General features: G+C 40.9%; 1 protein-coding gene across 1 annotated transcript; it reads right to left on the reverse strand.

The window, feature by feature from the left end:
• Positions 1 to 25,664: 25,664 nt before the first annotated feature.
• LOC139372340 (probable serine/threonine-protein kinase clkA) lies at positions 25,665 to 49,483 on the reverse strand. Its single transcript, XM_071112059.1, has 5 exons — positions 49,446 to 49,483; positions 31,812 to 32,023; positions 26,817 to 27,176; positions 26,049 to 26,220; positions 25,665 to 25,926 (listed from the first exon to the last, which is right to left on the reverse strand). The coding sequence occupies exons 1-5, from the start codon at positions 49,481 to 49,483 to the stop codon at positions 25,665 to 25,667; spliced, it is 1,044 nt and encodes a 347-aa protein (XP_070968160.1).
• Positions 49,484 to 72,089: the final 22,606 nt, after the last annotated feature.

A 72,089-nucleotide genomic window follows, 5' to 3' on the forward strand; every position in this document is an offset into this window, starting at 1 on the left:
GTACGTTAGATCCTCTTTTAGATAAATAGCTATCAAGGTCACTTCAACACTCAAATGCTAGTGTCTGTCTAAATACATTGATGACAAACCTTAACATTGTCGATATTTGGAGACTGACGCACCAAACAGATAGGGATTATTCTTTATTTTTGTCAGTTCATAAATCATATTCCAGAGTTAACATTTTTTTGTTGGACTCCAAACTAATTTCAGCAGCTGCGTCGGGTACCTATCACCCTACTCTAATTATGGACCACTCTCCTGTCCATGGTGCTGAAACTCGACAATATGCTAAAGGTCGGCGACCGTGGCCCTTAGACACATACTTGTTGAAAGATGAGACTCTTTGTCAGTATTTGAAGGAGCAGATTGCCTTTTTCCTTTGAGCTAACGACACGGGGGATGTTGACGACTCCACCCTTTGGGAATCTCTAAAGGCTGTGATTAGAGGTTACATGATTTCTTATACATCAGAGAGGAAGAAACGTGCCAATACTAGGATGAGAGAAATAAAAAAAAGTTAGGGGATTATAAGAACGTTTTTCAGAAGAATTCCTCGAATGCAGTCCTTGAGAAGATCAAAGTTGAAATATGAATGGGCTCTTTACTTGCTAGAACGCAACAAAGTTGTTTTGAACTGGGTGACAAACCACATAAATTATTAGCAAGACAGCTCAGTCATGTACAGGCATCTAGAACTTTAGACAAAATAAAAGACACGAAGGGTAAAATAGTAACAGATCCGCAGAATATTAACCGCAGAATATTAATAAATGCTTTGCGTAGTTTTACTCAGAGCTATATCAATCAAAATGTGATGCTACTGATCCACAAACTATGGAACACTTTCTCACTGAATGTGAACTTCCTAAACTAGACAGGGGGGCAGCTGCTGCACTCGATGCTGGGATAACTTTAGAGGAAATTAACACAGCGATAACACAATTTCCAAACAGCAAGGCCCCTGGGCCCGATGGATATGTAATAGAATTCTATAAGAAGTACTGCGCCAGTCTAGCTCCACTTATGTTGCGAATGTTTAAACATTCCAAAGACAATGTCAAACTCCCACAAACTCTGTATGAGGCTACAATAGCACTGATTTTGAAAAAAAGATAGAGATTCCATGGAGATGTCATCTTATCACCACACTCTTTTGGAGAGATTGGAAACCCAAATTGGTCTACACGGACAAATTCTGGCCCGGTTTAGATCTTATCTGTCAGAAAGATATCAGTTTGTCTCTAGGGATGGTTTGTCCTCAAATCAACTGTAAATTTCGGTGTTCCTCAAGGCTCTGTTTTAGGACCACTATTGTTTTCACTATATATTTTACGTCTTGGTGATGTCATTCGGAAACATAATGTTAACCTGGAAGCCTGTGTTTCAGACATAAGGAAGTGGATGGCGGCGAATGTTCTACTTTTAAACTCGGACAAAACAGAAATGAAATGAAATGCTTGTTCTAGGTCCCAAGAAACAAAGAGGGCCAAAAAAGCGAATTGATGCCGATATCACGGACTGTGGATATGCAATTTCTGCAATCTACCCCATTTAGAACAGTGATGGACAAGTTCACAAGCCTTGGCATTGTAATGACAAGAGAACTTGATCAGCTATTGAAAGCGAATTGGGACATGCAAATTGATCAGCTTAAATAAAATATAGATTTTTGGAAAACTCTGCCTATCTCCTTGGTTGGTCGTATAAACGTTATTAAAAGGGTTGTCCTACCCAGGTTTCTTTACCTCTTCCAATGTCTACCCAATTTCATACCACAAAGCTATTTTAAGAAACTGGATTCAATAGTAATTCCATTTTTATGGGATAACAAGGCAGCCAGAATTTCAAGGAAGCATTTATGCAAGTACAAGATAGAGGGGGGGCTATGGCCTTCCTCACTTTAAACTGTATTATTGGGCTGTTAATCTGAACATTGTGTCTTTCTGTTGCAAAAGTTTACCTGGGATGCGACACAATGATGGCTTTTGATTGAGCAGGCCTCCTGTCAACGTTCCTCACTCCCTGCACTTGTTAATAGTCCAGTATATGTGAAAAAAGCCACCTATGACTCTAAACCACTCATTTGTCATACTCTTAGGATCTAGAAACATATCTAGAAGCAATTGTTGTTGTCGTAAGAGCTGCAGTTGTAGTTGTCATAGTAGATGCTGCATTTGTAGCAGTATTAGGACCTACAGTTGTTGTAGTAAGAGATTCATTGATTGTCGTAGCAGCTGTTGTTGTGCTGGTTGTAGGAGCTACAGTTATTGTATTAAGAGCTGTAGTTGTTGTTGTAGGTACGGTAGATGTAGTGGTCGTAGGCACAACAGTTGACGTAGGAGCTACAGTTGTTATAGTAGGAGCTGCAGTTGCGGTTGTCATAGGAGCTGCAGTTGTAGTTGTCGTAGTACCTACAGTTGTTATAGTAAGAGCTGTAGTGGTTGATGTAGGTGCTGCTGTTGTGGTTGTAGTAGGAGCTATAGTTGTGGTTGTAGCTTTAGCCAAAATTGCGGTTATCGTAGGAGCTACATTTGTAGTTGTCGTAGTAGGTGCTACAGTCATGGTTGTTGTAGTAGTAGCTATATTTGTTGTCGTATGAGCTACAGTTACAGGTTTAGGATCTAAAGTTGTTGTAGGAGGAACTGCAGTTGGGATTGTCATAGAAGCTGAAATTGTTGTCAAAGGAGTTACAGTTGTAGGTGCTGCAGTTGTCATTGTAGTAGTAGGTGCTGCGGTGGTTGTTGAAGTAGGTGCTGCAGTTGTAGTTGTCGTAGTATCTACAGTTGTTGTCATAGGAGCTACAGTTGTTGTCGTAGGTGCTACAGTTGTAGTTGTTGTAGAGGCTTCAGTTGTAGTTTTCGTAGCAGGTGTGGCAGTTGTGGTTGTCGTGGGATTTTCACTTGTAGATGTCGTTGTAGTGGTCGTAGGAGCTGCAGTGGTTGAAGTAGGTGCTGCAGTTGTAGTGGTCGTAGGAGCTACAGTTGTTGTCGTAGGTGCTTCTGTTTTCGTGGTCGTAGGATTTAAAGTTGTTGTAAAAGGAGCTGCAGTTGTGGTTGCCTTGGAAGCTGAAGATGCAGTTGTTGTAGCAGGTGATTCAGTTGAAGAAGTTGTAGGAGCTACAGTTGTCATTGTAGCAGTAAGAGCTACAGTTGTTGTTGTAGGTGCTACAGTTGTCATTGTAGTAGTAGGTGTTGTGGTTGTCATAGGAGCTTCAATTGTAGTTGTCGTAGTAGCTGTTGTTGTAGTGGACTTTGTAGCTTCAGTTGTTATTGTAGTAGTAGGTGCTGCAGGTGTGGTTGGCGTTGGAGTTTCAATTGTAGTTGTCTTAGTAGGTGCTGCTGTTTTAGTGGTCGTAGGTTCTTCAGTTGTTGTTCTCGTAGCAGGTGCTGCAGGTGTGGTTGTCATTGGAGTTTCAATTGTAGTTTCGTGAGCAACAGTTGTTAAAAGAGCTGCAGTTGTCGTAGGACCTGTAGTTATCGTTGTCGGTCCTGAAGATGTGCAGTTGTACTGGTCTTAGTTAGTGCTGCAGTTGTAGTTGTTTTAAGAGCTACAGTTGTCATTGTACCTGTAGGTTATTCTGCTGTAGTGCTCTTAGAAGCTTCAGTTATAGTTGTCGTAGCAGATGCTGCAGTTGTGGTTGTCATAGGAGTTTCACTTGCAGTTTTGGTAGTAGGCGCTTCAGTCGTAGTGGTCGAAGGAGATACAGTTGTTGTAGGACCTGCAGTTGTCATTGTAGGACCTGCAGTTGTCATTGTAGGTCCTGCAGTTGTAGTTTTCGTAGTAGGTACTACATTCATAGTGGTCATTGGAGCTACCGTTGTTGTAGTAGGATCTGCAGTAGAAGGTGCTGTTGTAGTTGTCATAAGACCTATAGTTGTTGTAGTTGTAGCTACAGTTGTCGTAGGAGCTTCAGTTGTGGTCGATGTAGTAGGAGCTGCAGATGTGTCAACTGCAGTTGTGGTCAGAACTCCAAGGATAATCCACCATAAAAACACTGGTTTATTAGATGAATGGTTCATTTGTTTATTGTGCACAATAACATTATTTCCAAGATTACCCTTCATCAACATGGTGCAGTTTTTTTACATCTTGATTATATACAATAAACAATTATAATTTATAGCTACATAAATTAAATACTGAAATGATTCCCTTGATTGATAATAATATTACCTATAATACCTTATTGAGATTACCACACCTGAGTTGCATTTTTTATTTACAGTAGTGTGGTAATATAATTAAACTAATAGATGTTACAGCAGTGTGATAATGACATTTTTTTCAATGGTTCATTAGAGATAGCGCATCATTGAAAGTGAAAAAAGGCTATTGCAAAGCTCTTATTATTATTAAATATGTCATTTAAGTATAACTCTGACTGGTGTGTAGTTTGTAACTCTCCTCATTTGGTAAAGTAGAAAAATGCCACGACACATGTTAAGCAAATGTATGCACTTGAACTCATTTTGTTGTGCCAGAGGTGTGAATAACTATGCATGCAAGACATCTAATTGAATAAAGGTTTTCATGGGTGTGAATAATTTCACAATAGCCACTATAACTGCTGTGAACATGGATTTATTCACCGTAGTGAAATTACAGAGTAAAATCCAGTTGTATTGCATTTTTTGCATGAGAAATCAGCCTATTACTGCATCACGTCAATCATGTTACTTCATAAAAGAGGAAAAGTCATTTCAAATTTTCAAATGGTCTGCCAGCGCCCAGCAATTAATTCTGAATTCTATACATATTCTGTGAAAGTAATTGGTGTAGTTCATCAAAGTGGATGTTTCAAATATAAAATATAATACATAAAATAATATATTAGAGTTGCAATTTTGCAAGAGAAATCAGCATTTTACTGATTTCTCTTGAAAGTAATATTGGCTATCAAAAGTTTACCAATCCAATTTCTATATTCCTCAAAAGATATGAATAAATAAGAAACCCGCACACTGCTCTTGCTAATATCACTGCTCTGTATTAAGCTTTACATATCGGCCTCAAGGCCTTGATCAGAGCTTTTTAATTTACACCCTTATGTAGACATTGCTCCACCCACATCCGTTCAATGCATTGAATGGGATTGGAGTTTAAGGAAAACAAGCATGTTAGCATAACAACAGGCATTTCATAAGTATTCTTATAATTCTCATAAAGTGTGTACATAAAATGTATTAAACAAGACTGTGAAATCACAATGAGGACATCGACCTATCAAGGACGTTTTCATAAATCTTTGGGTACTGAACAACAAAAACCGTCAGAGTGATCTGAAGTGGCGGCATTAACTCATGTTCACATTTACATAACATGCATGGGCATTTCATATCTGGAGGGTGAAAATCCCAAAACATTCTCTTTTGCTCAGAGTATTATTTATATCAACTCCCTGGTCTGATATCTTGACTTTCTCTATGCCTCAAAATTTCAAGGTAGAAATGTCATGTTTTTGATCATTAAAATGTATAATTCCTGTTGTTTCTCCTGATTGAACTTTTATGTTCACTAATTCTCTGTTTGAGAATGTTGTAAAATCTCTATTTAATCAATGATGAATTCAGGTTGTAACACAACAAAATGTGAAATAAGTCAAGAGGTATGAATGAATACCTTCTGAAGGCCCTGTAAATCATGTAACTGTTACTTAAAAAAAGAGGAAGTAATTTAAAGTTTTCAAATGGTCTGCCAGCATCTCACTCTGAATCCTATCCATATTCTGTGACAGAATAGTAGGTGTAGTTCATCAAAAGTGTAATGGTGTTCACATATAACACATACATATTAACCATAATCTTCAAAGTTTCAATGTTTTTGCTTTACATTATCAATTTGGGATTTTTATCCTTTCTTATAAGACCATTTTACCTTGATATATTTGTATGTATTTCTATGTTTTGTACTGTGTGCAATTTATTTTTAAAAAATGTTATCAAACCTTTCCATGTTTATATTCCATTATACAGTAAAGGTTATTACTTACTTACAGCAAACACTTCTATTTCTGTAATTTCTCCAAATATTAATTGAGGAATGTCTTGTTTGTCTTTAACCAATCACAATATCTAGCTTATATCTACTCTAAAATCTCATTATCTTTCTAGTTCTGTTAACCATTTCAAGCTTTTTTTTAAATTTATTTTTAATTTCACCTTTATTTAACCAAGTAGGCCGATTAAGAACAAGTTCTCATTTACAACTGCGACCTGGTCAAGATAAAGCAAAGCAGTGCGACAAAAACAACAGAGTTACACACGGGACAAACAAACTTACAATCAATAACACAACACAAACAACACAATCAATAACACAACAGAAATTTACAATCAGTAATAGAAAAATCTATGTACAGTGTGTGCAAATGTAGTAAGATTAGGTAGGTAAGGCAATAAATGGGCCATAGAGGCGAAATAACTACAATGTAGCATTAACACTGGAGTGATAGAGGTGCAGATGATGATGTGCAAGTAGAGATAATGGGTGCAAAATAGCAACAAAAAAATCAACAACAAAATATATATATATATAAATAACAATATGGGGTTGAGGTAGCTTACAATTGTTGATACAGTAGGCATACTGTCATGAAAATGTATTTCTAGTTTCTATTACTATAGGGCTGGTTTGATGCCACAAATTGTCTGTCTTTCAGGTGACGTAATATTTTGGGAGGCACCAAAGATAATAAGATAAAGGTGACGAAAAAGGGAGGGACAGAGGAATACATGTCAGAGTTACTTAGCTTAAAAAATATATATCCTCAGGTACTGACGTGGTATGGAAAACTGGTTAGGTGTTCTGACAAAAAATGTGGGATGGACAAAAAATAATTGAAAGAAAGGGAGGGGTAAAGAATCTGTTTGAGAGTATAATAACAGTTATGTACTGACCTTGTTGTATTGTAAACTGTTTAGGTGACAAATACAATTAGCCAGAAATGTGCTTCATTGTACTTAATTGACTTAACTTTGGAGCCATTCATTTATTTTAGTCAATGGCCTAATGTAAGCAGTCATCCTTTTTCTATTTAACAGTCCTACACACACACACATGTGCTACTTCCCATATCTTTTTACACAACATTTATTTTAAAGGTAGATTCAGTTTATACATCTCTAACAAAAGTGATTGTTGTAATCAACTGGTAACTATGATTGAGGGTCACAATGACCCCACATGGTGAGCCCAACAAGGAGGAAATTATCTTGGATTTCTGATTTCTAGTTTTATGTGGAGTTGGACTTCATTAATTGTATTAATAAAAATAATATATTTGAATGGCACTTTTTCCAGATGTTCAAAGAGCGGCAAGGCAGTCTAAGGCACTAGGTCTCAGTGCTAGAGATGTCACTACAGACACCCTGGCTCGAATCCAGGCTGTATCACAACCGGACGTATTTGGGAGTTCCATGGGAAGGCGTACAATTGTCCCAGCGTCGTCCGGGTTTGGCCGGTGTAGGCCGACGTTGTAAAGAAGAATTTGTTCTTAACTGACATGCCTAGTTAAATAAAGGTACAAAAATATATATATATATATATACATTCATAACTATTATAACACATTTCGTCAGCATCATTTATGAGTTATTTGTTAAATATAAGTCTCCTCGAAAAGCTCTTTGTATATCAGTACAAATAACATTTGTATTTCTTCTGTCACAGTACCCAACCCTCTGACATACGATTCACACAACAGTCTGGGAGCACCAGCTAAGTCTCAGAGCAGTACCCAGGTAGCAGTTTAGGGGTTATGTGACTTGCTCAAGACCACAAGGGCAGAAGGGTTGGAACCAGACCTGGCTGTAAATAATATATTTCAAATACTCTAACGCACTGTGGTCAGTGATTGAGCTTGACCGGCACAATGGAAATATTGTAGTAGTCCCATAAGAGCAAACCCCATCTTTCTGGCACTCACTCCAGACAGGCTCAATACTATTTGAACCCAGGTCAGAGCAATTGATGGCATTGTAACGTGTTGAGTAACTTTGCCTGATACCTGAAGACATGTATTAGATCAAATCAATCACATTTCATTTATAAAACCCTTTTTACATCAGTGATGGTCAGGAATAGCTTTACTAAACCCCATCGAGCCAGAAGATTATGCCTTGGCTTTAACTCAGCAAAGACTAATACAGCCTTGTGGTGCACAGGACTAACCCAGTCAGTGACACCAGCAACAATACTGATTTAAAATAATTTAACTTAATAATTACTTAATGGAATTAAAAAATAACTAATGAAGGTTCCTTGTGAATGATGTTAAAATATGAAGGTTGTTATGCATGATAGTTTAAACATTCACAAAGTGTTACACAAACTATTTATTTACGCAATTTGGGCGAGGAGCTTCATTCTAACCAGCAGCATGTGGGTATCACTTGTGAACATGTACATTCCTGGGTGTGATGCCTGACTCAACATGTCTAATTGTTACTGTCTCAAGCCTTCTTGAATAATAAGGACTGACTGCCACGAATGTATGCATGTGCTTTTCAGTTATACCTGCTAGGTGTAAACACATCACAGGTTTTAGAGAGTATGTTTATCGTCAAAGGTGTGATTTTCTTTTTTAGGGTGTGACTAGCTTTAAGACTCATTTTCCACCAGCCTATTCACGGAGACAGTGCTGTGAGTGCAGCTCAGCAATGTGAAAAGCCCTTTATCGGTTTTACAGATTTGGAGTCAGAATCATATACAAATATATGATATATACAGGATATACAAGATGTTTCCTTAAACTTAACCAGTCAGGTGCATACATAACCTTTATTTATACTATTCAACTAACAAAATTGGCCTGATGCATTCCTTTACACCTCTGTGAAGTGGATTATTTTCATATAACTCCAACCTGTTAATACAATGGCTACTTGCTATAGTAAACTAAACTAACACATGAACTGGTATAAATGTATTCAGTTTAGAGAAAACGTATTGTCATCTTGCAGAGGGCAAAATCCCCAGTCAGAGCGTGTTGGCAAGTTGCTTCGTGGTTCAGTCTTTAGATCAGTGATTTACATTGACCCAATCGTAACAACTTATATTTATCAGATGTGAATTGTACAACTTACTCTTACACTTGACCCTATTTGGATGTTTGAACTGTGATTCTGATGATTTATTGTTGTCTTAGGTGTTGCTGCCCACCAATAACTACACTGTTCTGTGACTAGCCACACCCTAAGAAATCATGGTTGATTAAACATTGGTCTGGTTTGTCATTAGATGACATATCATAAGATGGCATGTTTTTTAGGAGTTGTATCACTCTCTGACGTCTCCCTGACGTCTCGTATGACGTTTAAGGTGTTTGAGTTTCTTAAATTCTCTAGCGGACATTCTAGGCAGTCAGCATGTCAATTGCAAGCTTCCTCAAAGCTTGAGACATCTGTGTCATTGTGTTGTGTGACAGAACTTGTAACGGGTTTCGTCTTCATACGAAGGAGAGTCGGACCAAAATGCAGCGTGTGGTTTACGATCCATGTTTATTAATAATACGAAACACGAATCTCCAATACAATACTACAAAACACAACGTAACGAAACCCTAACAGCCTATCTGGTGAAAAACACATAGACAGGAACAATCACCCACAAACACACAGTGAAACCCAGGCTACCTAAATATGGTTCCCAATCAGAGACAATGACGAACACCTGCCTCTGACTGAGAACCATATCAGGCTGAACATAGAAATAGACAAACAAGACATGAAACATAGAATACCCACTCAGATCACACCCTGACCAATCAAAACATAGAAAATACAAAGTAAACTATGGTCAGGGCGTGACAGAACTGCACATTTTGGAGTGGCTTTTTACTGTCCACAGCACAAGGTGAAACTGTTTAATGAGTATGCTGTTTAATCAGCTTCTTGATATGCCACACCTGTTAGGTGGATGGATTATTTTGGCAAAGGAGAAATGATCAATAACAGGGATGTAAACAAATCTGTGCACAAAATTTGAGAGAAATAAGCTTTTTGTGCTTGTGGAACATTTCTGGGATCTTTTATTTTAACTCATGAAACATGGGACCAACACTTTACATGTTGTGTTTATATTTTTGTTCACTGTTAGGTCTATCAACTAGGCTAGATAACTAACAAAAACACTGGCTAACGTTTTCTACTTAGCTAGCTAACACTTGGATAGGTGGCTGGAAAATGCCAGCTAGATGGGTAACTTCCTATGCTAAATTGTCCAGCAGAATTAAATTTATCGCCCCAAAAACTCAACAACAACAAAAAATTGCATGGAAAGGGTACTCATGGCTTGATGTTTTTGTCTCGTCTACAACGCTTTTTTTTTCTTTTGCGGAAATCTGTCATGTCTAGATTTTTCAAATTGACCTTGTTGACCCTGTTCTTTTACAAACATTCGAGGTCATTGTTATTTTAAAAGTGTGACACAGATTGGGAGACATTAAACGTTTATTACTTGACATGCCTGGAATAAATAAATAATTGCACCAATGCATCACATCCAAAAGTGAGAATGCTATTCAACATTGCAAGGTTACATGATGGAATAAGAGTTTGTCTTATGACCATTTTAAAGTGCATTGTTAAACCATTATTCAACCAAGCTTGCAATTTGGCAAGCACATGTGTCACTTTTTTATTGATGATCAAAGCAATTGACCCATTGTCAAATCCCCCATTAAATTATTTAACAATTGAAACTTTTTTGATATGAGCCGTTTGTGAACCCATTTTTTCCATTGAACTCATAACCTTCCCTTTATAGGCTCTTTGCAGAACATTACCTCCGTATTTAGTAAACAGTACCCACTATACCCGTCGTTCAGTGCGTGAAAATGGCTGAGATTTTCTCTCTTACATTTTGGATGCTTAGCAGGACAGGAAAATATTAAATTCAATATTCAATATTCAATATCCAATTCACACACTTATCAAGAGAACATCCCTGGTCATCCCTACTGCCTTCGACCTGGCGGACTAACTAAACACAAATGTTTTGCTTGTAAATTATGTCTGAGTGTTGGAGTATACCATTGGCTATTCAAAATATTTTATATTTGTTATTTTTACTGTCTAGTTTTCTTAATATAAGGAATTTGAAATTATTCATACGTTTACTTTTGATACTTAAGTATATTTAAAACCAAATACTTTCAGACTTTTACTCAAGTATTTTACTGGGTGACTTTACCCTTTTACTTTACCCTTTTACAGTAATTTTCTATTAAGGTATCTTTACGTTTACTCAAGTATGACAATTGGCTTCTTTTTCCACCAATGACTATTGGGACACTATAATTACAAGTATGTACCCCTCAAGATAAACTTCATTATAACTAGCTACATCCTGTGTAACGACTAGTAATCATGTTATACTTATGCGAATGTGTTTATTCTCCCACCTGGATCACACTTCCAGAAGCTTCAAAATTAGGGACAGGTTGCCAGGATAGGTAATGTACTAGAATTCTTACTAGCTAAATCCTGTGTAGTACATTCTACTTAGGCAAACATTACATGTGCTTTAAAATAGTGTCTTATTCCTCATCTGGGATGACACTCATATACATTTTTTTCCCATAAACTCAACCAAGTTAACCCAGATGGTACGCTTTATTTTGGAGGAAAGTGCTAGCAACAACGTTGACTGGAGATAGATTTTGAACAGTTCACATTCATGGTTAAGTAATCAGAGCCTACTCTGCATAGGCTATAATCTCTCAGACAACCAATGAATCCACAAGATATCCAAACCTTTGTCACAGTTGTTAATGAATCGAATGCAGCTGGGAAAAAGCAAAACACTAAGTTGGTGAATTTAGTGGAACACTGCCCATTTGTAATAAGCATGGTAACAAGCATTCGTTGTTACACTTCTGTAATTACAGACCGCAATTACTACCAGGTACACGCTGTTATTACATTGTAACAATGAGTCGCTACAACGCTTGTTAGTGTAATTACACATGTAGATACACTGTAATAAGGACCCCTTAAAAGGAAGTGTTACTGTGAATTTGCCTCAATACTTTTGGTCCCTTAAAATGGGGGACTATGTACAAAAAGGTCTGTAATTTTGTAAAAGGTTCACCCGAAATGGATGAAAATACCCTCAAATTCTAGCTGACACTTTAACCTCAGTCATTCTATCATTTCAAATCCAAGGTGCTGGAGTAGAGAGATAAAACAACAAGACATTTGTCACTGTCCCAATACTTTTCAAACTCACCAGATCCTGATTAGTTGGCGCCCTCTTGCTGTAGAGACAAAATATGGCTACAATGATGAAATATTCTGTTTTGTCAGACTGATGGAGGCAGTCTTTGTACATTCACCATTTCTTCACATAAACCTTTCAGGAGACTGAGTTAATGTGGCACTTGTTCAGTCTTAAATGTACAACTGGTGTTAAATTAAGATATTATACTGAATTAAATCAACCAGACTCAGAGGTAAACTTCAACATGTCTTTACTCCATCACTGTCTGTAATCCCTTCACATTCATTTACTGACGTGGTGACGTCCTATCTCAGTACGTCACATCAATACACGACATCCCCCCCTTTACTTGGATATGAACTTCAATGTCAACCTGACATACACAACAGCACTTATTCTTTATCTGTATAGCAATCTTTATGTTTCCAATAAACAACTGAAATCTGTTCAATGTCTTATTATTCTGTTCTCATAATGGACTTTCCTTTTTTTTCCACAAAACATTCTGCACCTTTTTTTCCACAACATAACTCACATTCAGTCTTCCCATTTGTCCTTTTCTATTTTTCAGTTTATACTGGTTTTCTTTACCCCTTTCCCTACAGGATAATGATTTAATGACAAAGTCTGTTAACTTCTGTGGCAGTTTAATTTGTGGTCTTTTTGGTGATCCCTCACAGATGGTCTCTTGTTTGGATTCTATGTACTGTCTCAGATTAGGACTCTGTTGCACAATCTCTTTCAGCCATGTGTTGTCCTTTCATTGTGGATCCGGCTCCTCAATTATATACCGCTTCACAATTGTTGTATTCCTTGAATACCTGGCTCCAGTTGGTGATTAAACAACCACATTGTTTCCCTCTTTATTGATCACAGTGTGTGGTATCTTGTTGAAAATGTTTGTGAACATGATCTCCGATAATTCATTCCTCTACTGTGGGGATTGGTTACCTGCCAAGTATGACTGCTGTGTTCGCTTGTCTCATGTCTCGACGGCTTTGGAACTACCACTACTAGATTCACCCATGGTGTAGCGCCCATCACTCTCTCTATTAAGTCCATGTTTTGTAGTTCCTCTATCTATTTCTCCACAGCTTCTCTCAGGTGGAATGGTACACGCCTAAGGGCCTGTGCTACTGGTGTCACGTTTTTATCAACATGTAGGTTGATCTGTTTTGTGTTTAGCTTACCCACCCCATAAAATAGAAATACCTCAGGTTGTTTGATCTGAGTTTTTACATCTGTCACTGCTGTCATGTCAACACCAACTTTTAGCACACCCAATTTAATGGCATTCTCTTTACCTAGGTACGGTACTCTGCGTCCACATATCACAGTGAACTCAGCCTGTGTGCTGCACTTGCCTATCTTTTTTTGGCATGTGAAAACCCCTTTTACTGGTAATGGCTCGCTTGATGAGTATGCATGTAGCTTTTTATAAGTCAGTGATGAACGGAACATTATTTTCTTGGCTTTCAGCATTTCCCATGTGATCTCATCTACCATATTACTCATCGCCCCAGAGTCAATTAACATGAATAAACTGACCCCTCCCACTGAGAACGTGGTCCTGTCTGAGTTCCAGTTTTTATTTACCACAAATGCATAGTCTCTGTTTTGTTCCTCTGAATTAACATAAATGATCCTTTCCATTACACTTCTTGCAGGTCTGCCAATGTGCTGGACAAGCAGGATCCTTTGCAAGATGATCTATATGTCCACAACGATATCACACCTTCTGTCACGCCCTGACCTTAGTTCCTTTTTTATGTCTCTATTTTGGTTTGGTAGGGGCGTGAGTTGGGGTGGGCATTCTGTTGATTTTCTATCTTTTCTGTTCTATGTGTTTGGTTTGGTATGGTTCCCAATCAGAGGCAGCTGTCTATCGTTGTCTCTGATTGAGAACCTTACTTAGGTAGCCTTTTCCCACCTGGTGTTTGTGGGTTGTTGTTTCCTGTTTTCACCTTTCAGGACTGTTTCGATTTTCATTTCTTACATTCACTTTGTTATTTTCGTGTTCTGTTATAATAAATAATCATGGACACTTACCATGCTGCGTTTTGGTCCAATCCTTCCTCATCCGATGAAGACGGAGATCGTTACACCTTCTCTGATAAGTATTTTCCTTCTGCATTCTGTCTCAGCCCGTTTTTGTGATATTTCCTATCCTTTTTGAAAACATGATGCATGGTCTCGTTATCTTTAGCATCTGTACTCACATTCATGGTGTCCATTTGCACTTCAATTCTATCACATTGTGAGGCTAGCTCGAGTGACCACGCTAATGTTAGCCTTGGGACCTCTTCCAATAGTTTTTGGCGCACATATTCAGTAGTACACTAAGGCATCTCTAATCTGATTGTGCTTATCTCCAGCAAAGTCAGTCTTTAGCTGCTTGTCTAAGACGAGAAACAAATTGCTGAACTGTGTCAGTTGATAAACTGTCTCGCGAACGCTGTGTTCACCTGTGGCACGAAGCACGCGTTTAACGCAGCCACACTCCTGACGTAGTCCGTTGGTCTCCGGCGTCTGCGAGTGTGCAGAAAATGTCCTGTCCCAGCATGATGTAGAAGTAAAGCTCTCCTCCGTTGTTTTTTGATCGCATCAACTTCATCGGACAGTATTAATTCTTTACCATCCGCGAACAGCTCAAACGCCATCAAACACCTGGTTCAGCGTGGACCCAGTATAGAAGGCTCACTGTAGCAGTCAAACTTTGGCACAGTGTTTTCCATCTCGATGACACTAACTGAATTTTCAGATTTAACTATAGTTTTCAAACATTATCCTGGTCGCTATTGTTCAATCTTATACTTACAACTCGTGCTAAGTTAAGATATTATACTGAATTAAATCAACCAGACTCGGAGGTAAACTTCAGCATATCTTTACTCCATCAATGTTTGTGTAATCCACTCACATTCCTTTACTGATGTGTTGGCATCCTCTCTCAGTACGTCAAATCAATACATGACAGCACTCCAGTCTCCTTTTCACTTCATTTAACACCTGATTTACTTAACAAAAGGCACATCTGAATTGAGTACCACAGTATGCATAATAATACCCATTCAACCTGGCGGGAAAGCCTGAAAATGATTCCAATCGTTTTTCCATAAGGGATTTTTAGAACTACTTCATATAAGTTTCTTAGTGTTGGGAGTGACATGTTCCAAAGTAACTTAACACTTTGGTTTTCAATTTAACTTCATATGGCTGGTGGCAGTATTGAGTAGCTTGGATGAATAAGGTGCCCAGAGTAAACTGCCTGCTACTCAGGCCCAGTTGCTAATATATGCATATTATTTGGATAGAAAACACTGAAGTTTCTAAAATTGTTTGAATGATGTCTGTGAGTATAACAGAACTCATATGGCAGACAAAACCTGAGAAAAAAATCCAACCAGGAAGTGGGAAATCTGAGGTTTGTAGTTTTTCAACTCATTGCCTATCAAATAGTGTCTATGGGGTCATATTGTACTTCCTAAGGCTTCCACTAGATGTCAACAGTCTTTTGAACCTTGTTTGATGCTTCTACTGTGAAGTGGGGGCGAATGAGAGGGGATTGAGTCAGAGGTCTGCCAGAGAGGCATGAGCTGACCGTTCACGTGAGAGGTAGCTTGCTTTCCATTGCAATTCTACAGACAAAGGAATTCTCCGGTTGGAACATTATTGAAGATTTATGTTACAAATATTGATTCTATACATCTATACATGTTCAACTCAGAGCCTTCTTGGCTAATAAGGAACGTTTCCGTGGATGTAAAGTGTGTGCAATTCTGGTTATACTTGCTAGACGCAGAGAACGTGTTTTTTTTTTTTTTTAGGCTGTAGTTTTTTAGGGTGTGACAGCAATGGCGTGTAAGGCTCATATTGCGCAACCTATTCACAGAGACAGTGCAGGGAAATAATATAATTGTGGTAATATGACATTTCAGATTCAACAAAACCTGAGATGACAGTCTCGGATATCCTAGACCTTGTAGCTGATTTTGACTTCTAGGATAGCAGGTTGAGACTGAATGTAGAATGTATGTAGCAATCGATAGAGCAGTATAAATTAATTCAGCATGAGGAGTCAGGCAACGTAAGCTAGGTGACGGCAGAAGGTCTGGAGAGGATGTCGGCTGCACTCTGACAATTCGAAATGGGGGGAAAAAAATCTGTTAGGGGAGGATCCTCTTCAGACATAACTCTCAACAAATTAAGAGTTTGGGTAGACAGGGTTCAAAATGCAGGCAGTAATTCTGCTCATGTTTAGCTAGGGCAAGAAGCGGATCCGGCAGCGAGGTTACCGGTGTCATGTTTCCCATTTCCGACTTGTCCTCTTTGTCTAAACAACAATGCAGTTTCAAAAAAATATGAATAAGAAATAAAAGTAACAAGTAATGAAGGAGCAGCATTAAATAACAATAGAGAGACTATATACAGGGGGGTACACCGGTTAGTTGAGGTAATATGTACAGTACCGTTCAAAGGTTTGGACATTTTTTGTCCATTAAAATAACATCAAATTGATCGTAAATAGAGTGTAGACATTGTTGATTTTCTAAATGACTATTGTAGATGGAAATGGTACATTTTTAATGGAATAACTACATAGGCGTATGGAGGCCCATTATCAGCAACCATCACTCCTGTGTTCCAATGGCACATTGTGTTAGCTAAATCAAGTTTATAATTTTAAAAGGCTAACAGTTAAACTGTTGTGCTATTAAAAAGGCAATTTAACTGGCCTTCTTTAGACTAGTTGAGTATCTGGAGCGTCAGCATTTGTGGGTTCGATTACAGGTACAATATGGCCAGAAACAAAGAACTATATTCTGAAACTCGTCAGTCTATTCTTGTTCTGAGAAATGAAGGCCATTCCATGTGAGAAACTGCCAAGAAACTGAAGATCTCGTACAACGCTGTGTACTACTCCCTTCAAAGAACAGCGTAAACTAGCTCTAACCAGAATAGAAAGAGTGGAAGGCCCTGGTGCACAACTGAGCAAGAGGACAAGTACATTGGAGTGTCTAGTTTGAGAAACAGACGCCTCACAGGTCCTCAACTGGCAGCTTCAATAAATAGTACCCGCAAAACACCAGTCTCAATGTGAACAGTGAAGAGGCAACTCCGGGATGCTGGCCTTCTAGGCAGAGTTGCAAAGAAAAAGCCATATCTCAAACTGGCCAATAAAAATAAATATTAAGATAGGCAAAAGTACACAGATACTGGATAGAAGAACTCTGCCTAGGTCAGCATCAAGGAGTCGTCTCTTCACTGTTGACGTTGAGACTATATATACACTGCTCAAAAAAATAAAGGGAACACTTAAACAACACAATGTAACTCCAAGTCAATCACACTTCTATGAAATCCAACTGTCCACTTAGGAAGCAACACTGATTGACAATAAATTTCACATGCTGTTGTGCAAATGGAATAGACAACAGGTGGACATTATAGGCAATTAGCAAGACACTCCTAATAAAGGAGTGGTTCTGCAGGTGGTGACCACAGACCACTTCTCAGTTCCTATGCTTCCTGGCTGATGTTTTGGTCACTTGAATGCTGACGGTGCTTTCACTCTAGTGGTAGCATGAGACGGAGTCTACAACTCACACAAGTGGCTCAGGTAGTGTAGCTTATCCAGGATGGCACATCAATGCGAGCTGTGGCAAGAAGGTTTGCTGTGTCTGTCAGCGTAGTGTCCAGAGCATGGAGGCGCTACCAGGAGACAGGCCAGTACATCAGGAGACGTGGAGGAGGCCGTAGGAGGGCAACAACCCAGCAGCAGGACCGCTACCTCCGCCTTTGTGCAAGGAAGAGCACTGCCAGAGTCCTGCAAAATGACCTCCAGCAGGCCACAAATGTGCATGTGTCTGCTCAAACAGTCAGAAACAGACTCCATGAGGGTGGTATGAGGGCCCGACGTCCACAGGTGGGGGTTGTGCTTACAGCCCAACACTGTGCAGGACGTTTGGCATTTGCCAGAGAACACCAAGATTGGCAAATTCGCCACTGGCGCCCTGTGCTCTTCACAGATGAAAGCAGGTTCACACTGAGCACATGTGACAGACGTGACAGCCTGGAGACGCCGTGGAGAAGGTTCTGCTTCCTGCAACATCCTCCAGCATGACCGGTTTGGCGGTGGGTCCGTCATGGTGTGGCATTTATTTGGGGGGCCGCACAGCCCTCCATGTGCTCGCTAGAGGTAGCCTGACTGCCATTAGGTACCGAGATGAGATCCTCAGACCCCCTGTGAGACCATATGCTGGTGCGGTTGGCCCTGGGTTCCTCCTAATGCAAGACAATGCTAGACCTCATGTGACTGGAGTGTGTCAACTGTTCCTGCAAGAGGAAGGCATTGATGCTATGGACTGGCCCTCCCGTTCCCCAGACCTGAATCCAATTGAGCACATCTGGGCCATCATGTCTCGCTCCATCCACCAACGCCACGTTGCACCACAGACTGTCCAGGAGTTGGCGGATGCTTTAGTCCAGGTCTGGGAGGAGATCCCTCAGGAGACCATCCGCCACCTCATCAGGAGCATGCCCAGGCGTTGTAGGGAGGTCATACAGGCACGTGGAGACCACACACACTACTGAGCCTCATTTTGATTTGTTTTAAGGACATTACATCAGTTGGATCAGCCTGTAGTGTGGTTTTCGATTTTTGTGTGATTTTGTTGTCAGCACATTCAACTATGTAAAGAAAAAAGTATTCAATAAGAATATTTCATTCATTCAGATCTAGGATGTGTTATTTTAGTGTTCCCTTTATTTTTTTGAGCAGTGTATATATAAAAACGCAGCAAATAAAGAAATGTCCTCTCACTGTCAACTGTTTATTTTCAGCAAACTTAACATGTGCAAATATTTGTATGAACATAAGATTCAACAACTGAGACATAAACTGAACAAGTTCCACAGACATGTGACTAACATAAATGGAATAATATGTCCTTGAACAAAGGGGGAGATCAAAATCAAAAGTAACAGTCAGTATCTGGTGTGGCCACCAGCTGCATTAAGTACTGCAGTGCATCTCCTCCTCATGGACTGCACTAGATTTGCCAGTTCTTGCTGTGAGATGTTACTCCAGTCTTCCACCAAGGCACCTGCAAGTTCATGGACATTTCTGGATGGAATGGTCCTAGCCCTCACCCTCAGATCCAACAGGTCCCAGGCGTGCTCAATGGGATTGAGATACGGGCTCTTCACCTGCCATGGCAGAACACTGACATTCCTGTCTTGCAGGAAATCACGCACAGAACGAGCAGTATGGCTGGTGGCATTGTCATGCTGGAGGGTCATGTCAGGATGAGCCTGCAGGAAGGGTACCACATGAGGGAGGAGGACGTATTCCCTGTAACGCACAGCGTTGAGATTGTCTGCAGTGAAAATAAGCTCAGTCCGATGATGCTGTGACACACCACTCCAGACCATGACGGACACTGCACTCCAGACCATGATGGACCCTCCACCTCCAAATCGATCCCTCTCCAGAGTACAGGCCTCTGTCACGCTCATTCCTTTGACAATAAACACGAATCCGACCATCACCATCACATCAACCGCGACTCGTCAGTGAAGAACTTTTTGCCAGTCCGGTCTGGTCCAGCAACGGTGGGTTTGTGCCCATAGGCGATGTTGTTGCCGGTGATATCTGGTTAGGACCTGCCTTACAACAGGTCTACAAGCCCTCAGTCCAGCCTCTCTCAGCTTATTGCGGACAGTCTGAGCACTGATGGAGGGATTGTGCGTTCCTGGTGTAACTCGGGCAGTTGTTGCCATCCTGTACCTGTCCCGCAGGTGTGATGTTTGGATGTACCGATCCTGTGCAGGTGTTACTGCGAGGACAATCAGCTGTCCGTCCTGTCTCCCTGTAGCGCTGTCTTAGGCGTCTCAAATTACGAACATTGCAATTTATTTTCCTGGCCACATCTGCAGTCCTCATGCCTCCTTGCAGCTTGCCTAAGGCACATTCACACAGATGAGCAGGGACCCTGGGCATCTTTCTTTTGGTGTTTTTCAGAGTCAGTAGAAAGGCCTCTTTAGTGTCCTAAGTTGTCATAACTGTGACCTTAATTGCCTACCGTCTGTAAGCTGTTAGTGTCTTAACGACTGTTACACAGGTGCATGTTCATTAATTGTTTATGGTTCATTGAACAAGCATGGGAAACAGTGTTTAAACCCTTTACAATGAAGATCTGTGAAGTTATTTGGATTTTTACAAATTATCTTTGAAAGTCAGGGTCCTGAAAAAGGGACGTTTCTTTTTTTGCTGAGCTTATATGCAGCTGAAGTCGGAAGTTTACATTTAGGTTGGAGTCATTAAAATTCGTTTTTCAACCACTCCACACATTTCTTGGTAACAAACTATAGGTTTTGTCAAGTCGGTTAGGACATCTACTTTGTGCATGACACATCATTTTTCCAAAAACTGTTTACAGACAGATAATTTAACTTATTATTCACTGCATCACAATTCCAGTGGGTCAGAAGTTTACATGCAACTAAGTTGACTGTGCCTTTAAACAGCTTGGAAAATTCCAGAAAATTATGTAATGGCTTTAGAAGCTTCTGATAGGCTAATTTACATAATTTCGTCAATTGGAGGTGGATGTATTTCAAGGCCTACCTTCAAACTCTTTGCTTGACATCTTGGGGAAATCAGCAAAGACCTATAAAAAAAAATGTTTAGACCTCCACAAGTCTGGTTCATCATTGGGAGCAATTTCCAAATGCCTGAAGTTACCACGTTCATCTTTACAAACAATAGTACGCAAGAATAAACACCATGGGACCACGCAGCCGTCACACCACTCGGGAAGGGGGTGTTTTGTCTCCTAGAGATGAACGTACTTTGGTGCGAAAAGTGTAAATCAATCCCAGTTCAACAGCAAAGGACCCTGTGAAGATGCTGGAGGAAACAGGTCCAAAGTATCTATATCCACAGTAAAACGAGTCCTATATCGACATAACCTGAAAGGCCGCTCAGCAAGGAAGAAGCCACTGCTACAAAACCGGCATAAAAAAGCCAGACTACGGTTTGCAACTGCACGTGGTGACAAAGATAGTACTTTTTGGAGAAATGTCCTCTGGTCTGATGAAACAACAATAGAACTGTTTGGCCATAATGACCACCGTTATGTTTTGAGGAAAAAGGGGGAGGCTTGCAAGCCGACGAGCACCATCCCAACCGTGAAGAACGGGGGTTGCAGCATCATATTGTGGGGGTGCTTTGCTGCAGGAGGGACTGGTGCACTTCACAAAATAGATGGCATCATGAGGAAAGAAAATTATATGGTTATATTAAAGCAACATCTCCAGACATCAGTCAGGAAGTTAAAGCTTGGTCGCAAATTGGTCTTCCAAATGGACAATGACCCCAAGCATACTTCCAAAGTTGTGTCAAAATGGCTTAAGTACAACAAAGTCAAGGTATTGGAGTGGCCTTCACAAAGCCCTATTCTCAATCCTATAGAACATTTGTGGGCAGAACTGAAAAAGGTTGTGCGAGCAAGGAGGCCTACACATCTGAATCAGTTACACCAGCTCTGTCAGGAGGAATGGGCCAAAATTCAACCTTTTAGTTGGAAGCTTGTGGAAGGCTTCCTGCAACGTTTGACCCAAGTTAAACAATTTAAAGGCAATGCTACCAAATACTAATTGAGTGTGTGTAAACTTCTGACCCACTGGGAATGTGATGAAAGAAATAAAAGCTCATTCTCTCTACTGTTATTCTGACATTTCACATTCTAAAAAGTGGTGATCCTAACTGACCTAAGACAGGGAATTTTTACTAGGATTAAATGTCAGGAACTGTGAAAAACTGAGTTTAAATGTATTTGGATAAGGTGTATGTAATCCTCCGACTTCAACTGTATGTATATGTACAGTATATGTATGTGTGAAAGACACCAAGAGACAGTGTATATTTGGCATTGTGTTTTCGAATTATTGTCCTGTTGAAAGGTGAATTCATCTCCCAATGTCTGGTGGAAAGCAGACTGAACCAGGTTTTCCTCTTGGATGTTACCTGTGCTTAGCTACATTCCCTTTATGTTATATTCCGAAAAACTTCCAAGTCCTTGACGTAATGTGTTGTATTGGATTTGTCACAAACATAACACCTTGTATTTAGGACAAAAAGTGAATTGCTTTGCTACATTTTATACGGGCATCCTCCTGCCAGTTTAGTTAGTATTGTGGAATAACTGCAATGTTATTGGTCCACCCTAAGTTTTCTCCTATCACAGCCATTAAACTTTGTGACTGTTTCAGTCACGATTGGCCTCATGGTGAAATTCCTGAGCGGTTTCCTTTCACTTTAGCGACTGGGTGCATTGATACACCATATAAAGTGTAATTCATAACTTAACCATGCTCAAAGGGCTATTCAATGTCTGTCTTTTTTCTTTAACCCATCTACGAAAACGTGCCCTTCTCTGCGAGGCATTGGAAAACCTCCCTGGTGTTTGTGGTTGTACAGAGATGAGGAAGTGTCAGATTCTCCCTCGGAGAGGTGGGTGTAGAGTCAGGCGCAGGAGAGCAAGAATATCCAAGAAGGGCGTTTTATTACTGTCCACCAACACAACAGGCACATGACCACAAACGTAGCCACAAGAACACAGGAACGCAGTCTAGTAAACAAATCGGAGGTAACACTCCTCTGCTAAACTAACGTGTGGGCAAAACAGTCCCGTGAAAATACACCTGCTTAAAAGTTTTTAAAAAAAACACATCCCAAACTAACGACAGTAATGCAAACAATCCCGCACAAAACCTAGCATGTAGGGCGAGATTAAATAAACTATACACAGGTGAACACAAGACAGACAAAACCAAATGGAAAAGGGATCGGTGGCAGCTAGTAGGTCGGCGACGACGACCGCCAAGCGCCGCCCGAACAGGGAGAGGAGGCACCTTCGGTGGAAGTCGTGACAGGAAGTCATTAGAAAATCATGTTAAATACTATTTTTGAACACAGTGTGTCCATGCAACTTATTATGTGACTTCTTATGTAAGCTTGCCATAACAAAGGGGTTGAATACTTATTTACTTTTTACATTACTTTGTAAAAAAAAATCTAAAAACATAATACCACTTTGACAGTATGGAGTATTGTGTGTAGGCCATTTGTCACAAAATCTCAATTGAATCCATTTCAAATTCAGGCTGTAACACAATTTTTATGTCAAGGGGTGTGAATACATTCTGAGGGCACTGAATACAAAATATAAAAAAAGCATGTTTTTTGAATTAATTGTGTCTTTAATAAGGTTTGCATATATTAAGGTGCCAGGTCGGACAATTTTGACTACATTTGATGTGTAGATGTGCTGTCTATAATCACCCGTTAGTCAAACCTTTTCATAAAATAATACTGGTTTGTATCTTCATTACATTTGTCAAACTGCACGTTGAAGAAACAAGTACTGTATTGCAGTTCAAAATAAATTACTTCATAGTTAATCAAGAGAGGAAATAACAAAAAAACATATATATTGGAATGAAGCTTATTATAAATAAAATAAAAAATGATAACTGTTTTAGTCAGTGGACAGCACAGCTTGAAACCACAAATGACATGACTAATAAATATATAAACATACTTTGTTCAGCTCAGCTGTAACTTTGATTAACAATCAGATGCATAATATAAAAAGTAGTACATTGCACAAAAAACATGTGGCCTTTTAAGCTTATTAACAATTTTCACTTGATCTTCTCAGATGCAGTCCTGTGTAGTCAAGTGATGTTCCATGCATTAAAGTCCAGTGATTAGCAGATATAGATTGGCTGTTCTTGTGATGACAATTGGCCACAGATGTTAGCATTGTCACCTCAGAAGAGACCGTTTCTTCTGGTGTACTGTACATTGTAATATCTGCGTCTGTGCCAGCGTCTCCTTATAGCTGCACATCCTCCACATAAAATGCACTGCAAAACAAGATGGAGAAGTATGATTCACATGTAAAATTAAATCATTGCAGAAATATAGCATATTTTTTAAATAAATATGTAAACAGTATACACAGTACACAAGTGAACACAAGACTATACGTACACATAGCAGGATCCACAGAGGTACCAAAATGATAGCGATGCCACAAGGGATGATAATGGCCAGAGCCCAGCCAGGAAAACCTCCACTTGTTGTATTGAAAGGAGTGGTCAGCAACAGAGTAGGAGGGGGTGTGGTTGCTTCTACAGTTGTCGTTGTGGGTGCTGCTGTTGTGGTTTTTATAGCAGCTTTTGTTGTGGTTGTCGAAGGAGCTGGAGTTGTGTTTGTTGAAGGAGCTGCCATTGTAGTGGTGGTAGGAGCTATAGCTGTTGTAATTAGAGCAGCATTATCAGCTGCAGTTGTAGGAGATGCAGTTGTAGTTGTAGGAGATGCAGTTGCAGTTGTAGGAGATGCAGTTGCAGTTGTAGGAGATGCAGTTGCAGTTGTAGGAGATGCAGTTGCAGTTGTAGGAGATGCAGTTGCAGTTGTAGGAGCTGCAGTTGCAGTTGTAGGAGCTGCAGCTGTACGAGTTGCAGCTGTAGGAGCTGCAGTGGCAGTTGTTGGAGCTGCAGGTGAAGGAGCTGCAATTGGGTTTTTCGTAAAAGCTGCAGTTGTTGTTGTAGTAGATGCTGCAGTTGTAGGGGTGGTAGGTCCAATGGTTGTTATAGTAAAAGCTGAATTGATTGTCATAGCAGCTTTTGTGGTGCTGGTTGAAGGAGCTACAGTTATTGGAGTAAGAGCTTTAGTTGCTGTAGGTATGGTAGATGTAGTGGTTGTAGGCGCTATTGTTGCCGTCGGAGCAACAGTTGTCATTGTAGGTGCGGCTGTTGTAGTGGTCATAAGAGCTAAAAATGTTATAGTAGGAGGTGCAGTTATGGTTGTAGCTTTAGCTGCAGTTGCGGTTGTTGTAAGAGCTGCAGTTGTAGTTATTGTAGCAGGTGCTGCAGTGGTTGTCCAAGTAGGTGCTGAAGTTGTATTGATCATAGGAGCTACGGTTCTTGTTATAGGTGCTGCTGTTGTAAAGGTCGGAGTAGGTGTTGTGGTTGTCGTAGCGGCTTCAGTTGTAGTTATTGTAGCAGGTGCTGCAGTGTTTGTCAAAGTAGATACAGATGTTCTTGTAGGTGATGCAGTGGTTGTTGAAGTAGGTTCTGCAGTTGTAATGGTCGTAGAAGCTACAGTTGTTATAGGTGCTGCTGTTGTAATGGTCGTAGTAGGTGTTGTGGTTATCGTAGGAGTTTCAGTTGTCGTTGTAGGTGCTTCTGTTGTTGTGGTTGTAGGATCTAAAGTTGTTGTAGTAGGAGCTGCAGTGGTGGTTGTCATAAGAAATGCATTTGTTGTCGTAGTAGGTGCTGCTGGGGTAGTGGTTGTAAGAGCTGCAGTGGTTGTTGAAGTAGGTGCTGCAGTTGTAGTGGTCATAGGAGCTACAGATGTTGTCATATGAACTTCAGTTGTAGTTATTATAGCAGTTGCTGCAGTGGTTGTCGAAGTAGGTGGTGTAGTTGTAGTGGTCGTAGGAGCTACAGATGTCACTGTAGGTGCTGCAGTTGTGGTGGTAGTAGGAACTACAGTTGTTGTAGTTGGAGCTGCAGTTGTGCTTGTCGTAGGATCTGCAGTTGTGGTTGTCATAGTAAGTGCTGCAGATGTCGTTGTCATAGTAGGTGCTGCAGATGTAGTTGCCGTAGTAGGTGCTGCAGTTGTAGTTGGTGCTGCAGTTGTGGTTATCGTAAGAGCTTCAGTTGTAGTTGTAGTATGTGCTGCAGTCGTAGTAGTTGTAAGAGTTATAGTTGGTGTAGAAGGAGCTGAAGTGATTGTCGAAGTAGCTGCTAACATTGTAGTGGTTGGGGATATATTTGTTGTCATAGAAGCTACAGTTGTTGTTGTAGGTGCAGCTGTTGTAGTGGTCGTAGAATCTAAAGTTATCGTAGGAGCTGCATTTGTAGTTGTAGTAGGTGCTGCTGCTGCAGTGGTTGTAAGAGCTGCAGTTGTTGTTAAAGTAGGAGCTGCAGTGGTTGTGGGGGTCGTAGGAGCTACAGTTGTTGTGGTTGTCGTAGGAGGTAAAGTTGTGGTTGTCGTAGGAGGTACAGTTGTGGTGGTCGTAGGAGGTACAGTTGTGGTTGTCGTAGGAGGTACAGTTGTGGTGGTCAGTTGTGGTGGTCGTAGGAGGTACAGTTGTGGTGGTCGTAGGAGGTACAGTTGTGGTGGTCGTAGGAGGTACAGTTGTGGTGGTCGTAGGTGTTGTAGTGGTTGTCGTAGGTGTTGTAGTGGTTGTCGTAGGTGCTGCAGTTGTAGTGGTTGTCGTAGGTGTTGTAGTGGTTGTCGTAGGTGTTGTAGTGGTTGTCGTAGGTGTTGTAGTGGTTGTCGTAGGTGCTGCAGTTGTAGTGGTTGTCGTAGGTGCTGCAGTTGTGGTTGTCGTAGGAGGTACAGTTGTGGTTGTCGTAGGAGGTACAGTTGTGGTTGTCGTAGGAGGTACAGTTGTGGTTGTCGTAGGAGGTACAGTTGTGGTTGTCGTAGGAGGTACAGTTGTGGTTGTCGTAGTAGGTGCTGTAGTTGTGGTTGTCGTAGTAGGTGCTGTAGTTGTGGTGGTCGTAGTAGGTGCTGTAGTTGTGGTGGTCGTAGGAGCTGCAGTTGTTGTGGGGGTCGTAGGAGCTACAGTTGTTGTGGGGGTTGTAGGAGGTACATTTGTGGTTGTCGTAGGAGGTACAGTTGTGGTTGTCGTAGGAGGTACAGTTGTGGTGGCCGTAGGAGCTACAGTTGTGGTTGTCATTGTAGGTGTTGTAGTTGTCGTAGTAGGCGCTGAAGTCGTGGTTGTCGTAGCAGTTTCGGCTGTAGTTGTCATAGTAGGTGCTGCAGTTCTGGTCGTAGGAGCTACAGTTGTCGTTGTAAGTGCTGCAGTTGTGGGGGTCGTAGGAGCTACAGTTGTTGTGGGGGTCGTAGGAGCTACAGTTGTTGTGGGGGTCTTAGGAGCTACAGTTGTTGTGGGGGTCGAAGGAGCTACAGTTGTGGTGGTCGTAGGAGCTACAGTTGTGGTTGTCGTAGGAGGTACAGTTGTGGTTGTCGTAGGAGGTGCAGTTGTGGTTGTCGTAGGAGGTACAGTTGTGGTTGTCGTAGGAGGTACAGTTGTGGTTGTCGTAGGAGGTACAGTTGTGGTTGTCGTAGGAGGTACAGTTGTGGTTGTCGTGGGAGGTACAGTCGTGGTTGTCGTGGGAGGTACAGTCGTGGTTGTCGTAGGAGGTACAGTTGTGGTTGTCGTAGGAGGTACAGTTGTGGTTGTCGTAGGAGGTACAGTTGTGGTTGTCGTAGGAGGTACAGTTGTGGTTGTCGTAGGAGGTACAGTTGTGGTTGTCGTAGGAGGTACAGTTGTGGTTGTCGTAGGAGGTACAGTTGTGGTTGTCGTGGGAGGTACAGTTGTGGTTGTCGTGGGAGGTACAGTCGTGGTTGTCGTGGGAGGTACAGTCGTGGTTGTCGTGGGAGGTACAGTCGTGGTTGTCGTGGGAGGTACAGTCGTGGTTGTCGTGGGAGGTACAGTCGTGGTTGTCGTGGGAGGTACAGTCGTGGTTGTCGTGGGAGGTACAGTCGTGGTTGTCGTGGGAGGTACAGTCGTGGTTGTCGTAGGAGGTACAGTCGTGGTTGTCGTAGGAGGTACAGTCGTGGTTGTCGTAGGAGGTACAGTCGTGGTTGTCGTAGGAGGTACAGTCGTGGTTGTCGTAGGAGGTACAGTCGTGGTTGTCGTAGGAGGTACAGTCGTGGTTGTCGTGGGAGGTACAGTCGTGGTTGTCGTGGGAGGTACAGTCGTGGTTGTCGTGGGAGGTACAGTCGTGGTTGTCGTGGGAGGTACAGTCGTGGTTGTCGTGGGAGGTACAGTCGTGGTTGTCGTGGGCGGTACAGTCGTGGTTGTCGTAGGAGGTACAGTCGTGGTTGTCGTAGGAGGTACAGTCGTTGTTGTCGTAGGAGGTACAGTTGTTGTTGTCGTAGGAGGTACAGTTGTTGTTGTCGTAGGAGGTACAGTTGTGGTTGTCGTAGGAGGTACAGTTGTGGTTGTCGTAGGAGGTACAGTTGTTGTTGTCGTAGGAGGTACAGTTGTGGTTGTCGTAGGAGGTACAGTTGTGGTTGTCGTAGGAGGTACAGTTGTGGTTGTCGTAGGAGGTACAGTTGTGGTTGTCGTAGGAGGTGCAGTTGTGGTGGTCGTAGGAGGTACAGTTGTGGTGGTCGTAGGAGGTACAGTTGTGGTTGTCGTAGGAGGTACAGTTGTGGTTGTCGTAGGAGGTGCAGTTGTGGTTGTCGTAGGAGGTACAGTTGTGGTGGTCGTAGGAGGTACAGTTGTGGTGGTCGTAGGAGGTACAGTTGTGGTGGTCGTCGTAGTGGTTGTCGTAGGTGTTGTAGTGGTTGTCGTAGGTGCTGCAGTTGTAGTGGTTGTCGTAGGTGCTGCAGTTGTAGTGGTTGTCGTAGGTGCTGCAGTTGTAGTGGTTGTCGTAGGTGCTGCAGTTGTAGTGGTTGTCGTAGGAGGTACAGTTGATGTTGTCGTAGGAGGTACAGTTGTGGTTGTCGTAGTAGGCGCTGAAGTCATGGTTGTCGTAGCAGCTTCGGTTGTGGTTGTCGTAGGAGGTACAGTTGTGGTTGTCGTAGGAGGTACAGTTGTGGTTGTCGTAGGAGGTACAGTTGTGGTTGTCGTAGGAGGTACAGTTGTGGTTGTCGTAGGAGGTACAGTTGTGGTTGTCGTAGGAGGTACAGTTGTGGTTGTCGTAGGAGGTACAGTTGTGGTTGTCGTAGGAGGTGCAGTTGTGGTGGTCGTAGGAGGTACAGTTGTGGTGGTCGTAGGAGGTACAGTTGTGGTTGTCGTAGGAGGTACAGTTGTGGTTGTCGTAGGAGGTGCAGTTGTGGTTGTCGTAGGAGGTACAGTTGTGGTGGTCGTAGGAGGTACAGTTGTGGTGGTCGTAGGAGGTACAGTTGTGGTGGTCGTCGTAGTGGTTGTCGTAGGTGTTGTAGTGGTTGTCGTAGGTGCTGCAGTTGTAGTGGTTGTCGTAGGTGCTGCAGTTGTAGTGGTTGTCGTAGGTGCTGCAGTTGTAGTGGTTGTCGTAGGTGCTGCAGTTGTAGTGGTTGTCGTAGGAGGTACAGTTGATGTTGTCGTAGGAGGTACAGTTGTGGTTGTCGTAGTAGGCGCTGAAGTCATGGTTGTCGTAGCAGCTTCGGTTGTGGTTGTCGTAGGAGGTACAGTTGTGGTTGTCGTAGGAGGTACAGTTGTGGTTGTCGTGGGAGGTACAGTTGTGGTTGTCGTGGGAGGTACAGTTGTGGTTGTCGTGGGAGGTACAGTTGTGGTTGTCGTGGGAGGTACAGTTGTGGTTGTCGTGGGAGGTACAGTTGTGGTTGTCGTGGGAGGTACAGTTGTGGTTGTCGTAGGAGGTACAGTTGTGGTTGTCGTAGGAGGTACCGTTGTGGTTGTCGTAGGAGGTACCGTTGTGGTTGTCGTAGGAGGTACCGTTGTGGTTGTCGTAGGAGGTACCGTTGTGGTTGTCGTAGGAGGTACCGTTGTGGTTGTCGTAGGAGGTACCGTTGTGGTTGTCGTAGGAGGTACAGTTGTGGTTGTCGTGGGAGGTACAGTTGTGGTTGTCGTGGGAGGTACAGTTGTGGTTGTCGTGGGAGGTACAGTTGTGGTTGTCGTGGGAGGTACAGTTGTGGTTGTCGTGGGAGGTACAGTTGTGGTTGTCGTGGGAGGTACAGTTGTGGTTGTCGTGGGAGGTACAGTTGTGGTTGTCGTAGGAGGTACCGTTGTGGTTGTCGTAGGAGGTACCGTTGTGGTTGTCGTAGGAGGTACCGTTGTGGTTGTCGTAGGAGGTACCGTTGTGGTTGTCGTAGGAGGTACAGTTGTGGTTGTCGTAGGAGGTACAGTTGTGGTTGTCGTAGGAGGTACAGTTGTGGTTGTCGTAGGAGGTACAGTTGTGGTTGTCGTAGGAGGTACAGTTGTGGTTGTCGTAGGAGGTACCGTTGTGGTTGTCGTAGGAGGTACCGTTGTGGTTGTCGTAGGAGGTACAGTTGTTGTTGTCGTAGGAGGTACAGTTGTGGTTGTCGTAGGAGGTACAGTTGTGGTTGTCGTAGGAGGTACAGTTGTGGTTGTCGTAGGAGGTACAGTTGTGGTTGTCGTAGGAGGTGCAGTTGTGGTTGTCGTAGGAGGTGCAGTTGTGGTTGTCGTAGGAGGTGCAGTTGTGGTTGTCGTAGGAGGTGCAGTTGTGGTGGTCGTAGGAGGTACAGTTGTGGTGGTCGTAGGAGGTACAGTTGTGGTGGTCGTCGTAGGTGTTGTAGTGGTTGTCGTAGGTGTTGTAGTGGTTGTCGTAGGTGCTGCAGTTGTAGTGGTTGTCGTAGGTGCTGCAGTTGTAGTGGTTGTCGTAGGAGGTACAGTTGATGTTGTCGTAGTAGGTACAGTTGTGGTTGTCGTAGTAGGCGCTGAAGTAGTGGTTGTCGTAGCAGCTTCGGTTGTGGTTGTCGTAGGAGGTACAGTTGTGGTTGTCGTAGGAGGTACAGTTGTGGTTGTCGTAGGAGGTACAGTTGTGGTTGTCGTGGGAGGTACAGTTGTGGTTGTCGTGGGAGGTACAGTTGTGGTTGTCGTGGGAGGTACAGTTATGGTTGTCGTGGGAGGTACAGTTGTGGTTGTCGTAGGAGGTACAGTTGTGGTTGTCGTGGGAGGTACAGTTGTGGTTGTCGTGGGAGGTACAGTTGTGGTTGTCGTAGGAGGTACAGTTGTGGTTGTCGTAGGAGGTACAGTTGTGGTTGTCGTAGGAGGTACAGTTGTGGTTGTCGTGGGAGGTACAGTTGTGGTTGTCGTGGGAGGTACCGTTGTGGTTGTCGTGGGAGGTACCGTTGTGGTTGTCGTAGGAGGTACCGTTGTGGTTGTCGTAGGAGGTACCGTTGTGGTTGTCGTAGGAGGTACCGTTGTGGTTGTCGTAGGAGGTACCGTTGTGGTTGTCGTAGGAGGTACCGTTGTGGTTGTCGTAGGAGGTACCGTTGTGGTTGTCGTAGGAGGTACCGTTGTGGTTGTCGTAGGAGGTACAGTTGTGGTTGTCGTGGGAGGTACAGTTGTGGTTGTCGTGGGAGGTACAGTTGTGGTTGTCGTGGGAGGTACAGTTGTGGTTGTCGTGGGAGGTACAGTTGTGGTTGTCGTGGGAGGTACAGTTGTGGTTGTCGTGGGAGGTACAGTTGTGGTTGTCGTAGGAGGTACAGTTGTGGTTGTCGTAGGAGGTACAGTTGTGGTTGTCGTGGGAGGTACAGTTGTGGTTGTCGTGGGAGGTACCGTTGTGGTTGTCGTGGGAGGTACCGTTGTGGTTGTCGTAGGAGGTACCGTTGTGGTTGTCGTAGGAGGTACCGTTGTGGTTGTCGTAGGAGGTACCGTTGTGGTTGTCGTAGGAGGTACCGTTGTGGTTGTCGTAGGAGGTACCGTTGTGGTTGTCGTAGGAGGTACCGTTGTGGTTGTCGTAGGAGGTACCGTTGTGGTTGTCGTAGGAGGTACAGTTGTGGTTGTCGTAGGAGGTGCTGTAGTTGTGGTGGTCGTAGGAGCTACAGTTGTTGTAGTTGGAGCTGCAGTTGTGGTTGTCGTAGGAGCTACAGTTGTGGTTGTCGTAGGAGCTACAGTTGTGGTTGTCATAGTAGGTGTTGTAGTTGTCGTAGTAGGCGCTGAAGTCGTGGTTGTCGTAGCAGTTTCGGCTGTAGTTGTCGTAGTAGGTGCTGCAGTTGTGGTCGTAAGAGCTACAGTTGTCGTTGTAAGTGCTGCAGTTGTGGGGGTCGTAGGAGCTACAGTTGTTGCGGGGGTCGTAGGAGCTACAGTTGTGGTTGTCGTAGGAGGTACAGTTGTGGTTGTGGTAGGAGGTAAAGTTGTGGTTGTCGTAGGAGGTACAGTTGTGGTTGTCGTAGGAGGTACAGTTGTGGTTGTCGTAGGAGGTACAGTTGTGGTTGTCGTAGGAGGTACAGTTGTGGTTGTCGTAGGAGGTACAGTTGTGGTTGTCGTGGGAGGTACAGTTGTGGTTGTCGTGGGAGGTACAGTTGTGGTTGTCGTGGGAGGTACAGTTGTGGTTGTCGTGGGAGGTACAGTTGTGGTTGTCGTGGGAGGTACAGTTGTGGTTGTCGTGGGAGGTACAGTTGTGGTTGTCGTAGGAGGTACAGTTGTGGTTGTCGTGGGAGGTACAGTTGTGGTTGTCGTGGGAGGTACAGTTGTGGTTGTCGTGGGAGGTACAGTTGTGGTTGTCGTGGGAGGTACAGTTGTGGTTGTCGTGGGAGGTACAGTTGTGGTTGTCGTGGGAGGTACAGTTGTGGTTGTCGTGGGAGGTACAGTTGTGGTTGTCGTGGGAGGTACAGTTGTGGTTGTCGTGGGAGGTACAGTTGTGGTTGTCGTGGGAGGTACAGTTGTGGTTGTCGTGGGAGGTACAGTTGTGGTTGTCGTAGGAGGTACCGTTGTGGTTGTCGTAGGAGGTACCGTTGTGGTTGTCGTAGGAGGTACCGTTGTGGTTGTCGTAGGAGGTACCGTTGTGGTTGTCGTAGGAGGTACCGTTGTGGTTGTCGTAGGAGGTACCGTTGTGGTTGTCGTGGGAGGTACAGTTGTGGTTGTCGTGGGAGGTACAGTTGTGGTTGTCGTGGGAGGTACAGTTGTGGTTGTCGTGGGAGGTACAGTTGTGGTTGTCGTGGGAGGTACAGTTGTGGTTGTCGTGGGAGGTACAGTTGTGGTTGTCGTGGGAGGTACAGTTGTGGTTGTCGTAGGAGGTACCGTTGTGGTTGTCGTAGGAGGTACCGTTGTGGTTGTCGTAGGAGGTACCGTTGTGGTTGTCGTAGGAGGTACCGTTGTGGTTGTCGTAGGAGGTACAGTTGTGGTTGTCGTAGGAGGTACAGTTGTGGTTGTCGTAGGAGGTACAGTTGTGGTTGTCGTAGGAGGTACAGTTGTGGTTGTCGTAGGAGGTACAGTTGTGGTTGTCGTAGGAGGTACAGTTGTGGTTGTCGTAGGAGGTACCGTTGTGGTTGTCGTAGGAGGTACCGTTGTGGTTGTCGTAGGAGGTACAGTTGTTGTTGTCGTAGGAGGTACAGTTGTGGTTGTCGTAGGAGGTACAGTTGTGGTTGTCGTAGGAGGTACAGTTGTGGTTGTCGTAGGAGGTACAGTTGTGGTTGTCGTAGGAGGTACAGTTGTGGTTGTCGTAGGAGGTGCAGTTGTGGTTGTCGTAGGAGGTGCAGTTGTGGTTGTCGTAGGAGGTGCAGTTGTGGTTGTCGTAGGAGGTGCAGTTGTGGTGGTCGTAGGAGGTACAGTTGTGGTGGTCGTAGGAGGTACAGTTGTGGTGGTCGTCGTAGGTGTTGTAGTGGTTGTCGTAGGTGTTGTAGTGGTTGTCGTAGGTGCTGCAGTTGTAGTGGTTGTCGTAGGTGCTGCAGTTGTAGTGGTTGTCGTAGGAGGTACAGTTGATGTTGTCGTAGTAGGTACAGTTGTGGTTGTCGTAGTAGGCGCTGAAGTAGTGGTTGTCGTAGCAGCTTCGGTTGTGGTTGTCGTAGGAGGTACCGTTGTGGTTGTCGTAGGAGGTACAGTTGTGGTTGTCGTAGGAGGTACAGTTGTGGTTGTCGTAGGAGGTACAGTTGTGGTTGTCGTGGGAGGTACAGTTGTGGTTGTTGTGGGAGGTACAGTTGTGGTTGTCGTGGGAGGTACAGTTATGGTTGTCGTGGGAGGTACAGTTGTGGTTGTCGTAGGAGGTACAGTTGTGGTTGTCGTGGGAGGTACAGTTGTGGTTGTCGTGGGAGGTACAGTTGTGGTTGTCGTAGGAGGTACAGTTGTGGTTGTCGTAGGAGGTACAGTTGTGGTTGTCGTAGGAGGTACAGTTGTGGTTGTCGTGGGAGGTACAGTTGTGGTTGTCGTGGGAGGTACCGTTGTGGTTGTCGTGGGAGGTACCGTTGTGGTTGTCGTAGGAGGTACCGTTGTGGTTGTCGTAGGAGGTACCGTTGTGGTTGTCGTAGGAGGTACCGTTGTGGTTGTCGTAGGAGGTACCGTTGTGGTTGTCGTAGGAGGTACCGTTGTGGTTGTCGTAGGAGGTACCTTTGTGGTTGTCGTAGGAGGTACCGTTGTGGTTGTCGTAGGAGGTACCGTTGTGGTTGTCGTAGGAGGTACAGTTGTGGTTGTCGTGGGAGGTACAGTTGTGGTTGTCGTGGGAGGTACAGTTGTGGTTGTCGTGGGAGGTACAGTTGTGGTTGTCGTGGGAGGTACAGTTGTGGTTGTCGTGGGAGGTACAGTTGTGGTTGTCGTAGGAGGTACAGTTGTGGTTGTCGTAGGAGGTACAGTTGTGGTTGTCGTGGGAGGTACAGTTGTGGTTGTCGTGGGAGGTACCGTTGTGGTTGTCGTGGGAGGTACCGTTGTGGTTGTCGTAGGAGGTACCGTTGTGGTTGTCGTAGGAGGTACCGTTGTGGTTGTCGTAGGAGGTACCGTTGTGGTTGTCGTAGGAGGTACCGTTGTGGTTGTCGTAGGAGGTACCGTTGTGGTTGTCGTAGGAGGTACCGTTGTGGTTGTCGTAGGAGGTACAGTTGTGGTTGTCGTAGGAGGTGCTGTAGTTGTGGTGGTCGTAGGAGCTACAGTTGTTGTAGTTGGAGCTGCAGTTGTGGTTGTCGTAGGAGCTACAGTTGTGGTTGTCGTAGGAGCTACAGTTGTGGTTGTCATAGTAGGTGTTGTAGTTGTCGTAGTAGGCGCTGAAGTCGTGGTTGTCGTAGCAGTTTCGGCTGTAGTTGTCGTAGTAGGTGCTGCAGTTGTGGTCGTAAGAGCTACAGTTGTCGTTGTAAGTGCTGCAGTTGTGGGGGTCGTAGGAGCTACAGTTGTTGCGGGGGTCGTAGGAGCTACAGTTGTGGTTGTCGTAGGAGGTACAGTTGTGGTTGTGGTAGGAGGTAAAGTTGTGGTTGTCGTAGGAGGTACAGTTGTGGTTGTCGTAGGAGGTACAGTTGTGGTTGTCGTAGGAGGTACAGTTGTGGTTGTCGTAGGAGGTACAGTTGTGGTTGTCGTGGGAGGTACAGTTGTGGTTGTCGTGGGAGGTACAGTTGTGGTTGTCGTGGGAGGTACAGTTGTGGTTGTCGTGGGAGGTACAGTTGTGGTTGTCGTGGGAGGTACAGTTGTGGTTGTCGTAGGAGGTACAGTTGTGGTTGTCGTAGGAGGTACAGTTGTGGTTGTCGTAGGAGGTACCGTTGTGGTTGTCGTAGGAGGTACCGTTGTGGTTGTCGTAGGAGGTACCGTTGTGGTTGTCGTAGGAGGTACAGTTGTGGTTGTCGTAGGAGGTACAGTTGTGGTTGTCGTAGGAGGTACAGTTGTGGTTGTCGTGGGAGGTACAGTTGTGGTTGTCGTGGGAGGTACAGTTGTGGTTGTCGTGGGAGGTACAGTTGTGGTTGTCGTGGGAGGTACAGTTGTGGTTGTCGTAGGAGGTACAGTTGTGGTTGTCGTAGGAGGTACAGTTGTGGTGGTCGTAGGAGGTACAATTGTGGTGGTCGTAGGAGGTACAGTTGTGGTGGTCGTAGGAGGTACAGTTGTGGTGGTCGTAGGTGCTGCAGTTGTAGTGGTTGTCGTAGGTGTTGTAGTGGTTGTCGTAGGTGCTGCAGTTGTAGTGGATGTCGTAGGTGCTGCAGTTGTAGTGGTTGTCATAGGTGCTGCAGTTGTAGTGGTTGTCGTAGGTGCTGCAGTTGTAGTGGTTGTCATAGGTGCTGCAGTTGTAGTGGTTGTCGTAGGTGCTGCAGTTGTAATGGTTGTTGTAGGTGCTGCAGTTGTAGTGGTTGTCGTAGGTGCTGCAGTTGTAGTGGTTGTCGTAGGTGCTGCAGTTGTAGTGGTTGTCGTAGGTGCTGCAGTTGTAGTGGTTGTCGTAGGAGGTAGAGTTGTGGTTGTCGTAGGAGGTACAGTTGTGGTTGTCGTAGGAGGTAGAGTTGTGGTTGTCGTAGGAGGTACAGTTGTGGTTGTCGTAGGAGCTACAGTTGTGGTTGTCGTAGGAGCTACAGTTGTGGTTGTCGTAGGAGCTACAGTTGTGGTTGTCGTAGGAGCTACAGTTGTGGTTGTCGTAGGAGCTACAGTTGTGGTTGTCGTAGGAGCTACAGTTGTGGTTGTCGTAGGAGCTACAGTTGTGGTTGTCGTAGGAGGTACCGTTGTGGTTGTCGTAGGAGGTACAGTTGTGGTGGTCGTAGGAGGTACAGTTGTGGTAGTCGTAGGTGCTGCAGTTGTAGTGGTTGTCGTAGGTGTTGTAGTGGTTGTCGTAGGTGCTGCAATTGTAGTGGTTGTCGTAGGTGCTGCAGTTGTAGTGGTTGTCGTAGGTGCTGCAGTTGTAGTGGTTGTCGTAGGTGCTGCAGTTGTAGTGGTTGTCGTAGGTGCTGCAGTTATTGTCGTAGGTGCTGCAGTTATTGTCGTAGGTGCTGCAGTTATTGTCGTAGGTGCTGCAGTTATTGTCGTAGGAGCTGCAGTTATTGTCGTAGGAGCTGCAGTTATTGTCGTAGGAGCTGCAGTTATTGTCGTAGGAGCTGCAGTTGTGGTCAGAACTCCATGGATATTCCAGCATAAAAACACTGGTTTATGAGATGAATGGTTAATATGTTTATTGCGCACAATATCAACATTTCCAAGATTTCCCTCCATCAGCATGGTGCAGTTTTTGACATCTTTATTATGTAATATATACAATTATAATTTATAGCTACATATTATTCCCTTGATTGTTAATAATATTACCTATAATACCTTATTGAGATTACCACACCTGAGTTCTATTTTTGTTGTTGTTGAAAAGAGGGTACATTTTTCATTACAGTAGTGTGGTAATATAATTCAAGTAATAGAGGTTACAGCAGTGTGATAATGTTTACCGCTTACAATTGAGTAATTTTCCTTTTTTATATTTTGGAAACCATATATCATCATTTTGATATCATGGATGGTCAGTCCTTGCATCCATAGCTACATCTATGAATTTGAGAGTGATTACGTTTACTAAAGTGGTGGGGTGTCCGCATTGTTGTTGTTTGAATCCCAGATTTCCCCATTAAGGACTCAGGGACTAAGGACTAAAATCTTTAGTAAAGCTATCAAATCGAGGGGAGACATTTGACAGTAAAGTAGCCTTGGCAAAATGTAAAATTGCCCCCATGAAATGTCAAAATAAACATATTTAGAAAAAATCATAAGCATTGTAACATCATATACAATGTACAACATGTACATCATTGCTCATTATTCTAATTACATTATCCAAATGTATATGGTCTATTTTGTCACCATCTTACCTTTTTGGTTGTTAATATTTTAATTCAGGATTAATACACGAGTTGGCATGAAGTTAGCAAATAGTAAAAAATGAGTTAGAAACATGAACACAGAATGAAATTCAGTGTACTACATACCCATGGTAAATAAAGTAGCTGTCAGTTTCTGTGTCTTCATTTTGGACTCAGTTGATGCAGTTGTTTTCTGAATAGAAAGAAAAATATACATTTTATTGACAGGTCATAAGCCACTATTAATGTTCAGCGGTGGACACTTTTCAACTTAATCTGTAACTTGTTAAGCAAATTTATGCAACTCATTTAGGTGTGCCAGATCAAGAGGTGTGAATAATTATTAATTCAAGACATCGCTGTGAACAAAATTAGCTTGTGAAGAATAATGTAAAAAACAAGGAAACAAAATGTGAGAACTTTGCAAGGCTGTGAATAATTTCACAACAGTCACTATAACCACTATAACATGGATTTATACACTTTAGTGAAATTACACAGTAAAATCCAGATTAGCGTTGCATTTATCCCCCATCAGAAATCAGCCTATTACCGCATCCCACCAATCATGTTACTTCATAAAAGAGGAAAGGGCATTTCAAATTTGCAAATGGTCTGCGAGCGACCAGGAATTCACACATTCTGTGAAAGTAATCGGTGTAGTTCATCAAAAGATTATTTTTTTTCAAATATAAAACATAATACATGAAATAGTAAAATCCACATTAGTGTTACAATTTTTCAAGAGAAATACGCATTTTGCTGCTTAATAAACATAAGTATTTAAACTTGGCTTTCAAAAGTTGACCAATCCATTTTCTACATTCTTAAAAAGATGAGAAAAAATAAGAAACCTGCACACTGCTCTTGCTAAAATCACTGCTCTATTAAGTTCACATTTAGGCTTCAAGCATGAAACGCATTGAACGGATGTGGCTGGAGCAATGTCAACATAAGGGTGCAAATTAAAAACAATCACAAAATCCTGGAGTATAAGGAAAACAAGCATATGTTACAAATATTTAGATTTTTTTATTTAACCTTCATTTAACTAGGCAAGTCCGTTAAGAACAAATTCTGACTTACAATGACAGCCTAGGAACATTGGGTTAACTGCCTTGTTCAGGGGCAGAACAACAGATTTTTACCTTGTCAGCTCTGTGATTCGATCTAGCAACCTTTCGGTTACTGGCCCAATACTCTAACCACAAGGCTACCTGCCACCCCTATAATATAACAATGTGCATTTCATAAGTATTCTAATAATTGTAATAAAGTGTGTACATAAGACGTATTAAACTAGACCGTAAAACAACAATGAGGACATCGATCTATCAAGAAGGTTTTCATAAATCATTGGGTACTGAACAATAGAAACCGTCAGAGTGATCTGAAGTGGCGGCATTAACTCATGTTCACATTTACATAACATGCATGGGCATTTCATCATTAAGACCAGGCTGAAACACAACAAAATGTGGAATAAGTCAAGAGGTATGAATACTTTCTGAAGGCACTGTAAATCATATAAATTTAAAGTTTTCAAATGGTCTGCCAGCAATTAACTACATATTCCTATACATATTCTGTGACAGTTTAGTAGTTCATCAAAAGTGTATGGATGTTTACATATAACGTGTACATAATAACCATAATCTTCATTGTTTCAATGTTGTTGCTTTTACATTATCAATTTTGGATTTTGATCTTTTCTTGTAAGACCATTTTACCTTGTTATATTTGTATATGATATTTCAATTTTTTTGTGCTGTGTGCAATTTATTTAAAAATTGTCTCAAGTATTTTCCATTAATATATTATTATATTTTAGAGTAAAGGTTATTACTTACCTACAGCAAACACTTCAATGCCAGCCACCTATTTCTGTAATTTCTCCAAATATCAATTGAGGAAGGTCTTTGTTAATGACAATTAACAATCACAATATCTAGATTATATCTACACTAAAATCTTATCTTTCTAGTTCTGCTAACCATTTCAAGCTTACAATTGAACTGTTCCCGTGTATACTGTCATGCCAATGTATTTCTAGTTTGTATTTATATTACTATAGGGCTGGTTTGATGCCACAAATTGTCTGTCTTTCAGGTGACGTAATATTTTGGGAGGCACCAAAGATAATAAGATAAAGGTGACGAAAAAGGGAGGGACAGAGGAATGCAAGTGGGAAGTACTTAGCTTCAAAATGTTTTTGTTTTTTTCCCCAGGTACTGACGCGGTATGGAAAACTGGTTAGGTGTTCTGACAAATTTGGGATGGACTAAAAATAATTGAAAAAAGGGGAGGGGGAAAATAATCTGTTTGAGAGTATAATAACAGTTATGTACTGACCTTTTTTTTTATTGTAAACTGTTTAGGTCACAAATACATTTTTTTTAAAGATTTTCTGTAGCCAGAATCTTGCTTAATTGTACTTAATTGACTTAACTTAACTTTGGAGCCATTCATTTAATTTAATCAGTGGCCTGAAGTAAACAGTCAGCCTTTTTCTATTTAACAGTTCTACACTCTCACATGTGCTACTTCCCATATCTTTTTAAAAACATAGTTGTTTCTTTTAACAGTAGATTCAGTTTATGAATCTCTAACAAAAGTGATGTCAAGATTTGTTTTAATCAGCTGGTAAATATGATTGAGGGTCACAATGACTCCACATGGTGAGCCCAACAATGGAGGAAATTATCTTGGATTCCTGATGGAGCATTTTCCAGATGCTAAAATAATTTTTAAATGATTGCTTACAATGAAGAATGACACCTAAACATTTGTGTGTACCTGCTGAAAAGAAAGAAATGTATAATAATATAACAAATTAATTTCTGATAAAATATTGTGTGCGAAATACCTTACATTTTTTGAACTTTACCGTTGATATATTTGGAGAAATTAATACAAATCTGTATCTTGTGGCTCGATTAAAATAAATACATATTTAAAGACTTGTATCTCTCTATGATAATGAAATGTGTTCAAGTTATTTTTTTTAAATTTTCTATTGAACATTAACATGATACGACAATAGTGTTTCAGTATTTTGAAGAGTGCCTTGGTTCTCATCATTTTGATATCATGGATGGTCAGTCCTTGCATCCATAGCTACATCTATGAATTTGAGAGTGATTACGTTTACTAAAGTGGTGGGGTGTCCGCATTGTTGTTGTTTTAATCCCAGATTTCCCCTCTAAGGACTCAGGGACTAAGGACTAAAATCTTTAGTAAAGCTATCAAAAAGTAAATGCATAATAGTATTGACCTATTTCTGGGTGCACATTTAACCTCTGCAAGGTTCCTGGCAACGCAAACGTGGATCTGAAGTATGCAGGTTTTCCCTCTCCAGCTGACTGTCAGTATCACTTTATTTAGGGTTAGACCTTGATGCACAGTTTTCCTGTCTTCCTCAGGGAGTTCCTCTCAACCAAGGGGAAAATGCTGCATGCCAATGTTGCATTAGTTGATCTGAAACAAAGGTGGGTAATACATAACACCTTGATGAGTGTTCCAGTGTCATTCATAACAACTATTAGAACACATTTATTCAACATCAGTCATGAGGAATTTGATAAATATTTGATTTATTCCGTCAAAGTACACATCCCTCTGACATACTAATCACACAACAATCTGGGAGCACCAGGGAAGCCTCAGAGCAGTACCCAGGTAGCAGATTAGGGGTTATGTGACTTGCTCAAGGCCACAAGAGCAGAAGGGTTGGATCCAGATCTGTCTGTAAATAATATATTTCAAATACTCTAACTGACTGTGGTCGGTGATTGAGCTTGCCTGGCACAATGGAACCATTGTAGTAGTCCCAAAAGAGAAAACCGCCATCTTTCTGGCACTCACTCCAGACAGGCTCAATACTATTTGAACCCAGGTCAGAGCAATTGATGGCATTTTAACATGTTGAGTAACTTTGCCTGATACCTGAAGACATGTATTAGATCAAATCAATCAATCACATTTGCTGTAAAAAAAGGGCTTTATGAATTAGTGTTGGTCAGGAATTGCTTTACTGAAACCGACCTAAACCCCATCGAGCCAGAAGATTATGCCTTGGCTTTAGCTCAGCAAAGACTAATACAGCCTTGTGGTGCACAGGACTAACCCAGTCAGTAACACCAGCAACAATACTGTTCACTCAGACCAGACTATTTCAACTAAAACAATTTAACTTCATAATACCTTAATAACTTTCTGTAATGACAAAATCACTTATTTTGAAGGTTCCTTATAAATTATGTTAAAATATGACGGTTGTTATGCGTGATACTTTTAACATTCACAAAGTGTTACCCAAACTACTTATTTAGCATTTTGGGTGAGGAGCTTCATTCTAACCAGCAACATGTGGGTATCACTTGTGAACATGGAGATTTGGAGTGTGATGCCTGACTCAACATGCCCTAGGACGTCATCGAAATTAAGAATTTGTTCTTAACTGACTTGCCTAGTTAAATCATTTTAAAAAATGTCTAATTGTTACTATCTCATGCTGCGTTGACTAATAAGGACTGTTTTAATACAGGATATACTGTATTTTTCCAAAAACGTATTACCTTTATTTATACTTTTGTACTATCAAAATTGGTCTGATGCATTCCTTTATACCTCTGTGAAGTGAATTATTTCCATAGAACTCCATCCTGCTTATATAACGGCTACTTGCCATATTAAACTAAACTAACTACTGGTAGAAATGTATTAATCCGAAAGAAAATGTACTGTCATCTTGCAAAGAGCACTATCCCCAGTCAAAAAGTGTTGGCAAGTTGCCTCACGTGTCAGTGTTTTGACCCGTGATTTGTTTTTGGCAAACATCCCAACTGTCACGTCTACACCCATTCCCCCTCTCCGGCGCTCGATGTCGCTAGTTTATTCATTATTATTATATTTATCAGATGTGAATTGTACAACTTACACTTAATACAATTTGGATATTGATTTACTGTGATTTAATGTTTTCTAATTATTTATTGTTGTTTTAGCTGTTGCCGTCCACCAATAACTACACCGTTCTGTGACTTGCCACACCCTAAACAATCATTGTTGATTAAACACTGGTTTGGCTTGTCATTGGATTACATATGATAAAAAGGAATGTTCTTTCATGAGTTGTATCACTCCCTGACGTCTTCCTGTCGTCTCCCGTGACGTTGAAAGATGTTTGAATCTGTTCTATTGAACATACCTCTACATCCATAACAAGGAACATCCTCCTTGTTTTGTGTTTGAATGCTATGACATGGAAGATGGTGTTAGTGCTTAGTTTATGAAAACAGATCTAATCCAACTTTGTTACTATATTTTGTGAGTTCAGACCCCTCTAGCAACACATTTTCAAAAAAGCAACTAGCAAAAAATCGAGTGATTTACATTAACAAAACAATTTACCTGAATTAGGGCCAGACTAGTTACCATAGTTTTCTCACATTGCCATTGACAGTTTTTTCTATTGTCTCTTTTTGGTCCATTTAGATTGTTAATGTAGATTGTATACAAAAAAATGTAAAAAAATGTTATGGTTAAAAATGTTCATGTTTTACTGTGACTTGTTTTAGGCTTAGTAACTTCGCCAGAGGGTCACTTTTGCCAGTCCCAAGGCCGGATAAAGGAGGAGGGTTGGAAATCAAGAATCGACAGAAGAAAGTTCATTTGGAGTTCTAAACATATTTCGGTTGTTTTTTACTCACTTTTTGTCTCTCCCATGACGTTATTCCTCTCTCCTACAGCATCCATCACAATTACATGGCCAATTATGCAAATTAGGTGATGGCGTCATTTAGCGACTTTTAGAACAGCCAATAGCTACTTTCCTTACTGAGGAGTTGGCAACACTGATATCATCCCAGATTAGGAACAATACACTATTTCAAAGCACAGGTCATGTTTGCCTAAATACAATGTAATTACTAGTTGTTACACAGGATTTAGCTGGTTAAAATTAAGTGTATCTTGAGTAATTACTTGTAATGAATATGTACTTATACAATACATTACCCATCCTGAGAATCTGGCCCTCAAGCTTCTGGAAGTGCCATCCAAGTAGGAAAATAATCAAATCTAATTGTATTGGTCACATACACATGGTTAGCAGATGTTAATGTGAGTGTTCTAATTCCAACAGTGCAGTAATATCTAACAAATAATCTAACAATTCCCAACAACTACCTAATACACACAAATCTAAAGGAGTGAATGAGAATTTGTACATATAAATATATGGATAAGCGATGGCCGAGCGGCATAGGCAAGGTGCAGTAGATGGTATAAAATACAGTATATACATGTGATATGAGTAATGTAAAATATGTAAACATTATTAATGTGGCATTGTTTAAAGTGACTAGTGGTCCATTTATTAAAGTGTCCAGTGATTGGGTCTCAATGTGGGCAGCAGCCTCTCTGAATTAGTGATTGCTGCTTAGCAGTCTGATGGGCTTGTGATAGTATTAATCTTTTACCATCTGCGAACAGCTCAAATGTCATCAACCACCTGGTCCAGCGTGGACCTATTGTAAGAAGACACTGACATTTTCAGATTTAACTATCGTTTTCAAACGTTATCCTCGTCGCCATTGTTCAATCTTATACTCGTATTAAATTAAGATATTATACTGAATTTAATCAACAAGACTCAGAGGTAAACTTCAACATGTCTTTACTCCAGCACTGTCTGTAATCCCCTCACATTTCTTTACTGACGTCCTCTCCCAGTACGTCACATCAATACATGACAGCACTACAGTCTCCTTTTCACCTCATTTAACACCTGATTTACTGAACAAAAGGCACATCTGAATTGAGTAACACAGTATGAGTCATAATTGTAACGGTTTTCTTGGTGAGAAGGAGAGTCGGACCAAAATGCAGCGTGTCGATTGCGATTCATGTTTAATGAAAAGAACACACTAAACACAAACACTATAAAAACAATAAACGTAACGAAAACTGAAACAGCCTGTACTTGTAAACTAACGCATAGACAGGAACAAGAACACTAAGGACAATCACCCACAAAACCCAACACCAAACAGGCTACCTAAATATGGTTCCCAATCAGAGACAATGACGAACACCTGCCTCTGATTGAGAACCATATCAGGCCAAACATAGAACTAGACAAACTAGACATGTAACATAGAATACCCACTCAGCTCACACCCTGACCAACCAAAACATAGAAACATACAAAGTAAACTATGGTCAGGGTGTGACAATAATGGCCATAAAACCTAGCGGTTAAGCCTTTAAATGGTTCCAATGTTTTTTTTCCATATGAGATTTTAAAACTACTTCATTACATTTCTTAGTTTTGGGAGTGACATGTTCCAAAGTAACTTAATACTTTAGTTTTTCAATTTAAGTAATTAGTTACTTTTAAAAAAAACTTGCTTTTAAATACGATTTCCTTTTTATTTTTTAAAATGTTGCCTCCCCAAAAGTTCTAATCTCACCCCTAAACTCACGCTCTTCCTGTTTCTTCAAGAACGTTGTGGCGGGAATATAGCTAGCAATATGGCAGAGACAACAGCCTTTACACCGTGGAAGTATTCACAATAATTGGAACGCAAAAGGTGCCCTTTGGATAAGCGCCTGTCAGCTGCGAAGAACTCAACTTCAAATATCAAGAAGCACCTTCAGGCCAAGCACAGCTCCACAAGACTGGTGGAGAAAGACCCTAGCCAGCCGATTGACGTTGATGCTGAGTATGAAGGTTTTTCTGCTCCAAAACAGTAAAGGTTAGATTTCTGTTCGGTTAAACCTGTCACCCCGAGAACACAATGAAAATGTATGCGTCTTTGATGATTGTAAGTAATTCCTGTGATCGCATGCCATTTATTTCAATGCTTTATGTTTTGGGATTTATTTGACAGTTTGCATTCGTGGTCAGCAGTTTAGTGCGCAGGTTATTTAAATGTTCATGTCGATACTTCAAGTCGGGTTTGTTGTGACTTAGTAGGCTGTATTTAGTGACTTTCATAAAGCTGCCTTAATGTTGTTTTTGATTCATGGACAATGCCCCTTTGACGCGTTGGATTTAGCTAGATTTATTTTGTTTTCTTTGCATTCATCAGACATTCGATAGTTTAATGTAGAATTTTGTCAGAACACAAAGGCTATTGTTCATACATCTTTATTATTGTCACGTTCACTGGAATAAATAACGGACCAACCTGCAACGCAATATGGTTTCCACATTATTTATTTGAAATGCACAAAACAATAAAGCAAGAACGAAACAACGAACCGTAACAAAGAGGTGTAGCAGACACTAACTTAAAAACAATATCCCAAAAAATACAGGTGGAAAAAAATGCTATTTAAATATGATCCCCAATTAGAGATCATGATAGCCAGCTGCCTCTAATTGAGAATCCTACCAAACACCAACATAGAAAAACTAAACTAGAACCCCACATAGAAAATAACAACTAGAAACCCCCCCAAATATGCCCTGACCTACTATACCATAAAAAAACAAAGGCTCTCTATGGTCAGGGTGTGACAATTATCATAATCTGTATACATTTCTCCTCCATCACTCATTTTTTGTGGAACAGTTACATTTCAATAGGCTGCTGAACTACAAAGGCCAAATAATAATGAGATTTAAAAAAATAAGACATAGTTTCTTGCAAAATACACAGTTCAATTTAAATAAACCATATTGCGTCAACAAAACTAAGGAGATGATTGTGGACTTCAGGAAACAGCATAGGGAACACCCCCCTATCCACATCGATGGAACAGTAGTGGAGAGGGTAGTAAGTTTTAAGTTCCTCGGCGTACACATCAGACAAACTGAATTGGTCCACCCACACAGACAGCATCGTGAAGAAGGCGCAGCAGCGCCTCTTCAACCTCAGGAGGCTGAAGAAATTCGGCTTGTCACCAAAAGCACTCACAAACTTCTACAGATGCACAATCGAGAGCATCCTGTCGGGCTGTATCACCGCCTGGTACGGCAACTGCTCCGCCCACAACCGTAAGGCTCTCCAGAGGGTAGTGAGGTCTGCACAACGCATCACCGGGGGCAAACTACCTGCCCTCCAGGACACCACCCGATGTCACAGGAAGGCCATAAAGATCATCAAGGACAACAACCACCCGAGCCACTGCCTGTTCACCCCGCTATCATCCAGAAGGCGAGGTCAGTACAGGTGCATCAAAGCTGGGACCGAGAGACTGAAAAACAGCTTCTATCTCAAGGCCATCAGACTGTTAAACAGCCACCACTAACATTGAGTGGCTGCTGCCAACACACTGACTCAACTCCAGCCACTTCAATAATGGGAATTGATGGGAAATGATGTAAAATATATCACTAGCCACTTTAAACAATGCTACCTAATATAATGTTTACATACCCTACATTATTCATTTCATATGTATATGTATATACTGTACTCTCTCATCTACTGCATCTTTATGTAATACATGTATCACCTGCCACTAACTATGCCACTTTGTTTACATACTCATCTCATATGTATATACTGCACTCAATACCATCTACTGTATCTTGCCTATGCCGCTCTGTACCATCTCTCATTCATATCTTTATGTACATATTCTTTATCCCCTTACACTTGTGTCTATAAGGTAGTAGTTTTGGAATTGTTAGCTAGATTACTTGTTGGTTATTACTGCGTTGTCGGAACTAGAAGCACAAGCATTTCGCTACACTCGCATTAACATCTGCTAACCATGTGTATGTGACAAATAAAATTTGATTTGATTAAAATAACTGAAAAAACTATTAGGGAATCTGACCGACCTCAGTCTTGAGCTCTCCCATGATGTGGCGCATTGACAATCCTTTAGGTGCCGAGCGTAATACCCTGACTACACCGCTCGTATTGCGTGCGTGAGCATGGCAAAATAAATTTTGAAATCTAGATTATTCAATTATTGCACCCACATTGCTCGGGTGCGCCAACGCGTCTGCGTTGCCGAGGGCTAAAATAGAAGTCAGTTCTATTTGTGACGCAGATCGCGCTGCAAGTCCTGCCTCTCCCATCTCCTCATTGGTTTATAGAAGCAGGTACCCACGTGCCACCTCCTCATTGGTTATACCCACGTGGGTGACTGAAAGACGAACAAGGTCGGTGGCGGTAATGCACCTAATTTATGAAAGTTGCTAATCGCAAAATATAAAGTCCAGAGAAGAAAAGGTCTGGAAGGAGGAGAGATGATTAGAAATGATTCGGGTTGACCGTTTTATGTGTGGATTAATTGTCAGAGTAGAGGACCTTGTGCATTTCAGGTAAAATAAAAACTCAATGTTTATATCCCAGGACAAATTAGCTAGCAAGTGCAAGCAAGCAAAATCTCCATAAATGTTTAATGCTTTTCAACATGTCCCCAAATTAATGTAATTGGTTCAGAGTTTGCTTGGATATTTTAACCTGCGTGTTGTGATCGCGTTTAGTGTGGGGGGACAAAATACATTTCTGCACGATGGCGCACGCACGCAGCCGGTTTGGGTTCCATGTAACGTTCCACTTTGAATATCCCGCGAGTACTAATTTCATGTGTGAGTTCCAAATATCTCTAATGGTCGCCCTAGCGTGAGTTTTTATGCACGTGATGTTAGAATGTTCTCTCCATTCTAGAATGTGATTGTTGGGCAACAGTACATTTAGGCCGCGCTGACCTCAAACCAACGCACACAGCCTGTTTTTATTTATAGGCTGTTTTCAATTTGTCAATTTCAAATTATTTTTGAACAAGTTTTTTATTTTCTAAGAACAGTTTGAAATGTGTGCTCCACCTCTTCATTCACATAAAAGTAGTAATTTTTACTGTTGCGAACCAATACATTGTTTTGACATTTCTGACCGGGACAAAATTTCCCAAACACTTCCCAATTGTTTGTGCAGTTCAAGTCTGCAGACACTTTCTCAACTCCGGTCCTGCACACACACACACACACACACACACGTGTTCACATTTTCCGTCTGTTGCCTTCATCGCAGTCATAGTTGTTTTCGTTACCAATAATAACTTTGGAAATGTGTGTGTTTCTATCAAAGTAAGTGCCTTATTACGTTATAATAGTTTCTGCATGTCGTGTTGTCGTTTCTACTGTAGCATAATATTTTTGTGTATATTCCTTATAACAGTGGACATGCTAGGTAACGTTACTCATTTCATAACCTTTATGGTGTTATATTCAATCGTGCTCATGTAGCTAGCTACATTCTTCTATTAGCTCTGTAAAACAATGTTAATTGCGTCAGAGAAGTGTTGTCTTGTTGTATTTTGAAGTTACCCTGGAAAACTTTAAAAATATCATCTTATATCACTTGTCCGCCTTATCCACTGCCCCCATTTTGAGGTTATAGTCAAGCACGCATTCTGGTTTGATTTTTCTCTCTCCCGTCAGATGGTCCTCCTTCCTGTGGCCGGCATGGTTACTGTACGGACAGTGGAGAGGACATGAATAACTCGTTTGTCATGACACTTTACTGCCAGCTGTTGACATTTCTTATTTTGTACAACGGGTCATTTAGGATGGCAGTAGCATTGTTGATGAAATGCAGTCATCGCAGCAGAACTAGGAAGCAGTCTCTGGAAAAGACGGTGGCAAAGAAGGGAGTTGCAAACAGGATCTGTGCTCCAGTATTCTCATAGTGAATTCTTCTTTACTATGAGTGCTTCTTTACTATCCCGACGAGAAGGACTGTCACCGGGAAGGTACACATTTCACTAATTGTGGTTGTCCCCCCCCCCCCCCCCCCCCCCAAACTCCTGGCTCCCTCTTCTCCTGTAGCTCCAAGGCATAGTGATTGGTCTCTGCTATGTCTCCCACCAGCTCCTCTGTCAGAACCAACTTGAAGCACTCTGCCTCGGATGGAAATGGCAAGGGGCGTTGCACTCCAGACTGGGACTCATCAAAGCAAACAGCAGAGCCAGGAGGGGTGAAATGGCTGGCAGCCTTCCAGCTACCACAGAACTCCTGTACTTCATCCACTGTCGGTCTGCCTCCATCACCACCAGCATCTTCAAAGGGAACTTTGACTTTGTCAGTGGACAAGGGGTCCTCAGATTCAGGGTTCTCAATGGCTGGGAGGCAGCTCCTCACTGTCACTGTCAGAATCTGATTCCTGACTTTCAGACTCACTGTCAGAATTTTTTTTAAATCGCCAGAATTTCCACATTTGTGAGTTGTCACCTTTTGAAATACATTGCTAATGCTACAGCTTATCTAACTAGCTACATACATAAACAACAACACTGAATAGCTCAGAGTGGGAGTGAGAGGTTAAGTGATTGACTGCCTGCATGCACCATTTGTATAAAAAAAATCACTATCAGTAAATGTTTTGTGCGGTAATTATTGATATATTTACTGTTTTATTCACATGTTTTTCAAGTTCCGGTGATAAATCATGCATTCTGATTCTTGCCTAGTTTGTAATGGGCACATATGTGTGTAAAATACTTTTTTGAAGGTTTTACTGATTATGATGAGCTAAGCCAAATCCAGCTGTGTACGGAGCCATGTTTGTTGACATACAATGCATTCTGGGTTTCACGTGATCGTCTGTCGGACCAAAGTTGCTATAACAAAATGAGGTGAGTAAGGGTTCACTCGCTTTTTGAGAACTTCAGGAAGTGAATGGTGGGATGTGAACGATGGTAGACAACACACCCCTTCAACATGTTTACTATTAACAGACCAAACTCATCTTGTCTTCTCTTTTTATCTTTGGTTTCTGTGATGAAAAAAAGCATGGCGGCGCTGAAACTAATCGTCGGATTACTTTCGATTTCTAGACAGTGTTTTGCTCAAGTATTTCAATCAATGGTGAGTTCACCCTTGATGTCATTAATTATACATTGTAATTGCTATTAGCTAATTCATATTGTCGTTTTTGTCAGCCGAGAGTTATAAAATATGACCGCTTGTGTTGCGTCAATCTTTCCTCAGCATTATGACAAATGTAGCCTACATTTTTCCGGTTTGGATGATTTGTGTTATGCTATAGATACTTCTGTGAATATCTGAACATTGCATCCAAAAATAAACTGCTCACATTCTGGACATAACTTTTTAAGGACTGTGTTTGTGTAAATAGTTTCAAAATAAAAGTGTGGCCAGCTCAAATGCTGATTGTTGCATCATTCACACACTAAGTTCTAATCACACGGGTGTGATCGTAGGCTTCAGGGACCAATGTAGAACTATCACACCCATGTGATGGTACTTGCTAAGTAGGCAACCATTCTACGGTAGTGTACACCCTCTACTGGGCATAGCAATAACTAAGGAATTTTAAGAGGGTTTTTGGTAACACAAAAATAAATTTAACGAGTTACTTTCCATAGTAAGTAACGGTGTAATGTAACAAATTACTTTTATTGGCAGTAGACTGTTGGAAAAGCATTCCTCATGAAGCTGGTTGAGAGAATGCCAAATGTGTGCAAAGCTGTAATCAAGGCAAAGGCTGGCTACTTTGAAGAATCTAAAAGTATATTGACTATTGATATTGACTGAAACTGTGAAGGCAACTAGGGGCAGGGTGCATGAGGTTGAGCAGACGACAGTCGATCACGAGGCCAGGCTACAGGACATAGAGAAACAGTGCACGTTCAAAAATGACAACAAAACCCCGAAAGCCCGATTTGGAAATGCTCGAGTCGCATTCAAGACGCCAGAACATCCAAATAATTGGGATCCAGGACACTGAGAAAGGGAAACCCACTGAATTTGTCTCAGAGCTGATACCGGCATTGCTGGGGAGTGAACACTTCAAAATGGCCACCCTGATCGACCGTGCACACAGATCACAGGCAACGAAGCTGGCCATGGGCGCCACAAAGGCCATTCATCGCACGGCTGCAATATACCCAGACCAGGGATCTCATCCTCAAGCTGACTAGTCAAAAGTTCCCCCTTAACTACAACGGAGCCAGGGTGTCTTTCTACCCAGATCTTACTTTGGAGGTGAGGAACCAGCGGAAAGAGTATGATGAGTTATGCAAGAAATGCAGGGCTGCCAACATCTGATATGGATTCCTCTTCCCAGCCCGGTTTAAGGTGACAGTCGAGGGATGAACACGTATGTTTGACAACCCAAAAGAGTCCGATCTGTTCTTGTCAAGCAAGCTCCCTGGCTGAGGATACAGAACGGCTGTGTCAACCGGCTAAATGGCTAAATACAGGCCAGGAATGTGTTTGAATTTCCTGCCTATGTCTTTTCGATCAGAAGATCAGAATTTGGGACTTATATGATGGGTGAGATGTTAGGTTAAACAATGCTATATTAGCCATATCATGTTTTAGCGCCACTCACCCCCTAACTTGAGAGAAGGGTTATTTAATATTAGTTTATATGTGGAGCATATCTAGATGATGAGTTAGTTCAAGCTGTATGTCTAGACACACTAAGGTTTGTGTGGTAGTCCAGGAGTGCTTTGTTTGGGGAAGTCACTAAGTAATGGGACGGGAGGGGGATGGGGTCTGTGGTTTATGTTCACATTTAATACAGTTGGCAGGACAAGCTCCCACACGGCGGGACATTTTTCTTTTGGGTTTTGTATGACAGCAACAATTTGCTCTAAAATAAGAAATGCCACACAGTGACCGAGCGAGCACAGAGTAGACCTGGTGGAATGAAGATAGTCAGCTGGAACTGTAATGGCTTAGGGCATCTCATGAAACAAGCTAATGTTTTTTCTCATCTTAAATCACTGGGCACTGACATAGTGCTTCTTCAAGAAACTCATATTAAACGCTAGGGTCAAACTGCAAGTAGGCTGGATCGGTCAGATATACCAGTCTAATTTTGATGCAAAGGCGAGAGGGGTAGCAACATTTCTTTTGTTTACTCATACTCGATTTAAGATCCTAATGGTAGGTATATTATTGTGGCTGGTACACTGAATTCGAAACCAATAACCTTGGTCAATTTATATGGACCCAACTTCAATGATCTATTATTTTTTCAAAGGGTATTTAAGGCCATACAAGTGTTGTTGGAGGTGACTTTAACTGTACGTTAGATCCTCTTTTAGATAAATAGCTATCAAGGTCACTTCAACACTCAAATGCTAGTGTCTGTCTAAATACATTGATGACAAACCTTAACATTGTCGATATTTGGAGACTGACGCACCAAACAGATAGGGATTATTCTTTCTTTTTGTCAGTTCATAAATCATATTCCAGAGTTAATATTTTTTTGTTGGACTCCAAACTAATTTCAGCAGCTGCGTCGGGTACCTATCACCCTACTCTAATTATGGACCACTCTCCTGTCCATGGTGCTGAAACTCGACAATATGCTAAAGGTCGGCGACCGTGGCCCTTAGACGCATACTTGTTGAAAGATTAGACTTTTTGTCAGTATTTGAAGGAGCAGATTGCCTTTTTCCTTTGAGCTAACGACACGGGGGATGTTGACGACTCCACCCTTTGGGAATCTCTAAAGGCTGTGATTAGAGGTTACATGATTTCTTATACATCAGAGAGGAAGAAACGTGCCAATACTAGGATGAGAGAAATAAAAAAGAGTTAGGGGATTATAAGAAAGTTTTTCAGAAGAATTCCTCGAATGCAGTCCTTGAGAAGATCAAAGTTGAAATATGAATGGGCTCTTTACTTGCTAGAACGCAACAAAGTTGTTTTGAACTGGGTGACAAACCACATAAATTATTAGCAAGACAGCTCAGTCATGTACAGGCATCTAGAGCTTTTCACAAAATAAAAGACACGAAGGGTAAAATAGTAACAGATCCGCAGAATATTAACCGCAGAATATTAATAAATGCTTTGCGTAGTTTTACTCAGAGCTATATCAATCAAAATGTGATGCTACTGATCCACAAACTATGGAACACTTTCTCACTGAATGTGAACTTCCTAAACTAGACAGGGGGGCAGCTGCTGCACTCGATGCTGGGATAACTTTAGAGGAAATTAACACAGCGATAACACAATTTCCAAACAGCAAGGCCCCTGGGCCCGATGGATATGTAATAGAATTCTATAAGAAGTACTGCGCCAGTCTAGCTCCACTTATGTTGCGAATGTTTAAACATTCCAAAGACAATGCCAAACTCCCACAAACTCTGTATGGGGCTACAATAGCACTGATTTTGAAAAAAAGATAGAGATTCCATGGAGATGTCATCTTATCACCACACTCTTTTGGAGAGATTGGAAACCCAAATTGGTCTACACGGACAAATTCTGGCCCGGTTTAGATCTTATCTGTCAGAAAGATATCAGTTTGTCTCTAGGGATGGTTTGTCCTCAAATCAACTGTAAATGTCGGTGTTCCTCAAGGCTCTGTTTTAGGACCACTATTGTTTTCACTATATATTTTACGTCTTGGTGATGTCATTCGGAAACATAATGTTAACCTGGAAGCCTGTGTTTCAGACATAAGGAAGTGGATGGCGGCGAATGTTCTACTTTTAAACTCGGACAAAACAGAAATGAAATGAAATGCTTGTTCTAGGTCCCAAGAAACAAAGAGGGCCAAAAAAGCGAATTGATGCCGATATCACGGACTGTGGATATGCAATTTCTGCAATCTACCCCATTTAGAACAGTGATGGACAAGTTCACAAGCCTTGGCATTGTAATGACAAGAGAACTTGATCAGCTATTGAAAGCGAATTGGGACATGCAAATTTATCAGCTTAAATAAAATATAGATTTTTGGAAAACTCTGCCCATCTCCTTGGTTGGTCGTATAAACGTTATTAAAAGGGTTGTCCTACCCAGGTTTCTTTACCTCTTCCAATGTCTACCCAATTTCATACCACAAAGCTATTTTAAGAAACTGGATTCAATAGTAATTCCATTTTTATGGGATAACAAGGCAGCCAGAATTTCAAGGAAGCATTTATGCAAGTACAAGATAGAGGGGGGGCTATGGCCTTCCTCACTTTAAACTGTATTATTGGGCTGTTAATCTGAACATTGTGTCTTTCTGTTGCAAAAGTTTACCTGGGATGCGACACAATGATGGCTTTTGATTGAGCAGGCCTCCTGTCAACGTTCCTCACTCCCTGCACTTGTTAATAGTCCAGTATATGTGAAAAAAGCCACCTATGACTCTAAACCAGTCATTTGTCATACTCTTAGGATCTAGAAACATATCTAGAAGCAATTGTTGTTGTCGTAAGAGCTGCAGTTGTAGTTGTCATAGTAGATGCTGCATTTGTAGCAGTATTAGGACCTACAGTTGTTGTAGTAAGAGATTCATTGATTGTCGTATCAGCTGTTGTTGTGCTGGTTGTAGGAGCTACAGTTATTGTAGTAAGAGCTGTAGTTGTTGTTGTAGGTACGGTAGATGTAGTGGTCGTAGGCACAACAGTTGACGTAGGAGCTACAGTTGCGGTTGTCATAGGAGCTGCAGTTGTAGTTGTCGTAGTACCTACAGTTGTTATAGTAAGAGCTGTAGTGGTTAATGTAGGTGCTGCTGTTGTGGTTGTAGTAGGAGCTATAGTTGTGGTTGTAGCTTTAGCCAAAATTGCGGTTATCGTAGGAGCTACATTTGTAGTTGTCGTAGTAGGTGCTACAGTCATGGTTGTTGTAGTAGTAGCTATATTTGTTGTCGTATGAGCTACAGTTACAGGTTTAGGATCTAAAGTTGTTGTAGGAGGAACTGCAGTTGGGATTGTCATAGAAGCTGAAATTGTTGTCAAAGGAGTTACAGTTGTAGGTGCTGCAGTTGTCATTGTAGTAGTAGGTGCTGCGGTGGTTGTTGAAGTAGGTGCTGCAGTTGTAGTTGTCGTAGTATCTACAGTTGTTGTCATAGGAGCTACAGTTGTTGTCGTAGGTGCTACAGTTGTAGTTGTTGTAGAGGCTTCAGTTGTAGTTTTCGTAGCAGGTGTGGCAGTTGTGGTTGTCGTGGGATTTTCACTTGTAGATGTCGTTGTAGTGGTCGTAGGAGCTGCAGTGGTTGAAGTAGGTGCTGCAGTTGTAGTGGTCGTAGGAGCTACAGTTGTTGTCGTAGGTGCTTCTGTTTTCGTGGTCGTAGGATTTAAAGTTGTTGTAAAAGGAGCTGCAGTTGTGGTTGCCTTGGAAGCTGAAGATGCAGTTGTTGTAGCAGGTGATTCAGTTGAAGAAGTTGTAGGAGCTACAGTTGTCATTGTAGCAGTAAGAGCTACAGTTGTTGTTGTAGGTGCTACAGTTGTCATTGTAGTAGTAGGTGTTGTGGTTGTCATAGGAGCTTCAATTGTAGTTGTCGTAGTAGCTGTTGTTGTAGTGGACTTTGTAGCTTCAGTTGTTATTGTAGTAGTAGGTGCTGCAGGTGTGGTTGGCGTTGGAGTTTCAATTGTAGTTGTCTTAGTAGGTGCTTCTGTTTTAGTGGTCGTAGGTTCTTCAGTTGTTGTTCTCGTAGCAGGTGCTGCAGGTGTGGTTGTCATTGGAGTTTCAATTGTAGTTTCGTGAGCAACAGTTGTTAAAAGAGCTGCAGTTGTCGTAGGACCTGTAGTTATCGTTGTCGGTCCTGAAGATGTGCAGTTGTACTGGTCTTAGTTAGTGCTGCAGTTGTAGTTGTTTTAAGAGCTACAGTTGTCATTGTACCTGTAGGTTATTCTGCTGTAGTGGTCTTAGAAGCTTCAGTTATAGTTGTCGTAGCAGATGCTGCAGTTGTGGTTGTCATAGGAGTTTCACTTGCAGTTTTGGTAGTAGGCGCTTCAGTCGTAATGGTCGAAGGAGATACAGTTGTTGTAGGACCTGCAGTTGTCATTGTAGGATCTGCAGTTGTCATTGTAGGTCCTGCAGTTGTAGTTTTCGTAGTAGGTACTACATTCATAGTGGTCATTGGAGCTACCGTTGTTGTAGTAGGATCTGCAGTAGAAGGTGCTGTTGTAGTTGTCATAAGACCTATAGTTGTTGTAGTTGTAGCTACAGTTGTCGTAGGAGCTTCAGTTGTGGTCGATGTAGTAGGAGCTGCAGATGTGTCAACTGCAGTTGTGGTCAGAACTCCAAGGATAATCCACCATAAAAACACTGGTTTATTAGATGAATGGTTCATTTGTTTATTGTGCACAATAACATTATTTCCAAGATTACCCTTCATCAACATGGTGCAGTTTTTTTACATCTTGATTATATACAATAAACAATTATAATTTATAGCTACAGAAATTAAATACTGAAATGATTCCCTTGATTGATAATAATATTACCTATAATACCTTATTGAGATTACCACACCTGAGTTGCATTTTTTATTTACAGTAGTGTGGTAATATAATTAAACTAATAGATGTTACAGCAGTGTGATAATGAAATTTTTTTCAATGGTTCATTAGAGATAGCGCATCATTGAAAGTGAAAAAAGGCTATTGCAAAGCTCTTATTATTATTAAATATGTAATTTAAGTATAACTCTGACTGGTGTGTAGTTTGTAACTCTCCTCATTTGGTAAAGTAGAAAAATGCCACGACACTTGTTAAGCAAATGTATGCACTTGAACTCATTTTGTTGTGCCAGAGGTGTGAATAACTATGCATGCAAGACATCTCATTGAATAAAGGTTTTCATGGGTGTGAATAATTTCACAATAGCCACTATAACTGCTGTGAACATGGATTTATTCACCGTAGTGAAATTACAGAGTAAAATCCAGTTGTATTGCATTTTTTGCATGAGAAATCAGCCTATTACTGCATCACGTCAATCATGTTACTTCATAAAAGAGGAAAAGTCATTTCAAATTTTCAAATGGTCTGCCAGCTCCCAGCAATTAATTCTGAATTCTATACATATTCTGTGAAAGTAATTGGTGTAGTTCATCAAAGTGGATGTTTCAAATATAAAATATAATACATAAAATAATATATTAGAGTTGCAATTTTGCAAGAGAAATCAGCATTTTACTGATTTCTCTTGAAAGTAATATTGGCTATCAAAAGTTTACCAATCCAATTTCTATATTCCTCAAAAGATATGAATAAATAAGAAACCCGCACACTGCTCTTGCTAATATCACTGCTCTGTATTAAGCTTTACATATCGGCCTCAAGGCCTTGATCAGAGCTTTTTAATTTACACCCTTATGTAGACATTGCTCCACCCACATCCGTTCAATGCATTGAATGGGATTGGAGTTTAAGGAAAACAAGCATGTTAGCATAAAACAGGCATTTCATAAGTATTCTTATAATTCTCATAAAGTGTGTACATAAAATGTATTAAACAAGACTGTGAAATCACAATGAGGACATCGACCTATCAAGGACGTTTTCATAAATCTTTGGGTACTGAACAACAAAAACCGTCAGAGTGATCTGAAGTGGCGGCATTAACTCATGTTCACATTTACATAACATGCATGGGCATTTCATATCTGGAGGGTGAAAATCCCAAAACATTCTCTTTTGCTCAGAGTATTATTTATATCAACTCCCTGGTCTGATATCTTGACTTTCTCTATGCCTCAAAATTTCAAGGTAGAAATGTCATGTTTTTGATCATTAAAATGTATAATTACTGTTGTTTCTCCTGATTGAACTTTTATGTTCACGAATTCTCTGTTTGAGAATGTTGTAAAATCTCTATTCAATCAATGTTGAATTCAGGCTGTAACACAACAAAATGTGAAATAAGTCAAGAGGTATGAATGAATACCTTCTGAAGGCCCTGTAAATCATGTAACTGTTACTTAAAAAAAGAGGAAGTAATTTAAAGTTTTCAAATGGTCTGCCAGCAACTCACTCTGAATCCTATCCATATTCTGTGACAGAATAGTAGGTGTAGTTCATCAAAAGTGTAATGGTGTTCACATATAACACATACATATTAACCATAATCTTCAAAGTTTCAATGTTTTTGCTTTACATTATCAATTTGGGATTTTTATCCTTTCTTATAAGACCATTTTACCTTGATATATTTGTATGTATTTCTATGTTTTGTACTGTGTGCAATTAATTTTTTTAAATGTTATCAAACCTTTCCATGATTATATTCCATTATACAGTAAAGGTTATTACTTACGTACAGCAAACACTTCTATTTCTGTAATTTCTCCAAATATTAATTGAGGAAGGTCTTTTGTCTTTAACCAATCACAATATCTAGCTTATATCTCCTCTAAAATCTCATTATCTTTCTATTTCTGTTAACCATTTCAAGCTTTTTTTAAATGTATTTTTAATTTCACCTTTATTTAACCAAGTAGGCCGATTAAGAACAAGTTCTCATTTACAACTGCGACCTGGTCAAGATAAAGCAAAGCAGTGCGACAAAAACAACAGAGTTACACACGGGACAAACAAACTTACAATCAATAACACAACACAAACAACACAATCAATAACACAACACAAACTTACAATCAGTAATAGAAAAATCTATGTACAGTGTGTGCAAATGTAGTAAGATTAGGTAGGTAAGGCAATAAATGGGCCATAGAGGCGAAATAACTACAATGTAGCATTAACACTGGAGTGATAGAGGTGCAGATGATGATGTGCAAGTAGAGATAATGGGTGCAAAATAGCAACAAAAAAATCAACAACAAAATATATATATATATAAATAACAATATGGGGTTGAGGTAGCTTACAATTGTTGATACAGTAGGCATACTGTCATGAAAATGCATTTCTAGTTTCTATTACTATAGGGCTGGTTTGATGCCACAAATTGTCTGTCTTTCAGGTGACGTAATATTTTGGGAGGCACCAAAGATAATAAGATAAAGGTGACGACAGAGGAATGCATGTCAGAGTTACTTAGCTTAAAAAATATATATCCTCAGGTACTGACGTGGTATGGAAAACTGGTTAGGTGTTCTGACAAAAAATGTGGGATGGACAAAAAATAATTGAATGAAAAGGAGGGGTAACGAATCTGTTTGAGAGTATAATAACAGTTATGTACTGACCTTGTTTTATTGTAAACTGTTTTAGTTGACAAATACAATTAGCCAGAAATGTGCTTCATTGTACTTAATTGACTTAACTTTGGAGCCATTCATTTATTTTAGTCAATGGCCTAATGTAAGCAGTCATCCTTTTTCTATTTAACAGTCCTACACACACACACGTGCTACTTCCCATATCTTTTTACACAACATTTATTTCAAAGGTAGATTCGGTTTATAAATCTCTAACAAAAGTGATTGTTGTAATCAACTGGTAACTATGATTGAGGGTCACAATGACCCTCCTACATGGTGAGCCCAACAATGGAGGAAATTATCTTGGATTTCTGATTTCTAGTTTTATGTGGAGTTGGACTTCATTAATTGTATTAATAAAAATAATTTTTTGAATGGCACTTTTTCCAGATGTTCAACGAGCGGCAAGGCAGTCTAAGGCACTAGGTCTCAGTGCTAGAGATGTCACTACAGACACCCTGGCTCGAATCCAGGCTGTATCACAACCGGACGTATTTGGGAGTTCCATGGGAAGGCGTACAATTGTCCCAGCGTCGTCCGGGTTTGGCCGGTGTAGGCCGACGTTGTAAAGAAGAATTTGTTCTTAACTGACATGCCTAGTTAAATAAAGGTACAAAAATATATATATATACATTCATAACTATTATAACACATTTCGTCAGCATCATTTATGAGTTATTTGTTAAATAAGTCCCCTCGAAAAGCTCTTTATATATCAGTACAAATAACATTTGTATTTCTTCTGTCACAGTACCCAACCCTCTGACATACGATTCACACAACAGTCTGGGAGCACCAGCTAAGTCTCAGAGCAGTACCCAGGTAGCATGTGACTTGCTCAAGACCACAAGGGCAGAAGGGTTGGAACCAGACCTGGCTGTAAATAATATATTTCAAATACTCTAACGCACTGTGGTCGGTGATTGAGCTTGACCGGCACAATGGAACCATTGTAGTAGTCCCAAAAGAGAAAACCCCATCTTTCTGGCACTCACTCCAGACAGGCTCAATACTATTTGAACCCAGGTCAGAGCAACTGATGGCATTGTAACATGTTGAGTAACTTTGCCTGATACCTGAAGACATGTATTAGATCAAATCAATCACATTTCATTTATAAAACCCTTTTCACATCAGTGATGGTCAGGAATAGCTTTACTAAACCCCATCGAGCCAGAAGATTATGCCTTGGCTTTAGCTCAGCAAAGACTAATACAGCCTTGTGGTGCACAGGACTAACCCAGTCAGTGACACCAGCAACAATACTGTTCACAATACTGATTTAAAATAATTTAACTTAATAATTACTTACTGGAATTAAAAAATAACTAATGAAGGTTCCTTGTGAATGATGTTAAAATATGAAGGTTGTTATGCATGATAGTTTAAACATTCACAAAGTGTTACACAAACTATTTATTTACGCAATTTGGGCGAGGAGCTTCATTCTAACCAGCAGCATGTGGGTATCACTTGTGAACATGTACATTCCTGGGTGTGATGCCTGACTCAACATGTCTAATTGTTACTGTCTCAAGCCTTCTTGAATAATAAGGACTGACTGCCACGAATGTATGCATGTGTTTTTCAGTTATACCTGCTAGGTGTAAACACATCACAGGTTTTAGAGAGTATGTTTATCGTCAAAGGTGTGATTTTCTTTTTTAGGGTGTGACTAGCTTTAAGACTCATTTTCCACCAGCCTATTCACGGAGACAGTGCTGTGAGTGCAGCTCAGCAATGTGAAAAGCCCTTTATCGGTTTTACAACTTTTGCCCATCCAGATTTGGAGTCAGAATCATATACAAATATATGATATATACAGGATATACAAGATGTTTCCTTAAACTTAACCAGTCAGGTGCATATATAACCTTTATTTATACTATTCAACTAACAAAATTGGCCTGATGCATTCCTTTACACCTCTGTGAAGTGGATTATTTTCATATAACTCCAAACTGTTAATACAATGGCTACTTGCTATAGTAAACTAAACTAACACATGAACTGGTATAAATGTATTCAGTTTAGAGAAAACGTATTGTCATCTTGCAGAGGGCAAAATCCCCAGTCAGAGCGTGTTGGCAAGTTGCTTCGTGGTTCAGTCTTTAGATCAGTGATTTACATTGACCCAATCGTAACAACTTATATTTATCAGCTGTGAATTGTACAACTTACTCTTACACTTAACCCTATTTGGATGTTTGAACTGTGATTCTGATGATTTATTGTTGTCTTAGGTGTTGCTGCCCACCAATAACTACACTGTTCTGTGACTAGCTACACCCTAAGAAATCATGGTTGATTAAACACTGGTCTGGTTTGTCATTAGATGACATATCATAAGATGGCATGTTTTTTAGGAGTTGTATCACTCTCTGACGTCTCCCTGACGTCTCGTATGACGTTTAAGGTGTTTGAGTTTCTTAAATTCTCTAGCGGACATTCTAGGCAGTCAGCATGCCAATTGCAAGCTTCCTCAAAACTTGAGACATCTGTGTCATTGTGTTGTGTGACAGAACTGCACATTTTGGAGTGGCTTTTTACTGTCCACAGCACAAGGTGAAACTGTTTAATGATTATGCTGTTTAATCAGCTTCTTGATATGCCACACCTGTTAGGTGGATGGATTATTTTGGCAAAGGAGAAATGCTCAATAACAGGGATGTAAACAAATCTGTGCACAAAATTTGAGAGAAATAAGCTTTTTGTGCTTGTGGAACATTTCTGTGATCTTTTATTTTAACTCATGAAACCTGGGACCAACACTTTACATGTTGTATTTATATTTTTGTTCACTGTTAGGTCTATCAACTAGGCTAGATAACTAACAAAAACACCGGCTAACGTTTTCTACTTAGCTAGCTAACACTTGGATAGGTGGCTGGAAAATGCCAGCTAGATGGGTAACTTCCTATGCTAAATTGTCCAGCAGAATTAATGTATCGCCCAAAAAACTCAACAACAAAAAATTGCATGGAAAGGGTACTCATGGCTTGATGTTTTTGTCTCGTCTACAACACTTCTTTTTATTTTGCGGAAATCTGTCATGTCTAGATTTTTCAAATTGACCTTGTGGACCCTGTTATTTTACAAACATTCGAGGTCATTGTTATTTTAAAAGTGTGACACAGATTGGGAGACATTAAACGTTTATTACTTGACATGCCTGGAATAAATAAATAATTGCACTAATGCATCACATCCAAAAGTGAGAATGCTATTCAACATTGCAAGGTTACATGATGGAATAAGATTTTGTCTTATGACCATTTTAAAGTGCATTTTTAAACCATTATTCAACCAAGCTTGTGTAACGACGTTCGTCTGTAGAAGGAGAAGCGGACCAAAAAGCAGCGTGGTGGTTACTCATGTTTCTTTAATGGAAAATGAACGATACATGAAATAACTTAACTCTACAAAACAACAAACGGACCGTGAAAAACCTATACAGCCTATCCCGTGACAACAAACACAGGGACAGGAACAATCACCCACAAACACACAGTGAAACCCAGGCTACCTAAGTATGATTCTCAATCAGAGACAACTAATGACACCTGCCTCTGATTGAGAACCATACTAGGCCGAAAACATAGAAATGCCCCAAAACATAGAAAAACAAACATAGACTGCCCACCCAACTCACGCCCTGACCATACTACATAAATACAAAACAACGGAAATAGAGGTCAGAACGTGACAGCTTGCAATTTGGCAAGCACATGTGTCACTTTTTTATTGATGATTAAAGCAATTGACCCATTGTCAAATCCCCCATTAAATTATTTAACAATTGAAACTTTTTTGATATGAGCCGTTTGTGAACCCATTTTTTCCATTGAACTCATAACCTTCCCTTTATAGGCTCTTTGCAGAACATTACTTCCGTATTTAGTAAACAGTACCCACTATACCCGTCGTTCAGTGCGTGAAAATGGCTGAGATTTTCTCTCTTACATTTTGGATGCTTAGCAGGACAGGAAAATATTCAATTCAATATTCAATATTCAATATCCAATTCACACACTTATCAAGAGAACATCCCTGGTCATCCCTACTGCCTTCGACCTGGCGGACTAACTAAACACAAATGTTTTGCTTGTAAATTATGTCTGAGTGTTGGAGTATACCATTGGCTATTCAAAATATTTTATATTTGTTATTTTTACTGTCTGGTTTTCTTAATATAAGGAATTTGAAATTATTAATACGTTTACTTTTGATACTTAAGTATATTTAAAACCAAATACTTTCAGACTTTTACTCAAGTATTTTACTGGGTGACTTGACCCTTTTACTTTACCCTTTTACAGTAATTTTCTATTAAGGTATCTTTACGTTTACTCAAGTATGACAATTGGCAACTTTTTCCACCAATGACTATTGGGACACTATAATTACAAGTAAGTACCCCTCAAGATAAACTTCATTATAACTAGCTACATCCTGTGTAACGACTAGTAATCACGTTATACTTATGTGAATGTGTTTATTCTCCCACCTGGATCACACTTCCAGAAGCTTCAAAATTAGGGACAGCTTGCCAGGATAGGTAATGTACTAGAATTCTTACTAGCTAAATCCTGTGTAGTGCATTCTACTTAGACAAACATTACATGTGCTTTAAAATAGTGTCTTATTCCTCATCTGGGATGACACTCATATACATTTTTTTCCCATAAACTCAACCAAGTTAACCCAGATGGTACGCTTTATTTTGGAGGAAAGTGCTAGCAACAACGTTGACTGGAGATAGATTTTGAACAGTTCATGGTTAAGTAATCAGAGCCTACTCTGCATAGGCTATAATCTCTCAGACAACCAATGAATCCACAAGATATCCAAACCTTTGTCACAGTTGTTAATGAATCGAATGCAGCTGGGAAAAAGCAAAACACTAAGTTGGTGAATTTAGTGGAACACTGCCCATTTGTAATAAGCATGGTAACAAGCATTCGTTGTTACACTTCTGTAATTACAGACCGCAATTACTACCAGGTACACGCTGTTATTACATTGTAACAATGAGTCGCTACAACGCTTGTTAGTGTAATTACACATGTAGATACACTGTAATAAGGACCCCTTAAAAGGAAGTGTTACTGTGAATTTGCCTCAATACTTTTGGTCCCTTAAAATGGGGGACTATGTACAAAAAGGTCTGTAATTTTGTAAAAGGTTCACCCGAAATGGATGAAAATACCCTCAAATTCTAGCTGACACTTTAACCTCAGTCATTCTATCATTTCAAATCCAAGGTGCTGGAGTAGAGAGATAAAACAACAAGACATTTGTCACTGTCCCAATACTTTTCAAACTCACCAGATCCTGATTAGTTGGCGCCCTCTTGCTGTAGAGACAAAATATGGCTACAATGATGAAATATTCTGTTTTGTCAGACTGATGGAGGCAGTCTTTGTACATTCACCATTTCTTCACATAAACCTTTCAGGAGACTGAGTTAAAGTGGCACTTGTTCAGTCTTAAATGTACAACTCGTGTTAAATTAAGATATTATACTGAATTAAATCAACCAGACTCAGAGGTAAACTTCAACATGTCTTTACTCCATCACTGTCTGTAATCCCTTCACATTCATTTACTGACGTGGTGACGTCCTATCTCAGTACGTCACATCAATACACGACATCCCCCCCTTTACTTGGATATGAACTTCAATGTCAACCTGACATACACAACAGCACTTATTCTTTATCTGTATAGCAATCTTTATGTTTCCAATAAACAACTGAAATCTGTTCAATGTCTTATTATTCTGTTCTCATAATGGACTTTCCTTTTTTTTCCACAAAACATTCTGCACCTTTTTTTCCACAACATAACTCACATTCAGTCTTCCCATTTGTCCTTTTCTATTTTTCAGTTTATACTGGTTTTCTTTACCCCTTTCCCTACAGGATAATGATTTAATGACAAAGTCTGTTAACTTCTGTGGCAGTTTAATTTGTGGTCTTTTTGGTGATCCTCACAGATGGTCTCTTGTTTGGATTCTATGTACTGTCTCAGATTAGGACTCTGTTGCACAATCTCTTTCAGCCATGTGTTGTCCTTTCATTGTGGATCCGGCTCCTCAATTATATACCGCTTCACAATTGTTGTATTCCTTGAATACCTGGCTCCAGTTGGTGATTAAACAACCACATTGTTTCCCTCTTTATTGATCACAGTGTGTGGTATCTTGTTGAAAATGTTTGTGAACATGATCTCCGATAATTCATTCCTCTACTGTGGGGATTGGTTACCTGCCAAGTATGACTGCTGTGTTCGCTTGTCTCATGTCTCAACGGCTTTGGAACTACCACTACTAGATTCACCCATGGTGTAGCGCCCATCACTCTCTCTATTAAGTCCATGTTTTGTAGTTCCTCTATCTATTTCTCCACAGCTTCTCTCAGGTGGAATGGTACACGTCTAAGGGCCTGTGCTACTGGTGTCACGTTTTTATCAACATGTAGGTTGATCTGTTTTGTGTTTAGCTTACCCACCCCTTAAAATAGAAATACCTCAGGTTGTTTGATCTGAGTTTTTACATCTGTCACTGCTGTCATGTCAACACCAACTTTTAGCACACCCAATTTAATGGCATTCTCTTTACCTAGGTACGGTACTCTGCATTCACATATCACAGTGAACTCAGCCTGTGTGCTGCACTTGCCTATCTTTTTTTGGCATGTGAAAACCCCTTTTACTGGTAATGGCTCGCTTGATGAGTATGCATGTAGCTTTTTATAAGTCAGTGATGAACGGAACCTTATTTTCTTGGCTTTCAGCATTTCCCATGTGATCTCATCTACCATATTACTCATCGCCCCAGAGTCAATTAACATGAATAAACTGACCCCTCCCACTGAGAACGTGGTCCTGTCTGAGTTCCAGTTTTTATTTACCACAAATGCATAGTCTCTGTTTTGTTCCTCTGAATTAACATAAATGATCCTTTCCATTACACTTCTTGCAGGTCTGCCAATGTGCTGGACAAGCAGGATCCTTTGCAAGATGATCTACATGTCCACAACGATATCACACCTTCTGTCACGCCCTGACCTTAGTTCCTTTTTTATGTCTCTATTTTTGTTTGGTAGGGGCGTGAGTTGGGGTGGGCATTCTGTTGATTTTCTATCTTTTCTGTTCTATGTGTTTGGTTTGGTATGGTTCCCAATCAGAGGCAGGTGTCTATCGTTGTCTCTGATTGAGAACCTTACTTAGGTAGCCTTTTCCCACCTGGTGTTTGTGGGTAGTTGTTTCCTGTTTTCACCTTTCATTCAGGACTGTTTCGATTTTCATTTCTTACATTCACTTTGTTATTTTCGTGTTCTGTTATAATAAATAATCATGGACACTTACCATGCTGCGTTTTGGTCCAATCCTTCCTCATCCGATGAAGACTGAGATCGTTACACCTTCTCTGATAAGTATTTTCCTTCTGCATTCTGTCTCAGCCCGTTTTTGTGATATTTCCTATCCTTTTTGAAAACATGATGCATGGTCTCGTTATCTTTAGCATCTGTACTCACATTCATGGTGTCCATTTGCACTTCAATTCTATCACATTGTGAGGCTAGCTCGAGTGACCATGCTAATGTTAGCCTTGGGACCTCTTCCAATAGTTTTTTGGCGCACATATTCAGTAGTACGCTAAGGCATCTCTAATCTGATTGTGCTTATCTCCAGCAAAGTCAGTCTTTAGCTGCTTGTCTAAGACGAGAAACAAATTGCTGAACTGTGTCAGTTGATAAACTGTCTCGCGAACGCTGTGTTCACCTGTGGCACGAAGCACGCGTTTAACGCAGCCACAGTCCTGACGTAGTCCGTTGGTCTCCGGCGTCTGCGAGTGTGCAGAAAATGTCCTGTCCCAGCATGATGTAGAAGTAAAGCTCTCCTCCGTTGTTTTTTGATCGCATCAACTTCATCGGACAGTATTAATTCTTTACCATCCGCGAACAGCTCAAACGCCATCAAACACCTGGTTCAGCGTGGACCCAGTATAGAAGGCTCACTGTAGCAGTCAAACTTTGGCACAGTGTTTTCCATCTCGATGACACTAACTGAATTTTCAAACATTATCCTGGTCGCTATTGTTCACTCTTATACTTACAACTCATGCTAAGTTAAGATATTATACTGAATTAAATCAACCAGACTCGGAGGTAAACTTCAGCATGTCTTTACTCCATCAATGTTTGTGTAATCCACTCACATTCCTTTACTGATGTGTTGGCATCCTCTCTCAGTACGTCAAATCAATACATGACAGCACTCCAGTCTCCTTTTCACTTCATGTAACACCTGATTTACTTAACAAAAGGCACATCTGAATTGAGTACCACAGTATGCATAATAATACCCATTCAACCTGGCGGGAAAGCCTGAAAATGATTCCAATCGTTTTTCCATAAGGGATTTTTAGAACTACTTCATATAAGTTTCTTAGTGTTGGGAGTGACATGTTCCAAAGTAACTTAACACTTTGGTTTTCAATTTAACTTCATATGGCTGGTGGCAGTATTGAGTAGCTTGGATGAATAAGGTGCCCAGAGTAAACTGCCTGCTACTCAGGCCCAGTTGCTAATATATGCATATTATTAGTATATTTGGATAGAAAACACTGAAGTTTCTAAAACTGTTTGAATGATGTCTGTGAGTATAACAGAACTCATATGGCAGACAAAACCTGAGAAAAAAATCCAACCAGGAAGTGGGAAATCTGAGGTTTGTAGTTTTTCAACTCATTGCCTATCAAATAGTGTCTATGGGGTCATATTGTACTTCCTAAGGCTTCCACTAGATGTCAACAGTCTTTTGAACCTTGTTTGATGCTTCTACTGTGAAGTGGGGGCGAATGAGGGGATTGAGTCAGAGGTCTGCCAGAGAGGCATGAGCTGACCACTCGCGTTCACGTGAGAGGCAGCTTGCTTTCCATTGCAATTCTACAGACAAAGGAATTCTCCGGTTGGAACATTATTGAAGATTTAGGTTAAATATTGATTCTATACATCGTTTGACATGTTTCTACGGACTCTAACGGAACGTTTTTACTTTCCGTCAGGCCTGCGCGTCATGAATTTGGATCACTGGGCTAAATGCCCGAACAAAATGAGGTATTTATGAATGATGGACTTTATCGAACAAATCAAACATTTATTGTGGAACTGGGATTCCTGGGAGTGCATTCTGATGAAGATCATCAAAGGTAAGTGAATATTTATAATGCTATTTCTGACTAGTTACGTTTAACATGTTTAACATGTTTCTAAAGGACTGTAACGGAACTTTCCGAGTTTCTGTCTGGACGAAGTGCCTGCGCCTCATGATGATGGAATACTGGGCTGAACACGCTAACAACAAGTGGCTATTTGGACATAAATGATGGACTTTATGGAACAAATCAGTCATTTATTGTTAAACTGGGATTCCTGGGAGTGCCTTCTGATGAAGATCATCAAAGGTAAGTGAATATTTATAATGCTATTTCTGACTAGTTACGTTTAACATGTTTAACATGTTTCTAAAGGACTGTAACGGAACTTTCCGAGTTTCTGTCTGGACGAAGTGCCTGCGCCTCATGATGATGGAATACTGGGCTGAACACGCTAACAACAAGTGGCTATTTGGACATAAATGATGGACTTTATGGAACAAATCAGTCATTTATTGTTAAACTGGGATTCCTGGGAGTGCCTTCTGATGAAGATCATCAAAGGTAAGTGAATATTTATGGTGTAATTTCTAACTTCTGTTGACTCCAAAATGGTGGATATTCCTCTGGGTGTTTTGGGTTCTGAGTGCCGTTCTCAGATTATGCTTTCTCCGTAAAGTTTTTTTGAAATCTGACACAGCGGTTGCATTAAGGAGAAGTCTATCTTTAATTCTGTGAATAACAGTTGTATCTTTTATCAATGTTTATTATTTCTGCAAAATCACCAGATGTTTTGGAATCAAAACATTACTACATGTAACGCGCCAAAGTAAACTGATATTTTTGGATATAAATATGCACATTATTGAATGAAACATACATGTATTGTGTAACATGATGTCCTATGAGTGTCATCTGATGAAGATCATCAAAGGTTAGTGATTAATTTTATCTAATATATATATACATTTTTACTAGGCTATGACCTAACATAATCATGTGCTTTCGCTGTAAAGCATTTTTAAAATCAGACACGATGGGTAGATTAACCTCTCACAGCTACCCCCCTACTTTTTTCCCGCCTGAAGACATACCCAAATCTAACTGCCTGTAGCTCAGGCTCAGAACCAAGGATATGCATATTCTTGATTTCATTTGAAAGAAAACACTCTGAAGTTTGTAAATGTGAATTGAATGTAGGAGAATGTAACACAATAGATCTGGTTTAGATAATATAATGAAAAAAACATGTTTTTTCATTTCTATTGTTGAATAATCTTTAAAATGAGCAAGACAAAACAAACATTCAGATAGGATGATGAGGACAATTTCAGTGAAAAACATAACAGGGCCACAGTGCTTATGCAAAGTTTCAGAATGATAACTTCCAAAATGAGTGTGCTACATGACATTTATCATGAAGTCACCCAGGTGTCCCACACAAGTAGCCCAAATGTACCCAAGTGGCCAAATTGGTGAAGTTATACATTTTGAATGGAATAACTATATACAAAATACCAAAATGGTATTCTAACACCCCCCTCCCCCCAAAAATTGAGAAAAAACATGAAGAGAATATATATACATTTACAAAATAACATTTTCAATATTTGGAAGACCCTCAGTCCTCTACACAATATTGTGCTGCGGATAGCAGGTGCCATAGCAGTCTCTTTCTGCTGTAAAGCAGAGGGTCACCAACCATGTGGTGCAGGTGATGGGGGACTTCATTTAGCAAAGAACACAGCGATGCTGTGCCATTTTGGCCCTGAGGCACATCCATGCCTGCAGAAATACATTTGGGCAGATGAACACCACTTGTGGCACTGGGGGCTCCCATTTGGAGTGGGTGTCACTGTGAAAAATGTTCAGTTAGAATAGTTTCACATATGAGCCCTGTATAAACAGGTATAATAAACAAATATATTTATATAGAGTACAGGGATCATAAGGTTGAATATATTATGACAGACCAGCTAGATCAACTGTCTTTATTATAGTACAACAGACCAGCTTTATCTACTGTCTCCATTTCACTTTGGCCATTGTTGTGGGCCTGCCCTCCCCTCAACAGCCTCATAGGCTATTTCATTTCACAAATAATATTTTATATTCATTTCAAACAACGGCATTAGCATGAGAAGAACTTACCAGTCCAGAACGATGTCCTCTCCGTTCAAAAAATATTCCTCCATTTGGGAATCGCTAAACTAATCGTCCTCCAACAATCTCTGTCTCACTTTACCGATCAATTTCTTCTAAAATGGTGTGTACATCTGTATATTTAGATTTAACTTTCCCTGACTTAGTCGCCATACTGATTGATACAGTGGGGCAAAAGTATTTATTTTCCACCATAATTTGCAAAAAGATTCATTAAAAATCCTACAATGTGATTTTCTGGATTTTTTTCTTATTTTGTCTGTCATAGTTGAAGTGTACCTATGATGAAAATTACAGGCCTCATCTTTTTAAGTGGGAGAACTTGCACAATTGGTGGCTGACTAAATACTTTTTTGCCCCACTGTATATAAACAGCTGAAGATGCGCTTTACCAAAACAACGCTGTGCGTAACATGCGTGCCTCCTTCCGGTATGAATCTTCAATGGCGAATTAACCTCTTTATGCCGGAGTTTACTACATAGGTTGGTCTTCCAACACATAAACATTACATATTGCCGTTTACCTCAGCTCATTGGCTATCTACCCAGCTAGATTTTAAGACAATCAGTGGTTATTGGGTTGAAATACAGTCAATCAACGAAAACAGCGGTCATATCATTGGTGCACAATGATGTCATTACTTGTTGTCTTCCAATTGGTTTCTTTTAGTCCCGCGAAATGACCCATCAGGTTTGGTTGTGTTTCAAAAAATGATTTACTGCCAAAGAGTACGATGCGACTATCTGAGAACAAAGCCCCATGTTACAAACAAACCAGTTGATTGCAATGAAACCAAACATGACTGGAAAAGTCACGTTTAGTGTGTGTATTTACATCGAATATGTCGTCAAATGAAATGAAACGGAATTCACGGCACAAGCGGTTCATAATGTTTCGTGTTAGGCTATAAAAATGTATTTTATCAAACAAAAGATCATTCATTGTGTAACAATGAGCATTGGGATTGCAAACAGAGGAAGGTCGTCAAAGGTAAACAATTTATTTTATTGCAGTTTGATGTTACGCCTGTGCTGGTTGAAATAGTTATTTTTTTATGAGGCTTTGTTCTCAGATAATCACATCGTATTCTATCGCAGTAAATCCTTTTTTAAAATCTGACAACGCAGTTGGGTTAGCAAGATTCTAGGCTTTCGACCCATGTGAGACACTTGTTTTTTCATGAATGTTTAATGACTATTTATGTAGCGATCACCATATGTTGTCAAATTGAATCCCGCTAACGGGTTTGGTGCACAGAGAGGTTAACAAAACGTTTATCTTTAAAATGGTGTACAATACTTCAATGTTTGAGGAATTTTAATTATGAGATGTCTTTTGTTTTGATTTTGGCGCCCTGCACTGTCACTGGCTGTTGTCATATCAATCCCGTTAGCGGGATTCAAGCC

The sequence above is a fragment of the Oncorhynchus clarkii genome, chromosome 18, assembly GCF_045791955.1.
Source record: "Oncorhynchus clarkii lewisi isolate Uvic-CL-2024 chromosome 18, UVic_Ocla_1.0, whole genome shotgun sequence".
NCBI classification, from domain to species: domain Eukaryota; kingdom Metazoa; phylum Chordata; class Actinopteri; order Salmoniformes; family Salmonidae; genus Oncorhynchus; species Oncorhynchus clarkii.

Excerpts from the sequence above, each read along its gene's own strand:
- LOC139372340 (XM_071112059.1), bottom strand. The coding sequence starts at position 49,483 with ATGCTGGTGGTGATGGAGGCAGACCGACAGTGGATGAA. Across the intron at positions 27,177-31,811 it reads CTCCTACGACAACCACAACT|ACCCCCACAACAACTGTAGC; the intron begins GTAGCTCCTACG and ends GTAGCTCCTAAG. Across the intron at positions 25,927-26,048 it reads ATATCCCCAACCACTACAAT|CACCAACTACAACTGCAGCA; the intron begins GTTAGCAGCTAC and ends CCACAACTGCAG.